General features: G+C 42.4%; 1 long non-coding RNA gene across 1 annotated transcript; it reads left to right on the top strand.

The window, feature by feature from the left end:
* The first annotated feature begins 16,516 nt into the window (after window positions 1–16,516).
* Window positions 16,517–37,886, top strand: LOC132403443 (uncharacterized). The gene is made up of 3 exons (XR_009515261.1): window positions 16,517–16,567; window positions 34,880–34,950; window positions 37,812–37,886. It is a non-coding gene; the product is annotated as an uncharacterized LOC132403443 (long non-coding RNA).
* The last annotated feature ends 34,203 nt before the right edge of the window (window positions 37,887–72,089 follow it).

Below are 72,089 nucleotides of genomic sequence, written 5' to 3'. Positions count from 1 at the left end.
TAGAATGTTGCTCTGTAAATGAACACTGAAAAATGGAGACAACACACACAAAATGCTGGTGGAACACAGCAGGCCAGGCAGCATCTATAGAAAGAAGCACTATTAACATTTCGGGCCAAGACCCTTCCTTTTCTCCGTTTGCAATGGACCTGTCCATTACTTCATCCTCCGTCGGATCCATGCATGCAATCGCCGTTTCTTTGACTTTATCACTTTCTGCAAGGATCGCAAGATCTTCCATCTGCAGACCCCAGAGCATGGACTTCGTATCATGGCCCCGGGCCCAGCCATCGGCTGCCCCAGCAACCCAGGGCATATTCAAACCCCGGACTCCAGCACCATCACCGCATGTTCCAATGGCCATGGATTCGCCCCAGCTGTCGATCTCGGCTGCCCCAGCGACACAGGAGTTTTTGAAAATCCAGAATCCAGCACCATCAATGCGGGTTCCAACGACCACGGACAGATTCAAAGTGATTACGCAACCACCAACTGCGACTCCAACCTTGAACTCCAGGCCGGGTCTTCACATGCTGCGATTGTGACTCCCGTCTCCCCTTCCCCCACCACCACTCTGCAGTCCCCTCTCCCTCAGATCCCATCGTCAACTCCTGGGCCCTCAGAGGCTCCATCTTCCTCTCAGCCCAATCCTTCCCTCTCCACTGACACTACCAGCCTCCCTCCCCCCCTCTGATGCCATCTCTCATCCGTGCCAGGTCTTTACCATTCCCTCCGACCTTCAACTCTCTGAAGCAGAGCGCTCTCTCCTCAGTAAGGGCCTCAGCTTTGTCCCCTTTCACCCATACCTCAGCGAGTTCCGCATACGCCATGACACTAAACTCTTTTTCTGCCGGCTCCATCTCCAAGTTTAAAAGGAAGGGTCTCGGCCTGAAACGTCGACAGTGCTTCTTCCTATAGATGCTGCCTGGCCTGCTGTGTTCCACCAGCATTTTGTGTGTGTTGTTTGAATTTCCAGCATCTGCAGATTTTTTCATGTTTGCACTGAAAAATGGAGGCTGCAGTAAGGATTTATAATCCTGTGTGTGATTCTGATAGTAGAACTCAATGAATTTTAACAACATGAGACATATATTTGCTTAGAAAGGATAATGGTGCCTAACGCTGACTCCTTTGCTTTCATCTTCAGAAACAGCTCTATTTCTAACTTTAATATCTTTATTAACCCATTTCAGGGTTCTTTTGAAGACCCTGACCTAGAGTTACACGCAGGCTTTGATTCTTTGCGGGAATGGGTCCCGTTCTCAGGGTTCCACGGCTGACCGTTATTTGACATGCCAAGGGTTTGGCTTGAGAGGCTCAATCATGTTCAGAGGCCTCTGGAGGCATGTGGATCGAGGGGCTGTGTCACAGCAGGTCGAGGATCATTGGGAAGGGCGTACCAGGGGTCAGCAGGGAGGCTGGAAAATATGTCACTGTGGACCCGAAGACCCAAGGTCTTTGCGATCTTCGGACACAGAGCTGACAAAAAACGATGAGAAAGACTTTTAACATTGTAAACCAGTGGGTTGTTGTTATATCTCCCTCTCACTGTGAAAACAGGGGACACATCCCTCTCCCTTGCCAAGGAGAAAGAGAACCTGTGGTTTGTTGAATGTTGGATGAAATGCAAAGCCTTTTGGGTGACTTTGGTCTCTGTCTTTGCTTAGCACACGCTTCTCAGTGATGAAACCGATGTACATTTTGTTTTGCTGGTGAGGGGAGTGGGGATCATTGCTCGCTGCCACTTACGCGCAGGGGGGAGCTGGGGGAGGACTTTGAGGTTCTCATGTTCAACTGTCGTTCATTCTTTGGAACACTTCTTTGTTATCATGGGTGTGGTGAAGAAAAAGCACTTCAGAATGTATATTGCATACATTTCTCTGACAGTAAATTCGACCTTTGAACTTTTGAACCTTTGAATTAGGTCATTTGCCCCATCAAGTGTGCTTTATTTCATCATGGATGATCCATTTTCCTTCTCAGCCCCAATCTCCTGTCTTCTTCCTGTATCGCTCTATACCCCGACTAATCAAGAATCTATCAACCTCTGCCTTAAGCATACCCAATGACTTGGCCTCATGAACAATTAGGAACATGAACAGTTAAGATGTAATATTCAATTGAATACTTCAAAAATAGCAGAGTATTTACACAGATCATCTCACTCATTCATATACTTGCTCTGGTCTGTTTCCCTCCATTTCCCATTTTGGAGGGAAGCCTGGCCTCTGACTCTGGAAAGTTTGTAATCCATTTGTTAATATCAAGTTCATTTTTGGATCATGGTGTCTGGAGGGAATTTCTGCTCAGAAGGAACACAGAGGTAGGCGGAGCTAATTAACTGTTTGATGCTGGATGCTTTTCCAGGGACATCTTAGGGAGATTCCTGCACTAACCTGATGTGGGAATGAGACTGTCAGTCTCCAGTGAAGTTGAACTGATGGGCCAAATGGCCCTTTCTCTCTCTGGGTCTTCTTCTGTCACTACTTTCTTACAAGTAGGGCAAGTGGTCTCTTGAACCCATTGTATTTTCAGCTACATTCAGAATGCCTGGTAGAATCATAGAATGATGTAGTGATACTGCACAGATGGAAGCCATTTGCCTCATGATATCTGTAATGACCCTTTCTTTTGCCAAATCCATTTAGTTCAGTTCTCCTGCTCTTCCCCTGTACCACTGGAAATTATTCTTTCCCTCATTTTACCAAATCCTTTGATTGTTGTTATTCCCTCTGCTCCACCAGCCTTTCAATCAGTGGATTTCAGATCATGACAACTTCCTGAGCAGCATTGATTCCTCCTCTCACCTCTCATCTCACCTGCCAATTCTCTAAGATCTGTCCCATTGTGTTAGTGGTCCAGCTGCCTGGCCAAGAGCCCCAGAAACTAGAAAATATGGATCGATGTGCAGTAGCGTTTGTTACCTCATTATACCGGAGAGCTGGGAGACCCTCATGGAGCAGTACAGCTCAGGAACAATGTTCGACTCCCATCTGCCTCCATGTTGTCCATATCCCTTCATTCTCTGCACATTCAGTCTCCATTTAACAGCCTCAACACTTCCATTGTATTTGGTTCCAATGTCCACCCTGGCAGTGAAATCTGGGCATCCAGTATTCACTACATAACAAAAATTACCCTGCACATCGCCTTGGAACTTAACCCCTCTCACCTTGAATGTTTATTTACCCTATGGTGTTAGGCATTTTGTCCCTGGGAAAAAGCTACTGGGTGACTACTGTACAGCACAGCAACGTAGCTGTTAGTGTGACATATTACAGTAACCGTGGCCAGGTTCAACTCTGCTGCTGTATGACCAGAAGGGCCTGTTATCATGCTGTATCTCTAAGTAAAATAAAAGATATATATACATACTCTGTTTCTACCATTTATAATCTTACTAGCACCCCCTCCTCCTCGTTGCCTCTGCTGCTCCAGAGAAAACAAGACTATTGTGTCCAGCCTCTCCTAATAACAGACGCTCTTTACCTATAACATACAAAGCTCTAAACTCAGCAAACTTCACCACTTCTTCAAAAACAGAAAATCAGTTTACCCCTTTTGAAGGGGTGCCCCACTGAATCCCCAAATGTTTCATTCGAAATATGATTTGAATGGCTCAATAGGAGCATGTGGAAAGGCTTAAAGGAAAGTGAATGGTTGGTTGAAAAGGTTTAATTCAACTGCAGCATATATCAAATTGTTGAGGGAAGGAGACTTGCAGAACATTTTCAAGATTCATTACTCATCACACGTATATCAAAACATACAATGAAATCTTTCATTTATCATAATAAGCAACACACCCGAGGACATGCTTCATGCGACCCACCAAGTGTCATCACACATTCTGGTGCCAACATATCATGTGCACAATGATCAGTGAAACAACACAATATAACACAACAACAGAAGAAATCTCATTTCTCCCTGCTGGCCATCCACCCTCCCACGCACATACACTATCCTCCAACACTAGGACAGGCTATCTCCAGTCTCCAGCCTCTAGCAGACTCAGATTCACAAACGTTGGGCCATCAACTTCCCCAGTGCACTCACAGAGATTCACAGACATAGAGCTCCAGCCGTTGGGCTTTGATTTTCAGACCTCCAATTGACCTTTGGCCCTTGATCTGCTGCATCAACCCCAGGAACTGCTGATCACCAAACATAGGGTCTTGAACACTGAATACCCCAATGATGGGACCCAGGCCTCAAACACTTTTTTCATCGATTTGTTTACCCGGAGGGGTGGGGGTGCTCATCAACCTCATTGTTCCTCCCTGCATGGAACCCCAGACTCGGCAACCTGCCGACAACTTGCAGATTCTGGGTGGGTGAGAAGTGACCACCAGTCCTCGTTCACACTGGTCTGCCAGACCAACATCCAACATCTGACTATGGGTGTTCTTCATCAACGTTGCTGGCCTTTGATCGTAGAACAGAGCGTAGATTCCAGTCTGACCTCGAATTTCCCTTCATCCTTGTCCCTAAATGCTATGGTGATCCCTAACTCCCCCCTCTGCCCCCAAACCATTTCTACAATCTAAAATAGAAACAACTACAACAACTTTTAAAAAGTATATCTCATTTCATTCTGAAGGCATGTTCACTGTGTTTTTCCCTTTTGAATTTCTGGTGTGATAATATTGATATTGTGACATGAGATTTTTGATATAGCAGAAATTTACCATAAAAACTATTCTTGAAAGTTGGTGTTGTTGCAAAGTTTTGAGATGTCACTGTATCTTTATAGGTACTTTCTGAGAGCACTCAGTAAAGGGAGAAGATCCTTGGTCAAGGTTTAATGTGGGGGTAACCAGACGGTTAACTAAGATGTTCAGTGCTCACTGCAGATTGACAGTATCATTGATTGAGGTTATCCCATCAGGTAATAATCCAAGTCCATACATTTTGACTATCCAGGACCCTCTGAGACAGAACATTGCAAAGATTCCCAACAAGTCCCCTTTTCTAAATCCCAAAATGTAAACACCATGCTAGTTCTGGACTCTTCAGACTGAGAAAATAGGGTCCTATTGTCCTTCCTTGCTCCCTCTCTAAATCCTGGAACACACAGAGAGATCGCTTGCAGTTTATTCTTTCTAAATTGCAGTAAGGTTAGTGTAATTTTTCTCAACCTCTTTTTGATAAACACTTCTGTCATTCCAAAAATCTATGTAGTGAATCAATTCTGCACTGACTCCAAGGCAAGTATTTCCTGTCTTTTTTTATAGAGATCAAAAACAATTCAACGAGACATCCTTGTTTTTGTTCTCTAACACTCAGTGTGTTAATTGACTTTATAATTGTGCAATACACCTGTAGACAAAGTTTCTGCATCATGTGAACTAGCATACCAGGACACATCCCCACATCAATGAGTCTCACCCTGTAAAATGTTTTGCTTGCTAATTCTTCCTTCAAAAAGCACAACTTCCCATTTTCCTGCTATACCTTCAGGTGAAAAAATTATCAGGAGAGAGAGAGAGCCCATGGTATGTCGAATCACCGGGTGATTGAAAAGTCTTTGATGTACTGTCAGGCTGTGATTTTATTGAGGCTTTGCTGCACACTGGAGAGCCCGATCGGGGGGGGGGGGGGCACCAATATTTCTTTTGCTGGTAGTGGAGGGAGAATTGGTTCTTTGTGTGGGTGGGGAGCTCGGGGTGACTTTGGGGTTCTAACATTTAACTGTCATTCATTCTTTGTGACACTCCTCGATTATGTGGATGTTTGTGAAGAAAAAGAATTTTAGGATGTATATTGCATGCATTTCTCTGACATTAAATGTAACTTTGAAATATTTAAAAGCAACAATACTAAACACCACTAGGCTCGTTCGAAAGTTTCTGGCACATGATGTTATGAGTGAGCCCATAACATCCCTCAGATCTTCTACATTGAGCTGAGAAAAAAATTAAAATATCATAAGATATCATAAGATAAGAGTCCTGTTAGGGAATGCGATAGGTCAGCTGACAGATGTACGTGTTGGGGAGCACTTTGGGTCCAGTGATCACAATAGCATTAGCTTCAATATAATTATGGAGAAGGACAGGACAGGACCTAGAGTTGAGATTTTTGATTGGAGAAAGGCTAACTTTGAGGAGATGTGACGGATTTTAGAGAGAGTGGATTAGGTCAAGTTGTTTTATGGGAAGGATGGAATAGAGAAATGGAGGTCATTTAAGGGTGAAATTATGAGGGTACAGAACCTTTATGTTCCTGTTAGGTTGAAAGGAAAGGTTAAAGGTTTGAAAGCACCATGGTTTTCAAGGGATATTAGAAATTTGGTTCGGAAAAGGAGGGATGTCTACAATAGATATAGGCAGCATGGTGTAAAGGAATTGCTCGAGGAATATAAAGAATGTAAAAGGAATCGTAAGAAAGAGATTAGAAAAGCTAAAAGAAGATATGAGGTTGGTTTGGCAAATAAGGTGAAAGTAAATCCGAAAGGTTTCTACAGTTATATTAAAAGCAAGAGGATAGTGAGGGATAAAATTGGCCCCTTAGAGAATCAGAGTGGTCAGCTATGTGTGGAGCCGAAGGAGATGGGAGAGATTTTGAATGATTTCTTCTCTTCGGTATTCACTCAGGAGAAGGATATTGAATTGTGTAAGGTGTGGGAAACAAGTAAGGAAGTTATGGAACCTATGACAATTAAAGAGGTGGAGGTACTGGCGCTTTTAAGAAATTTAAAAGTGGATAAATCTCTGGGTCCTGACAGGATATTCCCCAGGACCTTGAGGGAAGTTTGTGTAGAAATAGCAGGAGCTCTGACGGAGATCTTTAAGATGTCATTAGAAACGGGGATTGTGCCAGAGGATTGGCGTATTGCTCATGTGGTTCCATTGTTTAAAAAGGGTTCTAGAAGGCAGCCTAGCAATTATAGACCTGCCAGTTTGACATCAGTGGTGGGTAAATTAATGGAAAGTATTCTTAGAGATAGTGTTAATAATTATCTGGATAGACAGGATCTGATTAGGAGTAGCCAGCATGGATTTGTGCGTGGAAGGTCATGTTTGACAAACCTTTTTGAATTTTTTGAAGAAGTTATGAGGAATGTTGACGAGGGTAAGGCAGTGGATGTAATCTATATGGACTTGAACAAAGCCTTTGACAAAGTTCCACATGGAAGGTTAGTTAAGAAGGTTCAGTCGTTAGGTATTAATGCTGGAGTAATAAAATGGATTCAACAGTGGCTAGATGGGAGATGCCAGAGAGTAGTGGTGGATAATTGTTTATCGGGATGGAGGCCGGTAACTAGCGGGGTGCCTCAGGGATCTGTTTTGGGCCCAATGTTGTTTGTAATATACATAAATGATCTGGATGATGGGGTGGTAAATTGGATTAGTAAGTATGCCGATGATAATAAGGTAGGAGGTGTTGTGGATAATGAGGTGGGTTTTCAAAGCTTGCAGGGAGATTTATGCCAGTTAGTAGAATGGGTTGAACGTTGGCAGATGGAGTTTAATGCTGAGAAGTGTGAGGTTCTACATTTTGGCAGGAATAATCCAAATAGAACATACAGAGTAAATGGTAGGGCATTGAGGAATGCAGAGGAACAAAGAGACCTAGGAATAACAGTGCATAGTTCCCTGAAGGTGGAGTCTCATGTAGATAGGGTGGTGAAGAAGGCTTTTGGAATGCTGGCCTTTATAAATCAAAGCATTGAGTTCAGAAGTTGGGATGTAATGTTAAAATTGTACAAGACATTGGTAAGACCAAATTTGGAATATTGTGTGCAGTTCTGGTCACCGAATTATAGGAAAGATATCAATAAATTAGAGAGAGTGCAGAGACGATTTACTAGGATGTTACCTGGGTTTCAGCACTTAAGTTACAGAGAAAGGCTGAACAAGGTAGGTCTCTATTCATTGGAGCGTAGAAGGTTGAGGGGGGATTTGATCGAGGTATTTAAAATTTTGAGAGGGATAGATAGAGTTGGCATGAATAGGCTGTTTCCATTGACAGTACTGGAGAGTCAAACGAGAGGACATGATTTGAGAGTTAGGGAGCAGAAGTTTAAGGGAAACACGAGTGGATATTTCTTTACTCAGAGGCTGATAGCTGTGTGGAATGAGCTTCCTGTAGAAGTAGTAGAGGACAGTTCAGTTGTGTCATTTAAGGTAAAATTGGATAGATATATGTGCAGGAAAGGAATGGAGGGTTATGGGCTGAGTGCGGGTAGGTGGGACTAGGTGAGATTAAGGGTTCGGCACGGACTAGGAGGGCCAAGATGGCCTGTTTCCGTGCTGTGATTGTCATATGGTTATCTGGTTATATGAAGATATATAATAATAAGTAAGCTATAAATATCAAAAACGTGAGATGAAGAGTCCTTAATGTGTCCATATGTTATGGGACCATTGCAATGATGGGGTGAATGGTGATGAGTGAAGTTATCCCCTCTGATTCAACATCCTGATGGTTGAGAGCTGTTCCTGAATCTGATGGTTTAGATCCCGAGGCTCTTGCTTCTTCTTCCTGATGGCAGCATGGCCTGAATGGTGGGGGTGTGTTGCAATGAATGGTGTTTTCTTGCGACAGCGATCTATGTAGATGTGGTCAAAGGTGGGGAGGGCTTTACTGTGAAGGAGCGGACCATGAACAACTTGGATTTGTGAAGAGAAATCGATGTCTGAGCATCAGTCATGTTTTTGAGGATGCCACCAGCAATGAAGCACAATGGAAATGTTGCTTTCAGTGTGTCCGCACTTAGATCACTAAACTGAAAATTCATAACTACACAAAACACTCAACATATCAGATGGCATTAGGATTTGGACAAGAAAGTTCAGGCAACAGATCAACGCCTTTCATCAGCATTTGGAAAACAAATGTATCTAAGGTGCAGGGAGGGAGCAGGGTGGGGGAACAAAGAGAATGTCAGTGGGACAGAGATGAGCAGGTCAGTCTGGATGGCACAGATGATGCTACTGTTGATGGGAGAGAACATGGTGATGCATCATTATGGCAGATCCTCTCGAGAGAAAGTGTACAAAGAAATTAAGGCAACACGGCAATGAGATAAAGAGAACAAACTAAAGGATGAAACATTCAAGCATCCATAATCAGACAAGGCAAGTCACAAGTGAAACACAAGAGGATAGAGATAGAAATGCAGAGATAGGTATAGAGAAGGTGATGGCAATAGAGGAGGAGCTAGAGATGGTGATAGAAGCAAAGGCAGCGATGGAGATGCAGAGACAGAGTAGAGGTAGAGATAGATGGAGAGGTAGACATAGAGATGGAGATGGAGAGAGAGAGATTGATTGGGAGGTTCACATAAAAGAAGTAGAGAAGCTCAAAATGTCAGGCAGCATCTATGGAGGAGAAGAAACAATTCACAGCTGGACCGAAACCCTCCATGAGAACCAGAAAGGGAGGCAGGAGAAGCCAGGATAAGAATTTTGGGTGACAAAGTGCAAACTGGCAAGTTATAAGTGAAATGAAATGAGGGTGAAAGGGAATGAATAGAGAATCTGGGAGGTGACAGGTAGAAGAGATGAAAGGCTGAAGAAGAAGGAATCTGACAGGAGAGGAGAGTGGACTGTGGGGGAAAGTGAGGGAGGAACAGCACCAGCGGGAGCTGATGAGCAGGTGAGGAGAAGAGAAGGGGTAAGAGGGGAAACTGAATGGGGAAAGGAAATGGGAGAAGGAGCAAGGGAGTGAAATTACCAGAAGTTACAGAAATCAATGTTCAAGCTATCAGGTTCAAGGCCATCAGATGGAATCGGAGGTGCTGCTACTCCTACTTGAGAGTAGCCTCATCATCACAGCAGAGGAGGCAAAGGAACAACAAGATGGAAAGGGAATGGCAGATTGTGTAAACAGGAGCTTCTATGGCCAAAACGAGATGGTGTGTCACCTCCTGGATGAAAGAGTTAGGGATGTCTCACAGTGGTAGTAGGGCATTCGAGAAAGCAAAGCAAAGTCACCGAATAACACTGATGATAAAATATTTACTAAAACTGCATTTTGTTTCACACCGACCAGATGCGAAAACCGGAACACTGATTTAGTCAGTGATTTTCGGTTGGACCTTCAACCACCTTGATCAGAACAACTACATTAATTTGACCTTGAGTGTATTAATGAACTAAAGCAAATGGAAATAAGTAAATTAGGGTCAACAGACTGATTGAGAGAAATTGCTCAGCCTGTGGTGCAGTAAGTCAGGATGATAAGGAACATTGTGCAGGGGAGGAGGCAGGGCAGGACATAAATCAAACATTAACATTCATCTTTGACAGTAGCAGGGTAAGGTAGCTCTAGGACCTAGTAGGCAGAAGTTAAGAATAAACTGGGAAGGTGAACAAAACATGGAAAGGGAGAGAGACAGAAAGAGAAACGTAGAGAAATTATATTCAACATATGTGGTGGGAGAAAAAAGAATCAACAAGTCTTGGAAAAGGTTACAGCTACCAACTTTTTCACATACTGTTTTCCTGTTCTAGATGCAATTAACTTAATAAATCTTGTCCTTTTCACATCTAATCTGTCTCGGCCTTTCAGCATTTAAAAGGTTTCAATGAGATCATCCTGTTGAATTCCAGTGAGTACAGACCCAGAGCCTTCAAACATCCTTCGTATGATAACGTTTTCATTCCTGGAATCATCCTTGTGAACCTCCTCTGGACCCTCTCCAATACAAGCACATCTTTTCGAAGATGACTGGCCAAAAGCTGTTCAGAATATTCAAGGTGAGATCTCTCATGTGCCATATACAGCCTCAGCATCACATCCTTGCTTTTGTATCCAAAACCACCTGAAATGAATGCTAACATGGCATTTGCCTTCTTCACCACTGATTCTACCAGCAAGTTAACCTTTAGGGTGTTCTGCACAAAGTCTCCCAAGTCACTTTACATCTCGAATTTTGGGATTTTCTATCCATTTAGAAAATAGACTGCACATTTATTTCTACTATCAAAGTGCATGACCGTGCATTTTCTAACATTGTATCTCATTTGCCACTTTCTTGCCCATTCTCCTAATCTGTCTAAGTCCTTCTGCATCCTACCTGTTTCCTCAACATTACCTGGACCTCCACCAATCTTTGTGTCATCTGCAAACTTGGTAACAAAGCTATCTAGTCCATCATCTAAATCATTTGTATACAGCACAAAAGCAAGTGGTCCCAACACCAACCGTGCAGAACACAATTAGTCACTGGCAGCCAACCAGAAAAGAGTCCTTTTATTCCCAATCACTGCCTCCTACCAATCAGCTAATGCTCTAACCATGTTAGTAATGTTCCTATGATACCACGAGCTCTTAACTTGGTAAGCAACCTCATGCGTGGCACTTTGTCAAAGGCCTACTGAAAGTCCAAATATACAAAATCCACAACATTGCCTTTATCTATCTTACTTGTAATCTCCTCAAAGACTTCCAACGGGTTTGTCAGGCGATATTTTCCCTGAAGGAAACCATGCTGACTTTGTACGATCTTGTCCCTTGTCACCAAGTACTCCATCACCTCATCCTTAACAATTGACTCTAACATCTTCCCAACCACTGACGTCTATAATTTCCTTTCTGCTGCCTTACTCCTTTCTTAAAGAGTGGAGTAACATTTTTAGTTTTCCTGACCTCTGGCACAATGCCTGAATCCAGTCATATTTGAAAGATTATTTCTAATGCCTCATAAAATGATCTCACATTACCTCTTTCAGCACCCTAGGGGGAAGTTCCTCTGATCTGGGTGACTTACATACCTTTAGGTCTTTCAGCTTTTTGAGCACCTTCCCTCTGGTAACAGTAACACTTCTCTCCCTTCAAGCACTACAACAACATGCATACCGCTAGTGTCTTCTACAGAGAAGCCTGATGGAAAATACTCATATGTTCACTTAGTTCATCAGCCATCTCCTTGTCTCCTGGTATTATTTCTCCTGCCTCACTCTCTAGCAGTCCCATATCCTCCATCAATTCTCTTTTATTTTTAATATACATGAAAAAACTTTTACTATGCACTTTGATATAAGTTGCTAGCTTGCTTTCGTATTTCATCTTTTCCTTTCTAATTATTTTTTAGTTGCTCTCTTTAAGTTTTTAAAAGCTTCCCAATCCTCTATCTTCTCTTTAATTTTTTGCTTTGTTGTATGCCCTTTCATTCGCTTTTAAAATAGTTTTGACTTCCCTTGTCATTCATGGTGGTACTATTTTACTATTTGAGTATTTCTTCATTTTTGGAATACACATGTCCTGCACTCCCTCATTTTTCCCAGAAGCACATACCATTGCTGTTCTGCTGACATCCCTGCCAATTTACAACTTACTTTGACCATCTCCTCTCTCATACCACTGTAATTTCCTTTACTCCACTAAAACACTGCTACATCAGACTGTACTTTCTCCTTATCAAATTTCAGGTTGAATACAATGATATTGTGATTGCTGGTTCCTAAGAGTTCTTTTACCTTCAGCTCCCTAATCGCCTCCTGTTAATGACACAACACCCAATCCAGTATATCTGGTCCCCTATTAGGCTCAATGACAAACTGCTCTGAAAAACTATCTCTCAGGCATTCAACAAACACTCTCTCTTGAGATCCACTACCAGCCTGCATGTCAAAATCTCCCATGACTACCAGAACAATGCCCCCCCCTGCCAAGTTCGTTCAAACCCTCCCCAACAACTCTAACAAACGTACCTGGGAGAATATTGGTCCCGTTCAGGTTCAGGTGAAATCCATCACTTTTGAACAGGTCATACTTCCCCAGAAGAGATCCCAATTATTCAAGAACCTGAAGCCCTTACCACTGCATCAGCTTCTCAGTCAAATCATCCTGTTTCTGCCCTTCATCTACATATGCCTGAAAGCAAATACTCTCGATATGCACTTAATACTTTCAATATGTAAGTGTGATAGGGGAAGGGAGAGGAGGGAATTACCGGAAGTTAGACAATTCGATGTTCATACCAAGGGGCTGGAGACTACCCAGATGGTATATGGGGTATATGTTGGTTCCCCCTCATCATGCCTAGATTTTCCTTTCACCTGGCCCCCATTTCCTCATTGGTAGATTTTAACATTGATTGTACAGCTCCTGTTAACCCAAATGATATATAGTTGCTGATTTTCCTCTCTCTTTTTTTGCATGGAATCATGCTGACAGAGAAGATGAAATATTTAATAAAGAAAACATGGAACTTGCTGTGAAAAAATAAACAAACGTTATCACTCTGTGTTGACAGAAGGGGTAAATTACACAGAAGAATCTTTTGCTATTTTGTGCATATTCAGATATCTCAATGGATCTGTAAAACTATATTCGAATACGGTTGATACATTGGGAATGGCACCACTTTGATGTGTGTCTCACCACATACAAATTCATTTCTGAGCAAGGTCTAAAATCATTGAGGAATCAAGAGCCTGAAGTTCAGTTTCTCTACAATCAGATATTGGTTTTTGGTTCCATGATTTTGGGATCTCAAACTTACAGAACAGTTGCAGCAGCTTAGGAGATGTTTGACCTGATCCAGGTACTTCAACTCCACCATGCGCTGCCCACAGCCCTGCATATCCCTTTCTCCCTCGTCACTCTGCAAAGGAATGACATCTCTTTCCATTGCACACGTCTCCACGGCATTGATTAGCCATTGCTCCACATGCCCCTCACACACCTTCCCTGGCACAGAAAGATAGTTTGTCATTTCTGTTAAAAGATCTTTCACATGAATGATCTACATTAGAATATTCATCACTACAGTAGTGCGAGCAATGTCCTCATGGTATTCTCCCACAAGGGCATTCTTGACCAGTGTTGTGGGTTAAATATCAAGATAAACAATGTCGACAGCGGGAACCTTACAATCAAATGACTGGATCTTGAGAGTTCTCAAAAAAGTACATGTTGAGAGTATTTCCACTCAGACGATTGTAGACCATGGGAACATGGGTTCAGTGTAAGTGCTTGCCCTATCATTCTCACTGCACCACAGACAGAGCAATTGCTTAAACAGGTCCTTCGCATTCATTTTCCAGAATCTGAGGACAAATGTTCAGATTCAGATTCATTTATCTTTCCCATGTAGTTCTAAGCATGCACTGAAATATGTTGTTAGTGTTAAAAAAAGATGCTGTATTAATCATCACACATTCTAACACCAACAAAGTGTGCCCACAATGCTCAGCAGTACCACACAAGCAACAACAACAACAGAAGACAACAAGCAACAAGACAGCAACAGCAAAATAAACCCCTTTTCACCCACTCACACACCCAGACAGTCTGGTCCATACACATCAGTCCTGCATGCTTAGCCTTTCAGTTTCTTCCCTCCATCTCTCAATCAGTCTGTTCACCAGAATTTACTTCTTTCCATTTGTCCACTTCATCAGTATATTCCTAGTTGAATTAATGTCGTTGTTCGGATCCAGGCAGCTCAAGTTCCATCAGAGAACTACTGACTATATCACTGCTCTAGGGGTTACACCTGGTCAGTGTGATACAAATTCAGTTTCAGCAAATATTTTATTATCAGCTTTGTTTTGTGATCGTGCGTTGCTTACCAGCATGCCTTGATGCTGCTGAAAGATTTCCCATATCCTTGCACCTGGGAGGTGACATACCAACTGGGAGACCGGCTTGTGGCTACAAAAACGTCTTTATATATAGAATCTCCCACTCCCATTCCAGCATCTTAGTCCATGACCTCCTCTACTGCAATGATAAGGCAACTCTCAGGTTGGAGGAGCAACGCATCCTATTAAGTCCTGGAGCCAACAACTTTGATATCTCTAATATCTGATTATTACTAACCCCTCTTCCTTCTCTAGTTTTCCATTTCCCACTCTAGCACACTTTTAAACCCTTCTCTTCTCTGCACTTGCTCACTAGTTCACTTCAGTGCCACACTTCCTTCCCTCTTTCTCATGGTGCACTATCCTCTCCTATCAGATTAAATCTACTTTAGCCCTTTACCTCTTCCACCTCTCACCTCCTAGCTTCTAACTTCATACCTCTCCCTCTCTGTGTTTTCATATTCTGATGGTGTCTGATCTTCAAGTATTTTCTGTACTGTGAATCTTCACTTCAGTGATCTAAATACTAACCCAGGGAAACAGTGTGTGACATCCTTAACTGTATGATCAGCCATGGATAATCATTCACAAATCTTTATTCATTCTCCTTCATCATGCCCAGATTTTTCATCCTGCTGGCACCCATTTCCTCACTGGTAGATTTGAACATTTATTGTACAGCTCCTGTTAGCCCAACTGGTATATACTGTTCCTGATTTTCCTCTCTCTTTTCTGCATGGAATCATGCTGATGAAGAAGATGAAACATTCAATAAAGCCAACATGGAACTTGCTGTGAAAAAATAAACAAACCTTATCACTCTGTGTTCATAGAGGGAGGTGAATTGCACAGATAAATGCCCTGCAATTTTGTGAAAGATGAGATATCTCAATGAATCTGAAAGACTGTATTTAAATACGGTTGGTACATTGGGATTAGCACCACTTTGCTGTGTGTCTCACCACATACAAATTCATTTCTGAGCAAGGTCTAAAATCACTGAGGAATCAAGAGCCTAAAGTTCAGTTTTCCTACAATCAGATATTGGTTTTTGGTTCCACGGTTTTGGGATCTTAAACTTACAGAATGGTTGCTGAGCTAAGGAGATGTTCAGTCTGTCAAATCTGTACAAGAACACAGACAGTCTGGATCATCCACATCACTCCTGAATGTTTCATCTTTCCAGTTTGTTCTCTCCATCTCTCAACTGGTTGACCTGTTGACCTGAATTAACTTCTTTCCATTTGCCTGACTACATTAGTATATCCCTTATCGAATTAATGTAGCTGTTCTGACCCAAGTTCCAACAGAAAATTACTAAGTCAGTTGTCTAGTTTTCACACCTGGTGAATTTGAATCGAACTTCAGTGTTTTGCAAATACTTTATCATCAATATCATTTTGTCACATTCCATTGTTTTCCAGAATGCCTGTTGCCACTTTGAGTCATCGCTGACTCTTGTGTCTGGGAGGCAACACACCAACCATGCATACAGTTTGGGGCTGCAGAAATTGCCTGGTACAGAAAGGTCTTCCATTCGCATTCCAACATGTTGGTTCACATCCTGCTCTACTGCTATGATGACGCCACTCTCAGGTATGAAGAACAACACCTCAGAGACTGGGAGCCAATAATTTGATGGCATAATCATTAATTTCTCTCCTTTCTGGTCATTTTTAACTGACTCCCATCTCTCTTTTTCCATTTCCCATTCCGACACAGAGTTTTCAACCCTTGTCCTCTCTGCACCTGCCCATTACTTCCCTTCAGTGCCTTTTCTCCCATGGTCCACTATCCTCTCCTATCAGATTCCTTCTTATTCAGCCCTATACCTCTTCCAACTATCATCTCCCAGCTCCTAACTTCATCCCCTCTCCTTTTCTGTACTTTTGATCCTGATGATCTCCGACCTTCTCATATTTTCTGCACTGTGAACTTTCTCTTCAGTGATCTAAATACTGACAAGGTGGAGACAGCATGTGATGTAATTGACTGGATGATCAGACATGGATATCCCTTTACAGGTGAGTCAACACTTCACTTGTGAGTCTGTTGGGGTCATCTATTGCATCCGGTGCTCCCGTTGTGGCCTCCTCTACATCGGTGAGATCCGACACATATTGGGGGATCGCTTCATTGAGCACCTATGCTCCGTCGCCACAACAGACAGGATCTCCCGGTTGCCACCTACTTCAACTCTGCTTCATATTCCTATTCGGATAAGTCCGTACATGGCCTCCTCTACTGCCATGATGAGGCCAAGCTCAGGTTAGAGGGGCAACACCTCATATATCATCTGGGTAGTCTCCAGCCCCTTGGCATGAACATTGAATTCTCCAGCTTTTGGTAATTCCCTCGCTCTCCTTCCCCTATCACACTTTCACTCTGCCTCCTCTTCTAGCTGCCTATCACTTCTCTCATGATTCCGCCTCCTTCTACAACCCATAGTATACCCTTACATTCCCTTCCCTCACCCCTTGAACTTTCCTCTGATTGGTTTTCCACCTGCACCTTTCCCCTGCCCCCTCCTTCTTCAGTCCTGACGAAGGGTCTCGGCCCGAAACGTTGACTGCTACTTTCAACAAATGCTGCCCGACCTGCTGAGTTCATCCAGCTTGTTTTGTACATGTTGATTTGACCACAGCATCTGCAGTGTACTGTGAGTTTAGATTTGTGAATGGTTATCAATGGCTGATCATACAGTTAACTTTGTCACACACTGTTTCATTGGGTTAGTCTTTAGATCACTGAAGTGAAAATTCACAGTATAGAAAATACTTGAAGATCTGACACCATTGGAACATGAAAACAGAGAGGGAGAGGTATGAGTTTCGAAGTTAGGAGGTGAGAGATGGAAGAGGTAAAGGGCAAAAGTAGATTTAATCTGATGGAAATAGTAAAGGACAATGAGAGAAAGGGAAGGAAGAGTGGCACTGAGTGGAAGTAATGGGCAAGTGCTGAGAAGAGAAGGTTTAAAAGAGTGCCAGAATGGGAAATGGAAACTAAGAGAAGGAAGAGGGTTTAGATATGTTCAGATAATAGAGAAATCAGTGTTGTTGGCTCCAGGATTGGATCAGAACAACTACATTAATTGAATAAGGAATATACTAATGAACTAAGGCAAATGAAAAACAAATAAATTTGGGTCAACGGACTGATTGAGAGCTGGAGAGAACAAACTGAAAGATAAGCATTCAGCAGTGATGTAGATGAACCGGACTGTCTGTGTATGTGAGTGGGTGTGTGGGTGGATGCGAAGGAGGGAGAATAAAGACCTTTGATATCTCCCAGATACAGCATCCAAATGTCACAACAAATATGTTTGTGTACAACTCATATTCAATGAAAGGTGTACCTGTTGTCTTTCTCTATAATACCTGACATGTTTTACCTGGATTTTGTGAAGTGAGATTCTAGATAATAGTGGAATTCTCTGGCAAAGCTTGCCTGCTTCGAGATGCTTTTGGTGCAGAGTTTAATCTATCTGTGGGGCTTTTGGAAAACCTCTTGGGGCAGTTAATGAAGGAGAGGCAGTTTGATGATGGACAGGTGTCACAACAGAGAGCAGGGTGGTGATAACCAGCAAGTCCCCACCCTAAGGGGATGGTTTAGGTTTAGGTTTTTTCTACCAACCGGCTGCACCATTTACTGAAATGCCTTTGTAGAGTAATATTGACATTCTGTACATTCTGTGGGATCACAGCCCTCTCATGAAAAACATTCATATAAATCCCAATTCTCTCCAAAGGAACTTGTCTTCCAAAATTGTTGACATCACCCTTGTGCTAGAATGAGGAAAAATACTCTCATTATGCCCCCACAGTTCCTTTCAGAATCCTGGAACTCTCAATATGATCACTGGCATATTTTTCAAGTGCATTTCAACCAATTCAGATTAATCTGTCTTCAGTGGACCTTGCCCTCTCTCCAAAAATCCATCTGATAATCAATATTCCAAGCAAATATTTCCTGTCTTCGGTACACAGACCAAAGCAACGTATGAACTCCAAAGGGACAATAACTGGGTGCTTTTTTATAGACCTCCCCCCCCCCCCCCAATAACAGCGATGTTAAGGAGCAGATAGGGAGGCAGATTCTGGAATGATGCAATAATAATAGGATTGTTCTGATGGGAGAATTTAATTTTCCTTTTATTGATTAGCATCTCCTTAGCGCAAGTGGTTCAGATGAGGTGAAGTTTGTTAGCTGTGTTCAGGAAGGTTTCCTAAAACAATATGTAGATAAGCCTACAAGAGGAGAGGCTGTACTTGATCAAGTATTGGGAAACAAACCTCGTCAAGTGTCAGACTTCTCAGTAGGAGAGCATTTTGGAGGCAATTACCACAACTCTATCTTCTTCACCAGAGCGCTGGAGAGGGTTAGGAGCAATCTAGGAAAATGTTTAATTAGGGTAGGGGGAAATATGATGCTATTGGGCAGCATAAATTGGGAGCAGATGTTCTCAGGGAAATGCACAGCTGGAATGTGGCAAATGTTCAGGGAACATTTGCATGGAGTTCTGCATAGGCATGTTCCATTGAGGCAGGGAAAGGATGGTAGAGTTAAAGAATCATGGTGTACAAGTTATGTAGAAAATCTTGTTAAGAAGAAAAGAAAAGCTTACGAAAGTTTCAAGAAACTAGGCACTGTCAGAGCTCTAGAAAATTACAAGTTTGCTGAGAAGGAGCTTAAGAACGGAATTAGGAGAGCCAGAAGCAGCCATGAGAAGTGCCTCGTTGAGCAGGATTAAGGAAAACCCCTTCTACAAGTATGTGTAGAGCAAGAGAATGAGCCGAGTGAGAATAGGACAACTCAGGTCTAATAGTGGAAACATGTGCATGGAGCCAGAGGATGTAGCGGAAGTACTTAATGAATACTTTCCTTCAGTATTCACCAGGGAAAAAGACCTTGGCAATTGTGGGGATGCCTTACAGGGGACTGAAACACTTGAGCATAAAGACACTAAGAAAAAGGATGCGCAATGAACTTTTTAAAAGCATTAAGTTAGATGGGTCACCGGGACCGGATGAGATATACCCCAGGCTACTGTGGGAAGCAACGGAGGAGATTGCTGAGACTGTTGCAATGATCATTGCTTCTCAAATAGGAACATGAGAAGTACCAGAGGATTAGAGCGTTGCAACTGTTGTTCCTTTGTTCAAGAAAGGGAGTAGAGATAACCCAGGAAATTATAGACAAGAGAGTCTGACTTCAGTGGTGGTTAAGTTTTTGGAGAAGAAGATCATGACAGGCAGGACTTATGAGCATTTGGAGAGACATAATCTGATTAGGGATAGTCAGCATGGCTTTGTCAAGGGCAGATCATGCCTTACATGCCAGATTGAATTCTTTCAGAATGTAACAAAAGCATTGATGAAGGTAGAGCAGTGGATGTAGTGTATGTGGATTTCAGTAAGGCATTTGATAAGGTTCCCCATGCAAGCCTCCTTCAGAAAGTAATTAGGCATGGGATCCATGGAGACCTTGCTTTGTGGATCCAGAATTGGCTTGCCCACAGAAGCCAAAGGGTGCTTGTAGATATTCTGCATGGAGATCAGTGACCAAATGTGTTCCACAGGGATCTGTTCTGGGACTTCTCCTCTTTGTGATTTTTATAAACGACCTGGATGAAGAAGTAGAAGGGTGAGTAAGTAAGTCTGCTGATGACACAATGGTTGGAGGTGCTGTGGATAGACTGGAGGGTTGTCAGAGATTACAGCAGAACATTGATAGGATGTAGAACTGGGCTGAGAAGATAAGTATGAAGTGGTTCATTTTGGCAGATCAAATTTGAAGACAGACTATAATAAAAATGATAAGTTTCTTGTCAGTATGGAGGTTTTTAGAGATCTTGGGGTTCATGTCCATGCCTATAGGACACTCAAAGCTGCTGCACAGGTTGACAGAGTTGTTACAAAAGTATATAGTGTGATGACGTCCATCAACCATGGGATTGAGCTCAAGCTATATAAGACTTTGGTCAGACCCCACTTGGAGTACTGTGTACAATTCTGGTCACCTCACTACAGGAAGGGTGTGGATACTATAGGGAGAGTGCAGAGGAGATGTACAAGAATGTTGCCTGGATTAGATGGTGTACCTTATGAGAATAACTTGAGTGTAGTTGGCCTTTTGTCCTTGGAGTGATGGAGGATGAGAAGTGTGAGAGGTGACCTGATAGGGGAGTATAATATCACGAGGGGCACCGATTGTGTGGATAACCAGAGGTTTTTTCCCAGGGCTGAAATGGCTAACATGAGGGGTCATAATTTTAAGGTGCTTGGAAATGGGTACCAAGGGGATGTCAGGGGTTAGATTTTCACACAGAGAGTGTCCGGTGTATGAAATACACTGCTGTCAGCAGTGGTGGGGGCAGATACAATAGGGTCTTCTAAGAGCCTCTGAGATAGGAACATGGAGCTTTGAAAAATAGAGGGCTAAGTGCTAGGGGTATTTTAGGCAGTCTCTAGAGTAAGTTACATGGTCGGCATAAAATTGTGGGCCAAAGGGCCTGTAATGTGCTGTAAATTTCAGTGTTCTACATTCTATCTTCTATATGATGCTTCACAGTCACACTGCAGAGTATCAGGGAGACTTCCTTGAGCACCACACACAAAATGCTGGAGAAACTCAGCAAGTCTGGCAGCACCTATGGAGGGGAATAAACAGTTAACATTTTAGGCAGAGACCCTTCATCAGGACTGGAGAGGAAGTGGGTAGAAGCCAGATTAAAAAGGAGAGATGAGGGGAAAAAGCACAAGTAGGCAGGTTACCAGGGGAAGGTATTTGGGTGGTGGAAGAGTGATGGGAACTAAGAAGCTGGGAGATGTTGGGTGCTGAGGTAAAGGGCTGAAGAGGAAGGAGTCTAATAGGAGAGAATAGTGGACCATCGAGAAAAGGGAAGGAGGAAGGATATCACAGGGACGTAATAGGCAGTTGTGGGGAAAAGAAAGGGTGGGAGGGTACCAGAAAGAGGAATGCAAAAAGGAAGAATGAGAGGGGGAAGAAACAGCTGGAAATTACAGAAATCCATTTTCATGCTATCAGGTTGGAAGCTACCCAGACAGGATATGAGTTATTGCTCCTCCAACATAATTGCCTTTTTTCTCCAACGCTCCTACAGTAACAGACAAAATGCCATTTGACATCATAAATTGTTGGTTCCAACCACAGATTAAGCTTCTACATCTGGAGAACCAATACGTCAGGACCTCTCCGCAGACTATGTCATCAAGTTTGCAGATGGCACCACAGTGGTTGGCCTTACCAACAACTTCAAGTTGCAGTACAGAGAGGAAGTGGAAATGGATGGTAATGTAATTGGTGGAAACATACTTATTTCACAGCCACCAACATTAAGTTGGGGTTCACTTTGAGAGGCTGGTCTGACATGATGGTGTAATTATATAAAGAAGTTTTACCGTGATTTGTGTTCAGTGTTTGGAGTATAGTCCAATAAATGAATTGTTCTGTTTTTTTCTTGAACATAAAACATCTCCACTCTTTTTATTTGTGAAAACCTGCATTTGTGACCCCAATGCCCTTGGACAATTGCAGAGCTCTTGAATCTATTGGTCACTGCAGTTGCTTTGAAACTGTTGGTGTTCTGGGAGCAATATGCCATTGCTTGGATTGTACAAGCTGAGACCCAATTCACCTTGCCAGTAATCGATGCTGACAACACCAATTATTTCTATGTGGTAGCATCACTCAGCATCTCTGTGACTGAGAGATGGTGAGTCTACTTGACTATCTCCCTGAACACAATAAATACTGATCACTGAAAACTCACCTTTCACAGAATTTTGGACAACTGGATTCTGAGCTCACGAAACAGCTGCTCTGCTTGCTTGGCCTCAGCAATGCTAAGCTGTTGGATCTAATATACCAAATGCTGTCTCACTTGGGGAATCACTATCCTTGTTTTCTTCTTAAAGAAATCCATCTAGCAAATGTCTGATCAAATTGGCGTAGCCCTCACTAATGCACCCGTGAAGGACGACAGGGAGCTTGCTACAATGGCTGACAGTCCACAGTCAGCCAGGCAGTGGTGCATCATTCTTCATTTAGATACCTCAATAAGCCCGTCTGCAAGGCCCCCAAAATAAGGATGCCCACAGCTGTGAAACAGATGACACTGGACCTGTGTTTTTGCCAAGCTCACTTAGGTACGAACGCTAGTGTCAGAGCACTGGAACATCAGAGATCTGTGAACACTGCGGGCTCCAGCTGCCAGGGACATCTATTGCTCATTACAAACACCCTTTCATGGCAACGCTTCCTGTGTGATGTGAGTGCTCAAGTGACTGTGCTGCCTGTATCGCCTATCGATGAGAAACAAAGAGCGACAAAACCTCGCTGGAGGCTGCCAATGACAGCAGGATACAGACTTACAGGACACGATGGGAGACACTCTTCTTCAGTGAGCAACATTACATATGGGACTTCATCCTGGGTAAAGTGGCCAGACCTCTAGATTTCCTGTGTGTCCAAGGACTGTTTGTTGATCTTAAGAACTGCTGGCTTGTGGCTATCAAGGTCTTTGGGTTATTATCCTGCACCGCAGTATGTTCCCCACAAAGACTCTGTCAAGCACATGCAACACTGCATGCGAGTTTACTCCACTGCTAGATGAATTCCCTGACCTCACCAAGCCCACATTCAACACTACAGTCACAAAACATGGAGTTAAGCACAGTCCATTAATCCATGGCCACATGCGTAGACTGGTCTGTATGCAGCAATGTCAACGAGCCTACATATCAGTTCACAACTGGGACACAACATATCAAGTCAAGTCAAGTCAATCAAGTCAACTTTTATTGTAATTTCTACCATAACTGCTGGTACAGTGCATGGAAAAAAATGAGACAAAGTTTTTCAGGACCATGGTGTTACATGACACAGTACAAAGAACTAGGCTGAACTACGTAATAAAATAAAGAGAAAGCTATACTAGACCACAGACCTACAATGGACTGCATAAAGTGCACAAAAAGAGTGCAGGGATTACAATAAATAATAAACAGGACAGAAGGACAAGGAGGTAGTCCAGGCTTCGGGTATTGAGGAGTATAATAGCCTGGGGGAAGAAACTGTTACATAGTCTGGTCGTAAGAGACCGAATGTTTCGGAGCCTTTTCCCAGATGGCAGGAGGGAGAAGGGATTGTATGAGGGGTGCATGGAGTCCTTCATAATGCTGTTTCCTTTGCAGATGCAGTGTGTAGTGTAAATGTCCGTGATGGCAGGAAGAGAGACCCCGATGATCTTCTCAGCTGACCTCACTATCCACTGCAGGGTCTTGCGATCCAAGATGGTGCACTTTCCGAACCAGGCAGTGATGCAGTTGAGCTCTCAATACAACCCCTGTAGAATGTGATGAGGATGGGAGGTGGGAGATGTATTTTCCTCAGCCTTCGCAAAAAGTAGAGATGCTGCTGGGCTTTCTCTGCTATGGAGCTGGTGTTGAGGGACCAGGTGAGATTCTCTGTCAGGTGAACACCAAGAAATTTGGTGCTCTTTACGATCTCTACCAAGAAGCAGTCTATGTTCAACAGGGAGTGGTCGCTCCATGCCCTCCTGAAGTCAACAACCATCTCTTTTGTTTTGTTCACATTCAGAGACAGGTTGTTGGCTCTGCATCAGTCCATTAGCTGCTGCACCTCCTCTCTGTAAGCTGACTCGTTGTTCTTGCTGATGAGACCCACCACGGTCGTGTCATCGGCGAACTTGATAATATGGTTCCAGCTGTGTGTTGCAGCACAGTCGTGGGTCAGCAGAGTGAACAGCAGTGGACTGAGCACGCAGCCCTGGGGAGCCCCTATGCTCAGTGTGATGGTTTTGGAGATGCTGCTCCTGATCCGGACTGACTGAGATCTCCCAGTCAGGAAGTCTAGGATCCAGTTGCGGAGGAAGGTGTTCAGGCCCAGTAGGCTCAGCTTTCCAATCAGTTTCTGAGGGATGATTGTGTTGAATGCTGAACTGAAGTCTATGAACAGCATTTGAACGTATGTGTCTTTTTTGTCCAGGTGGTTTAGGGCCAGGTGGAGGGTGATGGCAATGGCATCATCTGTTGAGCGGTTGGGATGCTACGCAAACTGCAGGGGGTCCAGTGGGGGGGGGGGGGGGCAGCAGGGTCTTGATATGCCTCATGACGAGCCTCTCAAAACACTTCATGATGATGGATGTCAGTGCAACGGGACGGTAGTCATTTAGGCAGGACACTGAAGACTTCTTCGGTACGGGGACGATGGTGGCGGCCTTGAAGCACGTTGGAATGGTGGCGCTGCTCAGGGAGATGTTGAAGATGTCAGTGAGAACATCTGCTAGCTGGTCTGCACATCCTCTGAGCACTCAACCAGGAATGTTGTCTAGTCCAGCAGCCCTCCGTGGGTTGATCCTGCACTGGGGTCTTCTCACGTCGGCCACGGTGAGACACAGCACCTGGTCATTCGCAGGAGGGGTGAACTTCCTTGCTGCCACATCATTTTCCGCCTCAAACCGGGCATAGAAGTTATTCAATGCATTTGGGAGGGAGAGATCACCCGTACAGTCAGGTGATGTTGTCCTGTAATTGGTGATGTCCTGGCTGCCCTTTATTACGTACCTGTGACACGTGACAGTGGTGTACTTGTCACGTGACAGGTGTTGAAGCTATACTGGACTGGAGGTAATGGTCTTGTGATGGTGGAGTGACATCATTTTCCCACCAGTAGAGGTCATGTGACAGTTTTTTTTACAGGGTATAAAAGGAGGACCCCTCCCTGTGACAAGGGGCAGTTCGTGGCTGGATTTGCCATGTTGACTTCATGCCACTGCGTGATTTAATATCATGACACAGTGTGGTTGAAAGATGGAGTTTTATTTGATGCCTAAAGTTTGAAAAGTCATTGCCAGCAGTTTCTTTATAAGACTGCTAGTTGAGAATCAGTGGAGAGTGAAGATCGGAGTTCGGGAGTTAAAAGATCGAGGAAAGTTGATTTCGACGGTGAAACAGGTTCGACCTTGTTTGATCCTCATTTGGAAGGAATTCCTTGACTGTCCCCATGTTAATCCCTGTGAATAGCAGAAGGGATTCGGAACAGTTTTGTAAAGGAAAGGTCAGTGCCTTTAAGCCGTTTCATTTTCCATCTTCGCAAATTCTTTGTAGGAAAAGTAGTTCAACTGGGAATCACAGCAAGACGACGTGAAAGAGAATTTAAATCATCTTAAAATGTCTCTCCCTTAAATGGACTGTAAGCATTTTGAACTTTTGCAACATTGCTTTAAGAACTGTTTAAGCTGCCGCACAGCAGCTGATTCCCGGTTACATTAGTAATTTGTTTACTTTTGGGGGATTTGTTTTTCAGTGTTTAATAAATGTTTTTGTTTATTATTAAAACCCTGCATCACTCATATATTTATTGTTGCTGAATTCGTAACAACTTCCACATGTGCCGTGTGTCGCCGCTGTCCTGGAAGTGGCTGTGGATTAGCTGGGCATGTACACGATTTGCCCCTCTGATGGCTCAGGACAGTTTGGCCCCTGCTGTTGTCAGAGCTGCCTTGTCACCTGCTCTGAAGGCAGAGTCACAGGACCTCAGCAGCGCACGCACCTCTGCGGTCATCCATGTCTTCTGGTTGGCACGTATAGTGATGGTCTTGGACAGAGTAACATCATCAGTGCACTTGCTGATGTAGCTGGTCAATGATACTGTGTACTCCTCTAAGTTGGTAGAGTCGCCATCGGTTGCAGCCTCCCTGAACATGTACCAGTCAGTGTGTTCAAAGCAGCCTTGAAGAGCAGAGATGACTCCTGCTGGCCAGGTTTTCACCTGCTTCTGAACTGGTCTGGAGCACCTAACAAGCGGTCTGTCTGCTGGAATTAGCATAACAGAGATGTGGTCTGAGTATCCGAGGTGGGGGCGAGGCTCTGCCCGGTACGCGCCAGGAATGTTTGTGTAAACCAGGTCCAATGCGTTCTCCCCACTCGTTGCAAAGTCCACATACTGATGGAATTTGGGGAGCACTGACTTAAGGTTCGCGTGGTTCAAATCACCGGCGACAATAAACAGACCATCAGGGTGTGCGTTCTGCAGTTTGCTAATAGCCCCGTACAGTTCACAGAATGCCTCCTTAGCATTAACACTGGGGGGAATGTAGACACCTAATATAAGGACAGAGGCGGATTCCCGTGGCAAATAAAATGGTCTGCATCGAACTGTCACAAACTCCACTAACGATGAGCAGTGTCTGGAAACCAGCAGAGTTCTTAGACCATTCTGTGTTGATGTAAACACACGCACCGCCACCGCGAGCCTTACTGGAGACAGCTGCATCTCGTCTGAACGAAACAAAGCTAGCCCGTCTAGTTAGATGGCAGCGTCCGAAATCCCATCAGTGAGCCATGTCTCCGTGAAGACATACGCGTAGGAAACTCTGTACTCCCACCGAGTATTACGTTGGAATCGGATGTAGTCCATTTTATTGTCCAGGGAGTGGACATTGGAGAGCAAAATGGACGGGACAGCCGGCCGGCTAGGGTTTGCTTTTAGCCTGGCACGGACCCCTGCCCATTTGCCTCACTTCTGCTTCCTCGCACATCGCTTTCGACATCTCCATCTCCGGCTCCCAGCATCAGTTAAGTCCAAGGATTGTAGGCCCGTTCCCCTCAGCAAGCCGACGTCGCGTAATTCAGCCAGCAGATCTTTGTGGAGGTTTGTTTTTGGATGATCTCTGTATTGTAGTAGTATCTGGTGATGGTAGATACCCGCTCTGTTATCCATGTGCCCTAATCAAAAATTGAGTATCAAACTTAAAATAGAAAATTAAATTAAAGTAATACCAGGTCTGAAAGGCCGTTGCTGCCATGCCGTGCCACCTTATATGAAGGGAAAGACAATGCTGTGGCTGATTGCCTCTCAGGGCAAGCCATTGAGGCCATACCCATGGGGGTTGACTATGCTGGCATGGCAGCTGAACGAGCTACTGACCCAGAGGTCCAGGCGTACTGATCAGCATCATGGGCCTGATACTAAGTTCAAGAAAGCTGCGTTTCTCTCCTGTGCAATGTCTCAACTGGTTGACCCTGCCCCATATTGTCCATAAACTGGAGACGGACTGTTTTTGACTCCAAATTGGCCTCTAGCATCAGGGCCAGAAGGCCTCTCAGAAACTGGTTGCTCTACTGTCTGTGTGGCACGGCCTTAGAGAGTACATTCACAATCAGACTGCAGCCTGTGTGGAGTATCAGAGCGCAAAAAATAACTGTCATCTTCAGGCACCACTGACACCTTTTAAGCTCCCTGAGCGACAGTTTGACCATGTCAATGTGGACCTTGTTGGTCCTCTTTGCACTTTCCACAGTTTCATGCACATTCTTACCTTGGTGGACTGGAAAACCAAGTAACCGGGGCAGTCCCACTGGCATCGAGGAAGGCTGCAGAAGTGACTCAGGCTTTTATCAGCACCTGGGTTGGTCACTTCGTCACCCCATCTGATATTTCCTCTGACCACAGTCCCCAACTCATCTCAGACCTCTGGGCTATGATGTCTCCAAACCTTGGTTTTAGGCTAAATCACATTACAGTATATCATCCCTAGTCCAATGGTCTGTGTGGGCAGCTTCACTGCTCCTCAAAGGCTGCTTTGAGGAATTCCCCGGTGGATGGGTGTTGGCATAATTTTCACCCAGTGGTCCCACTGAAGCTCATAACTGCTCCAAAAGTGGTCATTGGTGGCTGAGTTATTATAGGGACAACCATTACGAGTGCCAGGTGATGTTATTCTGGATGGCACAATGACCTGGTTGGCCTCTCAACAGCATTCCTCCCTCCTCAGTAAATTTGAGTCCTTTGCATCTATTCCTACCTCCCATCATGGCATACAGCAGTCTTGGGTTCCTGTTGACCTACGTTCCATCTCCTTTGCTTTGTCTGCCATGATGCAAACCAATATCCCCTTACACCCCCTTACGATAGCCTAGTTCTGTGTTTTGGAATGGAGAGAAAAGAATGTTATCATAATTAAGAGGGGTAACTCCAAGTGTATTTATGTAGTTCACTTTAAACCAGCCCACCATAGCGCCACTTTTGATGCTATTCTCATGACCCTTTACCCTTTTCAACAGTTGCTAATAATTTCGTTATTCTTCCTGATGATCAAAAGATCATCAGACTTGTATAACTCCATTACAAAGGCATGTGCATTGCTTAGAGATAGACACGCTCCCTTCAACTACAGACAAATTTCAGGCAGCACTGCATTTTATCATGCCTTTGTGTGCCTTTATTCCCTCTAGCAATAACTTCTTCAATTATGTCCTTAAATGTCTGCAAGAACTGGAAAGTTCCCAATTCCACTTCTACCCCTTGTTTCCCTATTCTCCTAGCTTGTCCCAGATCATCATCATTTTGTCTTGTGGCCCTCTTCAATTTCTGCCAAAGGGAACTGATTTGTGTATCTGTAATACCTAAGGTATTGACTGTGGACATACCTACTCCTAACAACTCTATCAAGCTCATTTTTCTTCCCTGCTTTTTCGTTCTGAACTCACCATGAGTAACTTGTTTAACCAGTAAAAGATGATTAGTAAAATCCCCACAAAACTGGGAGGTCACAAAACAAGTCAAATTAAAAACTACCTCCATGTGTCTGTAACCTGGTACTAGAGTAACCTTTTTGCCAGAATCTTCTAATAATCATTCTATCTGCCCTTCCTTTCTCCCACACATGTCCCTCTGGCCCTCACTGCACTGTGGTGCTCTTGTGGTAGCTGGGGTCCTACAATGATCAATCCTGACTGGAGCAGCCTGATTGCTTTGCCATACAAGATTCATTGCCACATTTAAGTGTGAATGGTTGGTTGTTCTCATGTTTCTGCACAATATATATTATTATGGACACATACAGCTTCGTTACCACACAAAGCAGGGATGGCAGATGGATGGGGTGAGGGCAGATGTGCGGGAAATGGGAGAGATGCGTTTGAGAGCAGAGTTGATGGTGGACGAAGGGAAGCCCCTTTGTTTAAAAAAGGAAGACATCTCCTTCGTCCTGGAATGAAAAGCCTCATCCTGAGAGCTGATGCGGCAGAGACGGAGGAATTGTGAGAAGGGGATAGCATTTTTGCAAGAGACAAGGTGGGAAGGAGTGAGATTGGAATTGGAACAGGGTGTGGTGGTCGAGACCGTTGATGTCCCGTTGGCAATTAGTAATAAAGAGATCCAGAGCAAGCCAGAGCGGGTTGTCCATGAACAGTCCCCATCCCTGACATATTTAGTTGTTTGCCTGTTCTCCATCTCCCTCTGGTATCCCCCCCCTCCTCCTTTCTTTCTCCCGAGGCCTCCCATCCCATGATCCTTTCCCTTCTCCAGCTCTGTATCACTTTCGCCAATCACCTTTCCAGCTCTTAGCTTCATCCCACCCCCTCCGGTCTTCTCCTATCATTTTGCATTTCCCCCTCCCCCCACTACTTTCAAATCTCTTACTACCTTTCCTTTCGGTTAGTCCTGACGAAGGGTCTTGGCCTGAAACATCAACAGCGCTTCTCCCTATAGATGCGGCCTGGCCTGCTGTGCTCCACCAGCATTTTGTGTGTATTGTTGTTTGAATTTCCAGCATCTGCAGATTTCCTCGTGTTTGCTCTTTAAATTCTGCTGCGAAGCCTCTGCCAGTGATGCCTACACTGAAGAAGTTTAAATCTTCTCTTTGACGGGAGTTCAGTGAAACCCTCTCTCACTGCTCCCCATCTATAATTCCTTCAGCCCTTCAACTTTTCAATCATATTTTGACCCAGACCCACTATTACAGCCATATATCCTTCCTTGGAACATGTCTGCACTGCCAACTGACTCCAGTTGGCTTCAGGATCTGTTTTCGAGCTTCTCAATTTGGACCTTCTGAGGATCCCAGGTACTCACATTTTATTGTCTCTGCCTCCCGTTGTTTCTCCCATCGAGCTCTGAGGGCGACACTTTCTGCCATGAGAAGGTACCTGGCGTCCCTATCACAATCCCTTCCACGCCTCCGGGACACCTTTTTCTCCGTTTGCAATGGACCTGTCTGTTACTGCATCCTCTGTCGGATCCATGTGTGCAATCGCCGTTTCTTTGACTTTATCACGTCCTGCAAGGATCGCAAGATCTTCCATCTGCAGACCCCAGAGCATGGACCTCGTATCATGGCCCCGACCCCGGCCATCGATCTTGGCTGCCCCAGCAACCCAGGGCATATTCAAAACCCAGACTCCAGCACCATCAACGCGGGTTCTTCCGCCAGCTCCGTCTCCGAGCTTACTTCTTTGACAAGGGCTCTCCTACCACCACCGATGACCCCTTCTCCCATCTTCAACCCTCCTTGTGCAGATTTCCTTATGTTTGCTCTAACCATTTTAGTAACTTTCCTACAAGAACATGGGCTCTTAACTTGGTAAGCAGCCTCATGTGTGGCACCTTGTCAAAGGCCTTCTGAAAGTCCAAATATACAACATCCACTGCATCCCCTTTGTCTATCCTACTTGTAATCTCCTTACAGATTTCCAACAGGTTCGTCAGGCAGGATTTTCCCTGAAGGAAACCATACTGACTTTGTACTATCTTGTCCTATGTAACCAAGTACTCTATCACCGGATTCTTAACAATTGACTCAAACATCTTCCCAACTACTAAGGTCAGGCTAACTATTCTACAGTTTAGTTTCTGCTGCCTTCCTCCTTTCTTAAAGAGTGGAGTGATATTTGCAGTTTTCCCATCCTCTGGCACCACACCAGAGTCCAAAAATTTTTGAAAGATTATTTCTAATGCCACCACAACCTCTAACACAACCTCTTTCAGAACCCTCGGATGTAATTCATTTGGTCCGCGTGACTTATGTACCTTTAGGTCTTACAGTTTTTTCAGTACCTTCTCTCTTGTAAAAGAAACTGCACCCACTTCTCTTCCTTCACACACTACAACATCAGGCATGCTGCTCGTGTCTTCCACGGTGAAGACTGATGCAAAGTACTCAATTAGTTCATCAGCCATCTCCTTCTCCCCATTATTATTTCTCCTGCCTCATTTTCTAGCAGTCCTATATCCACTCTTTTATTCTTAACATACTTGAAAAGTACTTTTACTATCCACTATGATATTACTTGCTAGCTTGCTTTCACATTTTATGCTTTCTCTTCTGATGATATTTTAGTTGCTCTCTGTAGGTTTTTAAAAATTTCCCAATCTAATTTTTGCTTTGTTGTATGCCTTTTCTTTTGCTTTTACAATAGCTTTGACTTCACTTGTCAGCCACAGTTGTACTATTTTACCATTCGAGTATTTCTTTATTTTTAGAATATACATGTCCAGCACCTTCCTCACTTTTCCCAGAAGTGCATGCCATTGCTGCTCTGCTGACATCCCTGCCAGCAGTTCCTTCCAATTTACTTTGGCCAACTCCTCTCTCATTCTGCTGTAATTTCCCTTACTCCACTGAAATACTGCTACATCAGGCATTACTTTCTCCTTATCATATTTCAAGTTGAATATAATCATATTGTGATCTCTGGTTCCTAAAGGTTCTTTTACCTCAATCTCCCTAATCGCCTCCAGTTCATTACATCACACCCAATCCAGTACAGCTGGTCCCCTAGTAGGCTCAATGACAAACTACTCTAAATAGCTATCACTTAGGCATTCAACAAACTCACTCTCTTGAGATCTATTACCAACCTGATTTTCACATTTAACATGCATGTTAAAATCTCCCATGACGGCCACAGCATCATGTCTGCCAATCTGTAATAGTGCAACAAGATCATTCACCTTATTTCTTATACTCCATACACTTAGATACAGCACCTTGAGTACTGTATTTGCTGTCCTTTCTGATTCTGTATCACTAATGATTTGATGCTCAGCCTGGTGGCTGCAACTAAGTCCCATCACCTGCCCGTCCTCCCTGACAGTCTGACTGCATGCTAGCTTTACTTTTTTACCATCTGGACTATCCTGAGTCCCTTCACTCCAGTTCCCATCCCTCTGCCAAATTGCTTTAAACCCCCTCCCCAACAGCCCCAACAAATGTGCCTGCAAGAATATTGGTCTCCCTCGGGTTCAGGCGCAACCCATCACTTTGGAACAGGTCTTCGCTCCCCCAAAAGAGATGCCAATGATTCAAGAACCTGAAACCCTGCCCCCTGCACCAGCTTCTCACCCATGCATTTATCTGCCCAATCATCCTCTTTCTGCTCTCACTGGGGCATGGCACAGGCAGCAATCCAGAAATTATTATCCAGGAGGTCTTACTTCTCAGCTTTCTACCTAACTCACTAAATTCTCTTTTCAGGACCTAATTGCTTTTCCTTCCTATGCCATTGGTACCAATATGTACCAAGACATCTGGCTGCTGACCCTCCCTCTCCAAAATGTTGTGGATGCGATCTGAGACATCCCTGACCCTGGCACCTGAGAGGCAACACACCATCCGTACAAACAAGTTGGATGAACTCAGAGGTCGGACAGCATCCATTGAAATGAGCAATCAACGTTTCGGTCAACACACCATCTGGTTGTCCCCTTCACATCCACAGAATCTCCTGTCTGTTCCCCTCACTATTGAGTCCCTGATCACTACCACTCTGCTCTTCTCCCTCTTTCCCTTGTGCACCATGGTCCCATGCTCAGTGCCTGTAACGCAGTTGGCATGGGATTCTCCCGGGAGGTCATCCCTCACACAAGTATCCAAATTGGTATACTTGTTTTTCAGGGGAATGGCCAGAGGGGTGCTCTGCTCTCACTGCCTATTTTCATTTCTCCTGACAGTCAGCCAGCTGCTTGCCTCCTGCAACTTCGGGGTGACTACTTCCCTGTAACTTTGATCCGCTTAGTTTAGATCTTTGATTAGTTTATCAACAAGATCTTATTAATACATCTCAACTATCACAGAGAGAGAAAAAACAAGAGACCTGTGTAGAACAAAGAAGAATATGAGTTAAAAAATAACATGCTCTGCAAATCTTCTCTCACAATCTGACATCCACTTCAGTTTTGTTAAACTTGTTCAGTTACTCTCCAATCAACAATCCACAAACTTTCCTTTAACCCTTGTTCTACAGTTACAGTGCATATTTATCTTTACTTTCCCATGTCTTCCTGTGCAAATGCTCTATAATGAGCAATATTTGCAGACTTCTTATATCAGACTTACAACATCTATACATTTTTTCTTCCAAATAAGGATTAGCTTTGTGTTCCTTTGAACAAAATCTCAGGAAATTGTTAATGCCTTCTTCTTGTCAGTTTCATGAAGATGAAGCCTTTCACAGCCATGGTCCAAATGCAGAACAAACAGCCAGAACAAACATCACTGCATGAATTGCTTAGGTCAGTGTCTCAGACACAACCATCATCAGCTGATTTATCAATAACTTCCTACAGCCTACTGCTTGGCAGTGGGGACATTAACTAGAGGGTAGAGATCTTAGATAATTGGTAAGTGGTGATCACAGGTGACAGGAGGAATCACTTTTGATCAGGGAGTTGTCAGGATCGGAAATCTACTGATAGAACATGATTGGGGAACAAGAGAAGATCCAGGGAAAGGAAGATCTGTTTGGCCCATCAGTCTCACTCCACTGAAGATCAATAGATTCATTCCTACATTAGGTTAGTCCATACACCTTCCAGAACTGTCCTTGGAAAAACATCAAGTATCAAGCAATCTATTATCTCCACATCCTTCCATGCTCCGTCTGAGTAGAGTTCACTGCAACCTTTTTTTGGACAGTGACCATGATTCTAAATTGAACCCAATCCTTACAAATGGATTGCAAACTTTCCAGAGTCAGTGACAGAGAAAGATCATCCCCCACGATGGGAAATGGATGAGAAAAAGACCAGGACAATTGTATGTATGAGTGCGTTCATCATAAGCTGTAGCTGATGAAGTATTCACCTGAAAATTACATTGTAATTGTTGTTATTTATAATATTTATTGAGATCTGATTTCATGAAAAACATCATGGGAACATAAATGTTTTAGGCAGCCTCTGTTTCTCAGTGTTCAGTTACAGAGGAACATTCCACAGTCACACTTGAAGCTCACAAGACATTCCTGTGGTTTCCCAATCTTCATGTTCAGATCTTTCAGTGATTGGTTTGCAAAATTTTTTATGCAGGTGGGTCCAGCCAATTGGGTTTGATTTCAATGGTTCGTGAAACCTCCAATATCTAAGACCTGCACATAAGTAGGACTGCCTCAGGATTGAAAATCTATTCGACACAGAGAGCTGGGAGAGAGAGAGGTGGGAGTGGCAGCAGGATATCCATACCTTCACTGAGAAACCTGACACTAATGATGAATTATTTTCTTGTGTTTCAGGTCTGAGGGAAGAAACATGATGCTGATGTGGATTTTGGTGGTGACCACACTGCTTGTCAGTGATGTGGCAGGTAAGGCCCATTGATTCAAGGAACTTTACAGATATATATCTGTGTTGGGACTGTGGGACATGGGAATTTGTGGGCATTGGGTCCGGTTGGGGTATGGTAGGAAATGTCTTGTTTGGGACATTCAACTTTGAGCTATTGAGATGGAAGATGAGTCAGAGACTCTCCTAGAGATCAGGAGACAAAGACATCAGATTATATCAAGACTGATGCATAGCAGACAGTGAGGAATGTTATCAAATCTTGCAGCATAATCTGAACCAGCTGGGAAACTAGACTGAAAAATAGCAGGTAGATTTACGGCAGACAAGTGTGAGGTGTTGTACTTTGGGAGTACCTGAGTTACAGGAATAGGTTCAATTGGCTAGGACATCAGGCCCTGGAGCACAGGAGAGTGAGGGGAAATGTCAGAGAAGAATAGCAAACGATAACGACCATAGATGGGGTGAGTGCATGCAGGCTTTTTACCCTGGGGGTGGGTGAGAGTAGTAGCAGAGGTCAGAAGTTTAGGGTGAAAGTTGAAATATTTATGGCAAATCTGAAGGTTAACTATTTCTGAGGGGGTACACGTGTGGACTGAGCTGCCAGCAGTGGCAAAAATGGATTCAATTGCAACATTTTAGAGAAGTTTGGATTGGTATATGGATAAGATTGATATGGAGGGCTGTAGTTTAGATGCCAGTAAGTAGGACAAGGCAGAGAATCAGAAAGATACAGAGCCTATGTGCTGAAAATATTTCTCTCCCTCACACATGAATCCTGTGAGCAATGACTTGTATCCATCCCTTTGGCTTTTGACCCTCTGCAGAGCTTGTCTTGAAAGTTTGTGCTCCGACTGCTTACTATCCCACTATTCCCCATAAGTACCCTTGTATTGTTAGATCCCAACAAATGCATGGCCACATTCTCTGAGGATTGATTTCCACTTCCACTTTTGTTCCTACCTGACCAGTCGACAAATGTCTTCCTGTAACCTAATCATTATTCTATCCTGTCTACAAGAATGTCAGCTTTAGAATCATCAGCAAACATCTTCATTGTCAAAGTCAAAGAAACTTTATTCTCAAATTATGTATAGGTCAGCCATTGCTACCCTGATTATCATTTTCTTTCAGTCAATAAAAACACAACTGAATTATTACAAATTTGATGTATTTTAAGTCAGATGAACAACAAAGTTGCAAAAGAAGAGAAACTGTGTAGAATACTGAGAACATGAATTGTAGAGTCACACTTGTGCAGACACCCTTTCGAGGTCGGTAGGTTGTGGAATGAGTTCAGAGTTGAGCTGTTTTACATTATCCATGCTAGTTCAGGAGCCTGCGGGTTGCAGGGTAATAACTATTCATAAACCTGGTGGTGTGGTGCTGAAGGTTCCTATGCTGTTTGCGCAAAAGTTGAAGCAAGAACAGAGCATGACCTGGATAGTGGCTGGTGGGGTCTTGAAAATGGATGCAGGTTCCTTATGGCAGCAATCTGGTTAATGCGTTAAATTTTCAGGTGGGCTTTTCCTGTGATGAACTGAGCTGTATCCACAACTTTCTGTAGTTTTTTAGAAAACCAGTCAGGATCCTCTCCTGTATGCATCTATAACAGTTTGTCAAAGTCTAGCTGACAGGCCAAATCTATGCAAAATACTAAGAAAGTAGAGGTCCTGTCGTGTATCACACATGAGACAGACAGACAGATATATTTTATTTATCCTGAGGGAAATTGGGTTTCGTTACAGCCGTACCAATCAAGAATAGTGTAGAAATATACCAATGTAAAACCATAAATAATTAAATAATAATAAGTTAATCATGCCAAGTAGAAAAGTAAGAAAACTAGTCAGAGCGGCAGTAACAGGCTACATGAATGGCCAGCGCATGCGCATCCTTCCAATACTAACCCTCAGCTAATCTATAATTTTACAGATTATACAACAAGAAAGCTATTGGCCACCATATCCATGTCAACAATCAAGTACAATTCTCCTCACCCCCTTCACCACACACGACTTGTCACCATCCATCGTGCCATTTTGATTCAAGTATTTCTCCAATGTTTCCAAGTGCTGTGAGTGTACCCACCTCTCCCACCATCTCAGAAAGTGAATCCTAAATGGCATTCACACTTTTAGTGAAAAAATCCTTAGATCCCCTTTGAATTTCTTATCCCTTACCTTAAACAATTTCCACTCATTTCAGAAGTCTCTGTACTGATGAATATTTTCTCACCACCACCCAATTGATGCCTCTCATTATATTGTGTATCTCTATCAGGTCTTCATTCAGCCTCCTCTACTCCAGGGAAACAAACCAATTCCATCCAGTCCCTTCTCGAATCTGAAACACTCCACCTTGGGCAACATCTCAGTGACTCTCCTCTGCACTCTCTGTTGTGCAATAATAAACTCCAGGTGTGAACTGAACAAAATGTTTCATAAATTTGTTTCTCTTAGATCTACTTGAATCAACTGAATGAGACTTTCTCAAACATTTTGTTAAAATCCATGTTTACCACATGAAACCTTCTATCCTTACTGATACTTAACTATAGCCTCCAAAAATTCAATTTCTCGTCAGATAAAACCATCTCTTTACAAAATGTTTTATCCTAGATTAACCTGCGAAACATGAAATATGAACTTTTCCATCTCTCAGAACTGTTTGTAATCATTTCCCACCACCAGTGTCAGACAGTCATTTGTTGTTGTCAGGTTTAACCAGTGTCCCTGTTACAAAGAATGGTGTCCGTCCAGAAAGCCCTCAGTCCTCTGGCACCATGATGTGGGTAATGAGCACTGGCCATCTTCTGCAAATCCACAGTGTGTCTGGTGTTGTGACTAATGGAAATTGTTTCATTATTCTATCTGTTTTAAGTCTCAATTCCTATCCAACAAAATGGGAATGATCCCGTGGACATGAAGCAGCGATGGTCCCCGCATTACAGTCTAACCCAAGGACGTTGTGATGAAAATTGGTTTTATTTTCCTGATCGAAACTCCTGTTTCCGGTATTACAGTAAACCAATGACATGGAATGACGCTGAGGTAAGTCCCTGAAACCCAGCAATAGTACATCAAGGCCTGGAGAATGTTGGGCTCTGCTGGTTTATTCCTATTAACTCACAGCACAGACTCCAGTTGAATTGTCAATGATGGGTTCTTGTGTTACAGGGTGTGCTTCACTGTGGTTATGGGCTCCGCTTCCTATCAGTCAGATCAATGTCTAGAAAACTGGGAAATAAAGAATGTAAAACAATAAGATCCAAAGTCACAGGATCAGAGTCAGGCCATTCAGCCCATCAAATCTGCTCCACCATTCCATCATTGGCTGATTTGTTATCCCTCTCAATCCCATTCTCCTGCCTTCTCCTGCAACCCTCAAAACCCTGACTAATCAATACTATCAAACTTCACCTTAAATATACCCAGTTACTTTATCTGGAAAACTGTCTGAATTCCAGATTCACCACCCTCTGGCTAAAGAAATTTGTCCTCATCCCTGTTCCAAATCCCTCTCCCACAATCGTGAAGCTGTGCCCTCTAGTCCTCAACTCCTTCACTACTGGATACATCCTCTCTACATCAACTGCATCTTGGCATTTCAAGACTTGATAGGATTCAATGAGACCTCCTTTCTTTCTTCGAAACTCCAGTGAATTAAGGCCCAAAACATCAAATGTTACTCCTTCATTTCTGGCATCATTCTCATGAACCTCCTTTGGATGCTCTCAAATCACAGTGCATCTTTTCTAAGAAAGGAGGTCCTAAGCTGTTCACAATACTCAAAGTTCAGTCTGACCAGTGGCTTATAAATCCTCAGAATTTCGTCCTTGCTTTTGTATTCCAGTCCTCTTTAAATGAATGTTATCATTGCATTTGCCTTGCTTACCACTGACTCAATCTGCGAGTTAACCTTTAGGGAATCCTGCATGACTACTCCCTCCTCCCTTGCAGCTCTGATGTTTGAATGTTCTCCTCAGTTAGAATATAGTCCACATCTTTATTCCTTCTGCCAAAGTGCATGATCATGCCTGTCCTTCTCTGTATTCTATCTGCCACTTCTATGCCCTTTTCCCAAACTGTCTAAGTCCTTCTGTACACACCCTGCTTCCTGAGCACTATCTGCCCCTCCACCTATTTTCATATCGTCCACAAACTTGGCAACAAATCCATGAATTCCTTCAAGCAAATCATTGACATATAATGAGAAAAGAAGTAGTCCCAACACGACCCCTGTGCACACCACTAGTCACCAGCAGCCAACCAGAAAAGGCCCCTGTTATGCCTCCTGTCAGTCAATCTTCTATCCATGCTAGAACATTTCCCGTATTACCACAGACTCTTATCAGGTTAGGCAGCCTCATGTGCAGAAATGTCCTTCTGAAAATCCAAAGAAACAACATGCACTGAGTCTCCTTTGAGTATCCAGCCTGTTATTTCCTAAAAGAATTCCAACAGATTTGTCAGACAATACTTCCCCTTTAGAAAACCAGGCTGGCTTTGGCCTATATTATCATTTGCTTTTAAGTACCCCAAAAGCTTGTTTTTAATGACAGACTCCAATATCTTTCCAACCACTGTTCAGGATAATATCAGCTGTACCAATTCTCAAGCCACACATTCATCTCCCAATTCATCCTATTCTTACCCCCCCCCCCCCACCCCCACCATCATGTGGCACTGGCAGCAATCCAGAGATCACTACCCTGGAGGTTCTGCTTTTTAGGTTTCTGCCTAACCCCCTATATTCTCTTTTCAGGAACTCCTCATTTTTCTTATCTCTGTCTTTGGTACCAATATGTTGCCCAACTTTTGATTGTTCACCCTCCCCCTTTAGAATGTTGTGACCCAGTCTGAGACACCTCTAACCCTGGCAACTGGGAGGCAACGTACTGTCTGGGTGTTCTTTTCAGGTCCACAGAATCTGCTTTCAGCTCTTCTAAAATGGAATCCCCCATCCCCTAGCATGGATTGAGAATAAGAGGTCAGTTATTCAAAACAGAGTTGAGGAAGAGCTTCTTCTCCCAGAGAGTTGTGGAGGTCTGGAATGCACTGCCTCGGAAGACGGTGGAGACCAATTCTCTGGATGCTTTCAAGAAGGAGCTAGATAGATATCTGATGGATAGGGGAATCAAGGAATATGGAGACAAGGCAGGGGCTGGGTATTGATAGTGAATGATCAGCCATGATCTCAGAATGGCGGTGCAGACTCGAGGGGCCGAATGGTCTACTTCTGCACCTATTGTCTATTGTCTATTGTCTATTATCACTACTGCACTCTTCTTGACCCCCATCCCTTCTGAACCACAGAGACAGACTCAGTGCCAGAGACCTGGTTGCTGCAGCTTCCACTTGATAGTTTATCCTACCCCACGCCCCAGCCCCGAGAGTAAACAAATCAATCTACTTATTATAGGGGATCAGACACAGGATAATTTAGGAGAAACTCCACAACCAGTGGAGTTAACACAGTGTTTCTTTTGACAGCAAACACTTTGAAGAAAAACAAGTCAGCTTAAGGAAATTCCTAACAACAGGTCAGATGATTTACTGAGGACCCAGTGTGAGGATTAAAGATAATGATACTCTTTTATTTATAGGATTTCTGCAATCAATACACACATCATGGAAATCTGGCAACTGTGACCTCAGACAAACACAACAAATTCATTTCCACAGTGATCACTTATGTGGATAAAAAGAACCCAACGGCGTGGATTGGCCTGAATGACATATGGAAGGTAAAGTTCATGATGACGTGTTACACTGTTACCACAGATAGAATTACACTGGACAACCTGCTGAGTAACTCGGATATGGCAGTGTGAGCGTGAAGTCACTGGGTGTATCCGAATGATCCAGGGACATGAGTTTGAATCCCATTCCAGCATCCAGGAACTTGGATCCAAGTAAATAAAATGCAGTAAATCCAATAATTCCCCTGTCTGGCCTCACTGTGACTCCAGTGTGTAGAATCTTAGCTGCCGTATGAAATAGTCAGACGATGATCAGGGAAGAACAATAAATGCTGGTTGTTCACAGCGTCACTGTGTCCAGTGAACAAATAAATCCCACACTTTTATGACGTTTAAGATAATTAAAGGATTTGATAGGATTGAGGCAGGAAATATGTTCAAGATGTTGGGAGAGTCCAGTACCAGAGGGCATGGATTGAGAATAAGAGGTCAGTTATTTAAAACAGAGTTGAGGAAGAGCTTCTTCTCCCAGAGTGTTGTGGAGGTGTGGAATGCACTGCCTCGGAAGACGGTGGAGGCCAATTCTCTGGATGCTTTCAAGAAGGAGCTAGATAGATATCTGATGGATAGGGGAATCAAGGGATATGGGGACAAGGCAGGGACTGGGTATTGATAGTGAATGATCAGCCATGATCTCAGAATGGCGGTGCAGACTCGAGGGGCCGAATGGTCTACTTCTGCACCTATTGTCTATTGTCTCTTGTCTATTGACCCTGTTTATCTCCACATGAGCCTTCTCTCTCCCTTCTTCATCTGACACGATCTGTGTGACTTTCCTTTCTCCATCTTTTCATCACCGAACGTTGACCCCAATAAGTTACATCCTAACAGTCTGGAGAAAAGGGTTTCTCTCAAGGAGCCTGTTAGTGGGAACTGAACTGAATTGACGGAGGAAAGAGAGGTTGGCTCTCAAATAGAGGAAGCTTGGACATAGTGTGAAAGGGAGGATAGGCAGATGATAAAGAAGGGACCTGCTCAGACCGATAGTTTGAGATGTGTCTATTTTAATGCGAGGAGTATTATGAATAAAGCTTTTGAGCTTAGAGTATGGATCACCACTTAGAGCTATGATATTGTGGCCATTACAGAGTCTTGGATGGTGCAGGGGCAGGGGTCAGGCTTTAGGTATTTCAGAAACGATAGGGAGGGGGGGGTAAAAGAGGTGGGAGCATGGCACTGTTGATGAGAGATAGTGTCACGGCTGCTGTAAAGGAGGAAGTCATGGAGGGATTGTTTACAGAGTATCTGTGGGTGGAAATTAAGAGCAAGAAGGGGTCAATAACTCTACTGGGTGGTTTTTTATATACCACCCAATAGTAACAGGGACATTGAGGAGCAGATAAAGAGACAGATTCTGAAAAGGAGTAATAATAACAGGGTTGTTGTGGTGGGAGATTTTTAATTACCCAAATATTGATTGCATCTCCCTAGAGTGGGGGGCTTAGATGGGATAGAGTTTGTTAGGTGTGTTCAGGAAAGTTTTTTGACACATTATGTAGATAAGCCTACAAGAGGAAAGGCTGCACTTGATCTGGTATTGGGAAATGAACCTGGTCAGGTGTCAGGTCTCTCACTGGGAGAGGGTTTTGGAGATAATGATCGCAATTCTATCTCCTTTTCCATAACATTGGAGAGGGATAGGAACAGGTAAGTTAGGGAAAAGTTTAATTGGAGTAAGGGGAAATATAAGGCTATCAGGCAGGAATCTAGAAGCATAAACTGGAAACAGATGTTCTCAGGGAAATGTATGGAAGAAATATGGCAACTGTTCAGGGGATATTTGTGTGGGGTTCTGAGTAGGTACTTTCCAGTGAGACCTGGAAAGGAGAGTAGGGTGCAAGATCCGTGGTGCACAAAGGCTGTTGTAAATCTAATCAAGAAAAAAATGAAGAGCTTACAAAAGGTTAAAAAAAACTAGGTAATTATAGGAAACTATAAGAATATAAGGCTCGCAGGAAGAAGCTTAAGAATGAAATTAGTAGAGCCAGAAGGGGCCATGGAAAGGCCTTGGCAGAAAAGATTAAGAAAAACCCCGAGACATTCTACGAGTATGTGAAGAGCAAGAGGATAAGATGTGAGAGAATAGGACCAATCAAGTGTGATAGTGGAAAAGTGTGTATGTAACCAGAGGAAATAGAGGAGGTACTGAATAAATACTGTGCTTCAGTATTCACTGCGGAAAAGGATTCTAGTGATTGTAGGATGGCTTGCAATAGACTGCAAAGCTTAAGCATGTAGATATTAAGGAAGAAGATGTGCTGGAGCTTATGGAAAGCATCAAGATGGATAAGTCACCAGGGCCGGACAGGATGTACCCAAGCCTACTGTGGGAAGTGAGGGAGGAGATTGCTGAGCCTCTGGCAATGATCTTTGCATCATCAATGAGGACGGGAGAGGTTCCAGTAGATTGGAGGGTTGTGGATGTTGTTCCCTTATTCAAGAAAGGGAGTATGGATAGCCCAGGAAATTATAGACCAGTAAGTCTTACTTCAGTGGTTGGTAAGTTGATGGAAATGGTCCTGAGAGGCAGGATTTATGAACATTTGGAGAGACATAACATGATTAGGAATAGTCAGCATGGCTTTGTCAAAGGCAGGTGATGCCATATGAGCCTGATTGAATTTTTTGAGGATGTGATTTATCACATTGATGAAGGTAGAACCATAGATGTAGTGTATATGGATTTTAGCAAGGCATTTGATAAGGTACCCCATGCAAGGCTTATTAAGAAAGTAAGGAGGCATGGGATCCATGAGGACATTGCTTTGTGGATCCAAAACTCGCTTGCCCACAGAAGGGAAAGTGTGGTTGTAGACCAGTCATACTCTGCATGGAGGAAGGTTGACCAGTGGCGTGCCTCAGGAATCTGCTCTGGGACCCATACTCTTTGTGATTTTTATAAATGACCTGGATGAGGAAGTGGAGGGTTGGGTTTGTAAATTTGCTGATGACACAAAGGTTGGGGGTGTGGTGGACAGTGTGAAGGGCTGTCAGATGTTACAGTTGGACATTGATAGGATGTAAAACTGGGTTGCGAAGTGGCATATGGTGTTCAACTCAGGTAAGTGTGAGGTGGTTCATTTTGGTAGGTCAAATATGATGGCAGAATATGATATTTATGGTAAGACTCTTTGCAATGTGGAGGATTAGAGGGATCTTGAGGTCCGAGTCCACAGAACTTTTAAAGCTGTTATGCAGGTTGACTCTGTGGTTAAGAAGGCATACAATACATTGGCCTTCATCAATCATGGAATTGAGTTTAAGAGCTGAGAGGTAATGTTGCAGCTGCAGGGGACTCTAGTCAGACACCATTTGGAGAACTGTGCTCAATTCTGGTCGCCTCACTACAGGAAGAACGTGGAAACCATAAAAATGGGGGAAAAGGGGAGATTTACAAGGATGTTGCCTGGATTGGGGAGCATGCCTTATGAGAATGGGTTGAACTCAGCCTTTTCTCCTTATAACCATATAACAATTACAGCACGGAAACAGGCCAACTCGGCCCTTCTAGTCCGTGCCAAACGCTTACTCTCACCTAGTCCCACCGACCTGCACTCAGCACATTACCCTCCATTCCTTTCCTGTCCATATACCTGTCCAATTTTACTTTAAATGACAATATTGAACCTGCCTCTACCACTTCTACTGGAAGCTCATTCCACACAGCTACCACTCTCTAAGTAAAGAAAATCCCCCTCGTGTTACCCCTAAAGTTTTGCCCCCTAACTTTCAACTCATGTCCTCTTGATTGAATCCGCCCTACTCTCAATTTAAAAAGCCTATCCACGTCAACTCTATCTATCCCCCTCATAATTTTATATACCTCTGTCAAGTCCCCCCCTCAGCCTTCTACGCTCTAAAGAATAGAGACCTAATTTGTTCAACCTTTCTCTGTAACTTAGATGCTGAAACCCAGGTAACATTATAGAAAATCTCCTCTGTACTCGCTCTATTTTGTTGACATCTTTCCTATAATTCGGTGATCAGGACTGTACACAATACTCCAAATTCAGCCTTACCAATGCCTTGTACAATTTTAACATTACATCCCAACTCCTATACTCAATGCTCTGATTTATAAAGGCCAGCATACCAAAAGCTTTCTTCACCACCCTGTCCACATGAGATTCCACCATCAAGGAAATAAGCACCATTATTTTAAATCACTCTGTTCCACTGCATTCCTCAATGCTCTACCAGTTACCATGTATGTCCTATTTTGATTAGTCCTACCAAAATGTAGCACCTCACACTTATCAGCAATAAACTCCATCTGCCATCTTTCAGCCCACTCTTCTAACTGGCCTATATATCTCTGCAAGCTTTGAAAACTTACTTCATTATCCACAACAACACCTATTTGCATACTTACTAATCCAATTTACCACCCCATCATGCAAATCATATGACAAACAGCATTGAACCCAGTACAGATCCCTGAGGCACACCACTAGTCACCGGCCTCCAACCTGACAGACAGTTAATCAGCACTACTCTCTGGCATCTCCCATCCAGCCACTGTTGAATCCATTTTACTACTTCAATATTAATACCTAATGATTCAACCTTCGTAACTAATCTTCCGTGCAGAACCTTGTCAAAGGCCTTACTGGAGCTTACATAGACAACATCCACTGCTTTACCCTCGTCAACTTTCCTCATAACCTCTTCAAAAAATTCTATTAAATTTCTCAAACATGACCTTCCATGCACAAATCCATGCTGACTGTTCCTAATCAGACCCTGTTTATCCAGATAATTATATATACCATCTCTAAAAATACTTTCCATTAATTTACCCACCACTGACATCAAACTTACAGGCCTATAATTGCTAGGTTTATTTCTAGAAACCTTTTTAAACAATGGAACAACATGAGCAATATGCCAACCCTCTGGCACCATCCCCGTTTCTAATGACATTTGAAATATTTCTGTCAGAGCCCCTGCTATTTCTACACTAACTTCCCTCAAGGTCCCAGGGAATATCCTGTCAGGATTCGGAGATTTATCCACATTTATATTCCTTAAAAGTGCCAGTATTTCCTCTTCTTTAATTGCCTACTTCCCATAACTTCCCTACTTGTTTCCTTTACCTTATAAAATTCAATATCCTTCTCCTTAGTGAATACCAAAGAAAAGAAATTGTTCAAAATCTCCCCCATCTCTTTTGGCTCCACACATAGCTGTCCACTCTGATTCTCTAAGGGACCAATGAGTGACAGAGGATGAAAGGAGGCCTGATTCAGGTGTACAAGATGATGAGAGGCATTGATCATGTGGATAATCTGAGACTTTACCCCAGAGCTGAAATAGTTAGCACGAAAGGGCATAGTTTTAAGGTACAGGAGAAATGTAAGGGGTAAGTGTTTTACACAGAGAGTGGTGAGTGCATAGAATGGGCTGCCAGCGGCAGTGGTGGAGGCGGAAATGATAGGGTTGTTTAAGATTCTCCTCCATGGCTACATTGAGCTTAGAAAAATAGAGGGCTATGGGTAAAGCCTAGGTAGTGCTAAGGTAGGGACATCTTCGGCACAGCTTTGTGGGCCGAAGGACCTGTATTGTGCTGTAGGTTTTTTATGTTTATATGGATTGATTAATGACTCTCCTTTATTTATTGTTCTGCACCTCAAGTAGAAACTTTTCTCCATGCTGAGCTTGTTGAATCTTCACATTTGAGGGAGAATCCCAGTGAGCTGCTTGGCCATTCCACACACAATCATCTGGCTTTAACATCCAAGTGTTAATTTTATCTCTGGCTCTACAGCTAGAGCAGGTAGCTATTCAGAAAGAGAGTGAGAGAGAGAGAGAGAGACAGACAGACAGACAGACAGACAGAGACAGAGGGAAATAGAGAGACAGAGAGAGATATCAAACTCAGTCATTGAGGGATGACAATGTTCAAATTTGCTCAAACTTTATTGATAAGTATGAATTCTCATTTTTGGTCCTTTCCCTGCAAATATTTTCTCACCTTCAGTGGTGTCTCCGTACCCTATCTATACGTTGGAGACCAGAACTGTACACAGGATCTAAGTGTATCACAAATTTTCATGTCTCCAAATCTCATTTGGTTTTGTAGTTTGTGTTCATTCATGTGAAGTTCTTCTGTCCTTTCTCCCTCTAGTGTTCATGAGATCAGACTGTGTATTTGTGCTCAATGACTCATTGTCCGAGTTTTCATTATTCATTTTCCCTGACTTTTACTCTCAGGTCCGGTTTCTTTTGTTCCCAGGATTCTGTTACTTCCATGAGGTTTCCCCCACCCTGACAGTCCGTCATTTAAAATCTCATTCACTGCCCTGTTTGCTCATATTCTGGTCTCACTCTGACTCGGGTACAGCTCCTCCTTGTACCATTAAGTGACAGGTTTCTGAACCATCCCACAGGAATAATCACTGATTTATGTCCCACAGGAAGGGAATTTCACATGGAGTGATAGAACAAGCTACACCTATAGAAATTGGGCTAAATCTGAACCCAGTGATCGACAGTCCAGTGAAAACTGTGTGCAGATTCATTTTTTTTCAGGTAAGTGCAGCAGTGAGAGAAATGTTATTTTTTCAAGTCCATTTCAGACACAGTATTGCAGAAGGAATGAACCAACCCCATGCTCAGCAGAACTGGACTCATTGCCCAGTTAGAGGACGATAACCATATAACCATATATAACCATATAACAATCACAGCACAGAAACAGGCCATCTTGGCCCTCCTAGTCCGTGCCAAACCCTCAATCTCACCTAGTCCCACCTACCCGCACTCAGCCCATAACCCTCCACTCCTTTCCTGTCCATATACCTATCCAATTTTACCTTAAACTGAACTGGCCTCTACTACTTCTACAGGAAGCTCATTCCACACAGCTATCACTCTTTGAGTAAAGAAATACCCCCTCATGTTTCCCTTAAACTTCTGCCCCCTAAATCCCAAATCATGTCCTCTAGTTTGAATCTCCCCTACTCTCAATGGAAACAGCCTGTTCACGTCAACTCTATCTATCACTCTCAAAATTTTAAATACCTCGATCAAATCCCCCCTCAACCTTCTACGCTCCAATGAATAGAGACCTAACTTGTTCAACCTTTCTCTGTAACTTAATTGCTGAAACCCAGGTAACATCCTAGTAAATCGTCTCTGCACTCTCTCTAATTTATTGATATCTTTCCTATAATTCGGTGACCAGAACTGCACACAATATTCCAAATTTGGCCTTACCAATGCCTTGTACAACTTTAGCATTACATCCCAACTTCTGTACTCAATGCTTTGATTTATAAAGGCCAGCGTTCCAAAAGCCCTCTTCACCACCCTATCTACATGAGACTCCACTTTCAGGGAACTATGCACAGTTATTCCTAGATCTCTCTGTTCCTCTGCATTCCTCAATGCCCTACCATTTACTCTGTATGTTCTATTTGGATTATTCCTGCCAAAATGTAGAACCTCACACTTCTCAACATTAAACTCCATCTGCCAACGTTCAGCCCATTCTTCTAACCGGCATAAATCTCCCTGCAAGCTTTGAAAATCCACCTCATTATCCACAACACCTCCTACCTTAGTATCATCGGCATACTTACTAATCCAATTTACCACCCCATCATCCAGATCATTTATGTATATTACAAACAACATTGGGCCCAAAACAGATCCCTGAGGCACCCCGCTAGTCACCGGCCTCCATCCCGATAAACAATTATCCACCACTACTCTCTGGCATCTCCCATCTAGCCACTGTTGAATCCATTTTATTACTCCAGCGTTAATACCTAACGACTGAACCTTCTTAACTAACCTTCCATGTGGAACTTTGTCAAAGGCTTTGCTGAAGTCCATATAGACTACATCCACTGCCTTACCCTCGTCAACATTCCTCGTAACTTCTTCAAAAAATTCAATAAGGTTTGTCAAACATGACCTTCCACGCACAAATCCATGCTGGCTACTTCTAATCAGATCCCGTCTATCCAGATAATTATAAATACTATCTCTAAGAATACTTTCCATTAATTTACCCACCACTGATGTCAAACTGACAGGTCTATAATTGCTAGGCTTCCTTCTAGAACCCTTTTTAAACAATGGAACCACATGAGCAATACGCCAATCCTCCGGCACAATCCCCGTTTCTAATGACATATTAAAGATCTCCGTCAGAGCTCCTGCTATTTCTACACAAACTTCCCTCAAGGTCCTGGGGAATATCCTGTCAGGATCTGGAGATTTATCCACTTTTAAATTTCTTAAAAGCGCCAGTACCTCCACCTCTTTAATTGTCATAGGTTCCATAACTTCCTTATTTGTTTCCCACACCTTAGACAATTCAATATCCTTCTCCTTAGTGAATACCGAAGAGAAGAAATCATTCAAAATCTCTCCCATCTCCTTCGGTTCCACGCATAGCTGACCACTCTGATTCTCAAAGGGGCAATTTTATCCCTCACTATCCTCTTGCTTTTAATATAACTGTAGAAACCTTTCACCTTATTTGCCAAACCAACCTCGTATCTTCTTTTAGCTTTTCTAATCTCTTTCTTAAGATTCCTTTTATATTCTTTATATTCCTTGAGCAATTCCTTTACTCCATGCTGCCTATATCTATTGTAGACATCCCTCTTTTTCTGAACCAAATTTCTAATATCCCTTGAAAACCATGGTGCTCTCAAACCTTTAACCTTTCCTTTCACCCTAACAGGAACATAAAGATTCTGTTCCCTCATAATTTCACCCTTAAATGACCTCCATTTCTCTATTACATCCTTCCCATAAAACAACTTGACCCAATCCACTCTCTCTAAATCCCTTCGCATCCCCTCAAAGTTAGCCTTTCTCCAATCAAAAATCTCAACTCTAGGTCCAGTCCTGTCCTTCTCCATAATTATATTGAAGCTAATGCTATTGTGATCACTGGACCCGAAGTGCTCCCCAACACATACATCTGTCAGCTGACCTATCGCATTCCCTAACAGGAGATCCAACACTGCCCCATCTCTAGTCGGTACTTCTATGTATTGTTGCAAAAAACTATCCTGCACACATTTCACAAACTCTAAACCATCCAGCCTTTTACAGAATGAGCTTCCCAGTCCACGTGTGGAAAATTAAAATCTCCCACAATCACCACCTTGTGTTTACTACAAATATCTGCTATCTCCTTACACATTTGCTCTTCCAACTCACGCGCCCCATTAGGTGGCCTATAGTACACTCCTATCAGTGTTACTGCACCTTTCCCATTCTTCAATTCCACCCAAATGGCCTCCCTAGAGGAGCTCTCTAATCTATCCTTCCAAAGCACCGCCATAAGATTTTCTCGGACAAGCAATGCAACACCTCCTCCTCTGGCCCCTCCTACTCTATCACACCTGAAGCAACTAAATCCAGGAATATTTAGTTGCCAATCACACCCTTCCTGCAACCATGTTTCACTAATAGCTACAACATCATAATTCCAGGTATCAATCCATGCTTTAAGCTCATCCACCTTTCTTACAATGCTCCTAGCATTAAAATAGATACATTTAAGATACTCTCCATTTCCTCCTCTGTTTCCACCCCTAACAATGCATTCAAATTTATTATCCTTTTCTTTCTTCTCCACTACATCTTCGGGCTGAGCGCATCCCTTCTCCATCACCTGCCTTTCCTCCCTCACACACTGTCTATTTACTTGCTCCACTGGTGAACTAACCTCCTCTCCCATAGTCTCCTCAAATAGTCTCCCACCCCCCCCATCTTACTAGTTTAAAGTCCGCCCTGTAGCCCTAGCAAACCTCCCCGCTAGGATATTGGTCCCCCCATGATTCAAGTGTAACCCGTCCTTCTTGAACAGGTCACTCCTGCCCCAGAAGAGGTCCCAATGATCCAGAAACTTGAATCCCTGCCCCCTGCTCCAATCCCACAGCCACGCATTCATCCTCCACCTAATTCTATTCCTACTCTCACTGTCGCGTGGCACAGGCAGTAATCCCGAGATTACTACCTTTGCGGTCCTTCTTCTTAACTGCCTTCCTAACTCCCTATACTCTCATTTCAGGACCTCTTCCCCTTTCCTTCCTATGTTATTGGTACCTACATGTACCACAACCTCTGGCTCTTCACACTCCCACTTCAGGATATCTTGGACGCGATCAGAAACGTCCTGAACCCTGGCACCAGGGAGGCAAATTACCATCCGGGACTCCCGGTCACCTCCACAGAAACGCCTTTCTGAGCCCCTGACTATTGAGTCCCCTATTACTATGGACCTCTTTCTTCTAACCCTACCCTTCTGAGCTGCAGGGCCATCCTCTGTGCTGGAGGCTCGGCCACTGTCACTTCCACCAGGTAGGCTGTCCCCCCCAACAGTACTCAAACATGAGTACTTATTGTCAAGGGGTACAGCCACTGGGGTACTCTCTAGTACCTGCCTCTTCCCCTTCCTGACTGTAACCCACCTATCTGCCTCCCGTGGTCCCGGAGTGACCACCTGCCTGTAACTCCTCTCTATCACCTCCTCACTCTCCCTGACCAGGCGAAGGTCATCGAGCTGCAGCTTCAGTTCCCTAACTCGGTCCCTCAGGAGCTGCAGTTCGGCGCACCGGGCACAGATGTGGACGTCCGGGAGGCTCGGAGACTCCAGGATCTCCCACATCCGACACCGAGAACAACAAGCTGCCCTCACACTCATACCTCCCAAATAACTGAAAATACAAGAACTAAAAGATAAGCCTACTGTGCCCTCTTCCGCCTAAGCCCTCTGAGCCCAAGCCCTACACTCTGCGCCCGGCTCACTCCACTGCCCGCAAACGAATCTGCCTGCTTCTTAAGGCGGTGTTCTTTATATATCTTCCCTCCTTCCCGGGCCTCCTTCACGCGCCTGCGCAGTCCCGCCTCTCAGAACTCCGATCTGAGAAACAATTGGACAATTTGAAAATGGCCGCCGCCGCACTTCCTCTCAAGCCTCGCTGTCCTCTTCCAAAAGAGAGTAAAATGGGATGTATTGCAAGGACAGGGGAACAGTCCATGTATGAAGAAACGCAAAGACACTTCCCATGCTGGGAATCTGAGATGAAACCTGCATTTTCACAAACACTCAGCAGGTCAGGCAGCAACTACGGAGAGAACAACAGAGTTAATATTTCATATTGAGAACTTGGTCAGGTTCAACTCAGTATTAACTTGTATGTGGAGCGATGTATAAGGGATGTAATACCCGGTTTGCAAGATCAACAATGTGCCACTGCAGATAAAGAAAGTCAAAAACATGAAGAAGCGTAAAGTTATCAGTGTGAAATTGAAACCTGAAATATAATGTTCAACTTCTGCATCACTCCATATGGTATATTAAACTATTCAATGGATTACAAACTCTGTCCCCATTATGTGAGGTCAATGGAATGGGGAGGGCTCAGATTATCTCTGATGGGACAGTCATATTTTCCAGCTCACACATGGAGTTCCAACCCAGGGTGAACCGAGCACCCAGTTTGGAACAGTTCAATCCCCAGTGAATATTGCATGATGTCCGATTTGAGCAACACACACTCTGACTGCACATGGTCCACAGGAAGTGATTCCCTTTATTCACAAGGCAACGTCATGGAACATGGTCAGGGAAACTTCATGGCTCACAGACAATAAACAATTAAACAAATCTGAAAATTGAAAATGCTGGGTAGCTTAACCAGGCCTTTGATAACTTTCCGCGTTGTAGGCTGCTCTATAACATTAAGTCGCATTGAATTCGGTCTGAGCTGGAAAGGTAGATTCAAATGGCTTTGTAGTGGAAGGTAGAGGCTGATGATTGAAGTCTGTTTCTTGTTTTGGAGATTGATTTTGGCATTATACTATCAATATCGGAACCTTTGTTATTCATTAGTTATCTAAATGATCTGGATGCAAATGCACAAGGAATGAAGACAGTTTTGCCCCTATTGACATCAATGAATCCGGGGTTGAGAAGCTTAACAGCTTTAAGTTCCTCGACATAAACTTCACCGAAGATCTCACATGGCCTGTACATACCGGCTGTGTGGTGAAAATGTTCAACAGCTCCTCTTTCACCTGAAATGGTTGAAGAAGTTTGGTATGGGCCCCCAAATCCTAAGAACTTTCTATAGGGGCACAATTGAGAGCATCCTGATTGGCTGCATCACTGTCTGGTATGGGAACTGTACTTCCCTCAATCACAGGATTCTGCAGAGAGTGGTGCAGACAACCCAGTGCATCTGTAGATGTGAACTTCCCACTATTCAGGACATTTACAAAGACAGGTGTATTAAAAAGGGCCCCAAGGATCATTGGGGACCCGAGTCACCCCAACCACAAACTGTTCCAGCTGCTTCCATCCAGGAAACAGAACCGTGGGATAAAAGCCAGGACCAACAGGCTCCGGACAGTTTCTTCCACCAGGCCATCAGACTGATTAATTCATGCTGATGCAACTGTATTTCTATGTTATACTGACTATCCTGTTGGACGTAATATTTATTATAGATTACTTTAAGTTGCACATTGCACATTTAGACATGGATGTAATGTAAAGATTTTTACTCTTCATGTATATGACGGATGTAAGTAATAAAATCACCTCAATTCAATTCAATAGGTTTTCAGAAGTCACAAGATTAGGGAGGTGTTGATCATAGTGAAAGAGGTTATTATAGATTAGAGGGGGATCTACTTCAGTTCAGAAATTGGGCCAGGGAGGGAGAACTGATTCATTTTGGAAATTCAATCTGGTCTATGTATGGTCAGGCATTCTGGATTACAGTGGGACAGAGGAACAGAGGAGCACATGTGCATGGTTCATTGACAGCAGCTTCACAGGTAGAAAGAGTGCTGAAAAAGGCTCTCAGCACACTAGTCTTCATTGGAAAGGACAGAGAAAGTATTTAGAAGGATGTTGCCAGGAGTAGAGGGACGGGTTTGAAGGGAGCGATTTGCCAGACTGGACCTCTATTCCTCGGAATATTTGAGTAGTCCAGTCTGACATTCTAAGGTGACCTGAACAAAATGTTTAAAAGTATGAGAGGCATAGAAAAGATGGATGGTAAGTTTATTCCCCAGTTTAGGGGAGGAGAAAATTAGGAGGCATAGAATTAGGTTTGAGGGGAATGATTTTAAAGAGAACAGAGGACAGCTTCTTCAATCAGACAGAGGTGGGGATATAGAATGAGCTACCAGCATCAGTGATTGAGGCTGGGTCAGTATTCTCATATTAAAAGGACTTGGATCAGTACAGAGAGGGATGGGGCTTAGAATGGTACAGGCCAAATGCAGGAAATTGAGATCAAATGGTTGGAAATCATGGTTAACGTGGACTTACTGGTCTGAAACACTTCTATCCATGATGTATTGTTCTGTGACCTTGTGATTGCAACACTGAGCTGGTGAGGCAGCACCTACAGAGAGAGAACAGAGTTTAAATCTTCATCAATGACTTTCCTGTTTCTCTCACTATGCATGCTGCCTGACCTACTGAGTATTTCAAGTACTATTTTCAGATTTTCAGCCTCTGCAATGTTATGCTTGTGGACTAACAGGTCAATCTGGATTCCTTTCTCCTGTTTCAAGGTTCTGAAAAGTGGAATGATTCTAACTGTGACTGGAAACATGGTTTTGTTTGTTCGTACAAACTGCACTGAAATTGGAAGACTCCAGAACCATCCACTCATGATTTCAAACAGTGGATTCAGTGCCTGATTTCTTTGTAGCTGCTCTCACTGTCTGTGGTGTCTGTACTCGCTTAGTTTCTCAGCCAATAATAAAGAGAATTGCATCCTGAGCTGTGTGTGTTGTTGTTGTTTGAGTCCAGTTTCCAGCAACCTTCCTCCCCACCTCGACACTCAGTGCTGAAATGAGGGGAATTCAACACAGACTTTGCAAAATTAACCCATTCATTTTGGCCACAATTGGTGTGCTGGGTTATGGCAACAGCACATGAGAGTGAAATAAAGGATCTCTGTTCAATAGATAATTGACAGAAATGGGAAAGAGATGATTTCCCATAGAATTCTAGGAACTGTGACACCCCTCACAGGATTCTACTCCTGACCTTCCAACGAGATTTTCCTGTTTCCGATCACCCTGTTTCCAGATTAAAACTTCCCCAAGCGACGTGACCACATTGCAGGAGGGAAACCTCATCTGCCTAGAGATGTTGAAGGACAACAGTCATTCTTTACTCACAGAATAAACAGCATGTACTCAAGTTTGCATGAAAAATGACAGCTCATATTCTGCCTGGGCATCACATGCTGAAACCTGGTACTATGAACATTGAATTTTCTACCTTCTGTCAAATCCTCTCCCTCTGTCCATTAGTTCTCCCCTCCAGATCTACCTGAGTCCCATCACCATGTCCCATTCCCCTCCTTAACCTTCTCCATCTGCCCATCACCCTCAATTTCTTCCAACTGGATCCCTTCTCCCTCTGTTCCCATTTGCTCTCTCCAGCTCCTCACTTCATTCCCTGTTCTGCATTCATCACCTATTGGATTACAGCCCTGTCATCCCTTTATCACTTTCTCCAATCTCCTCCCATCAACATTCACACCCTCCCATGTTCTATCTGCATACCACCTCCCACTACCTAGATCAACCTTGACAGGGGTCCTCATGAAGGGTCTCAGCCTGAAACAGCATCTATTCTCTTTTCCATAGATGCTGCCTGGCCTGTTGAGTTCCTCCAGCATCTTGTGTGTGCTGCTTGGATTTTCAGCATCTGCAGATTTTTTTGTTTGTGAGTAAAAAGAGCTAATTTTAAGTTGGAGTGGTGATTGAGACTTTAAAGGCAGAGTGTCACAGCAGTATGTCTGAGTTCAGGAGAGACCAATCAGCAAGAGGGATTCATTAGAAAGGGCCAAGAAGAATAATTCATATGCAAGCAGAGTGGCCATTCTTTGGGAGTGTGCCAGTCACTAGAGTGGCTTTGGCTCATCAGGTTTAGGTGAGAGTAGGCGGTGGGTGAGGTAAATTGTCTTGTAAGTTATCTTTGTTCATTCCTCATCTATTAGAGCATAGTATAGTGAGAACAGCTCCAGGGGCAATATTTTGTACGATATGTGGTTTTGTGGGAAGTCTGGGATCGTGTCCATGGCATTCTCAGGGGGGATGGTGAGCAGCCAGATGTCTTGGTACACATTGGCACCAATGATATAGGTAGACAAGGTCCTGAAGAGAGATTTTAAGGATCTAGGTAGAAAGCTCAGAAGCAGAACTTCCAGGGTAGTCATCTCTGGATTGTTGCCCATATCATGAACCAGTGAGGGTAAGAAGCGAGTGATTAGTCAGGTGAATGTGTGACTGTGGAATGAGATCGGGGGCAGGGGTTCAGATTTGTGGATCATTGGGATCTCGTCTGAGGAAGGTATGATGAGTACGAAAGGGACCAGTTACACCTCAACCCGAGGAGGTCCAATACCCTTGTGGAATGGTTTGCTTGAGTTGTTTAGGTGGGTTGAAACTAATTTGGCAGGGGGATGGGAAGTGGAGTGATAGTATGGAAGATGAGTAGTTGGATTACAAATGGAGGCAATGTGCAGTGAGACTCCTAGCAAGGAGAGGCTGATGAAAGGGCCAAATTGCAGTTGACAGGATGAGTTGCAACGTAAAAGGCGGACAAAATTGAAAAGGGCGAATACAGGACTAAAGGTGTTATATTTTAATGTGTGCAGTATAAGAATAAGTCTGATGAACTATAGCACAGTTACAGGTTGGCGGGTATGATGCAGGCATCACTGAATCATGGCTGAAAGAAGATAGCTGGGAGCTTAATGTCCAATGATACACATTGTATTGAAAGGACGAGCAGGAAGGCAGAGGGTCTCTGTTGATAAAAAATGAGATCAAATCATTAGTCAGGGGGGACATAGGATCAAATGGAGTTGAATAATTGTGGATAAAGCTAAAGAACTGCAAGGTTAAAAACTTCCTGATGTGAGTTGAATACAAACCCTGAAACAGTAATAAGGATGTGGCCTACAAATTACAATGGGAGACAGAAAATGCATGCCAAAAGGACAATGTTATGATAGTCATGGGGGATTTCAATATGCAGGTAGGTTGGTGGGGATTCCAAGAGGGAGAATTTCTCAAATGCCTATAAGATGTTCTTTTAGAGCAGCTCGTGGTTGAGTACACTAGGAGATCAGCTATTCTGAATTGGGTGTTGCGCAATGAAGCGGAATTGATTAGACAGCTTAAGGTAAAACAACCCTCAGGGGATACTGATCACAATATAATTAGATTCACCCGGAAATTTGAGAAGGAGAAACTAAAGTCAGATATATCAGTATTACAGTGGAGTAAAAAGAGTTATAGAGGACTGAGAAAGGAATTGGCCAGAACTGATTACTATGTACAAGTAGGGAGTGATTTTTTTACAACATATTCATTGATTTGTGAGAATAAAATCAGCCCTATGAGGCATTATGCAGTGAAACCATTTTTCCCAGTATGAATCAAATTGTTCCAGCTTATGATTAACAGATGCTGTTTTCTTCTCCATTTTGTAAATGTCCATTGTAATTTCCATTCATGCATTAAAGTTGGGCTCTCCTGTGATAACCATTTCCTAGGAAGAGTCTTTTTACCAGCCACCAACAGTATATTCATTAAATATTTATCTCTTTTCAACCATTCTTGAGGTATATATCCAAAATATATGGTCTTACTCACTAAGGGTATTTCACATTTAAAGATGCCTGGTAGGGCATTGTGTATCCCCCTCCAATAGTCTTTGATAACAGGGCAGTCCCAAAAAATATGATAATGATTTGCATTTTGATTTCTACATTTTCTCCAGCAAACAGGGACGTTACTATTATAAAGGGATTTCTGAGAGGCTGTAATAAAATATCTTATCAGGTTTTTCCATCCCAATTCCTTCCATTTCTGTGAACTGGTACACTTCCATTGATACCTCCATATTATTGTCCTTTCTTCCTCAAATGTAATTATCCCTCTTTCCTTCTCCCATTTTGTTTTAATGTATGAAGTTGAATGTGTTTTAAGATCTGACAACCCCTTGTACATGCTTGAAATGATTCTACTACCGTTATTTGAATTATAGGCTTTTCCAAGTAGCTCTATCAAGCATGTGCTTGCCTTGGTTACATTTTTAAGCATCTTGTTAACGTATTGCTGCATCTGTAAATGCCGATAAAAATCTTGTTTTTCTAATAAGTGTTTCTCTTTAAGCATTTCAATACTGAATAGTGTTCCTTCTTTCATTATGTTGCAAAGAACTTTTATTCCTTTAGCTGTCCAGTCCTTAAATCTAGCATCCAATTTATTTGGAGTAAAATCTAAGTCATATGCACACCATTTAAGAATTGCAATCTCTCCCTCTAGATTATATTCTTGGTACCACTCTGCTGTATACACATCTGATCCTGGTGACTTTCTTAATTTAAGCCTACTAATTGCAGCTTTTAATTCAACTTCAGTTATGTCAGCAGTCATCTTTTGTTCTTCACTTAAAGAGGGTCACTCTAGAGAATTCAAGAAAGTGTCAATTTGGGTTATGCTTCCCCCTGGAGCTTTGGAATATAGAGTTTCGTACAACACTTCAAAAGCTTCTTGAATTTCACTTACCTTATTTTTTATCATTTTTGTTCTTGGGTCCCTAATTCTATGAATTCTATTTTCTGCTATCTTTTTTTTAATCAGTTTCCATGCCAATATTTTCATAGACTTTGATCCACTTTCATAATGTCTCTGTTTCAGAAACATTAAATTTTTCCTGATTTCTTGTGTAGCCAAAATATTAATTCATTCCTAATTTTTTAAATTTCCCCTGTGCCATGTATCCTGTGCCAAATTCAATTTGTGTTTTTTTCTAGTTCCTTCAGCCTATTTTGTAATTCCTCTAATGTTTTATTCCTTATTTTTGTCTTAAATGAGATATCGCTATAATTTTCCCTCTTAAGACAGCCTTCAGAGTATACCATAAAATGGGAGGTGAGACCTCTCCATACAGAAGGCAACTAAAAAATAATTAAAAGATAAAGATGGAATACGAAAGTAAGCTTTCCAATAAGATTAAAGATGATACCAAAAGTTCCTTCAGACACATGAAGTGTAAAAAAGAGGCAAGAGTAGATGTCAGACCATTGGAAAGCGATGCTGAAGAGGTAGTAAAGGGGAAGGGGGCAACAAAATGGCAGATGAACATGAGAAGTATTTTGCATCAGTCTTCACTGTGGGATTCCCCATGTCAGGGGGCATGAATTGTGTGAAGTTACCATTACTAGAGAGAAGGTTCTTGGAAACTGAAAGGTCTGAAGGTAAATATGCTACCTGGAGCTAATGCTGTACACCCAAGGATTCAGAAAGAGTGACTAAAGGGATTTTGGAGGCATAAGTAATGATCATTCTAAAATCGCTAGATGCTGGAATGGTTTCAAAAGACTGAAGATTGTAAATGTCACTCGATAGGGAGAGAGGCAGAAGAAGGGAAATTATAGGACAGTTATTCTGACCTCAGCGGTTGGGAAGATGATAGAGTCAATTGTGGTTTCAGGGTACTTGGAGGCCATAGTCAGCATGGTTTCCTCAAAGGAAATTCTGATGGAATTCTTTGAAGAAATAGCAAGCAGGATAGACAAAGCAGAATTGGTTGATGCCGTGCATTTGGATTTTCAGAAGATCTTTGACAAACTGCCACATATGAGGCTGCTTAACAAGCTACAAGCCCATGGTATTACAGGAAAGATTCTAGCAGGTATAAAGCAGTGGCTGTTTGGCAGGAGGCAAAGAGTGGGAATAAAGGGAGCCTTTTCTGGGTTGCTACCAGTGACTAGTGATGTTCCACTGGGGCCTGTGTTAAAGCTATGTGTCAATGATTTAGATGATGGAAATAATAGCTTTGTTGCAAAGTCTGCAGATATTATGAAAATAGGTGGAGGGGCAGGTAGTGTTGAAGAAATAGAGAGGCTACAGATGGACTGAAGTTGATTAGGAGAATAGGCAAAGAAGTTCCAGATAGAATGCAGTGTTGGGATATATATGGTCATGCACCTTGGTAGAAGATATGAACGGGTTGACTATTTTCTAAATGGAGAGAAAGTACAAAAATCTGAGGCACAAAGCAATATGGGAGTCCTTGTGCAGGATTCTCAAAGGTTAACTTGCAGGTTGTGTCTGTGGCAAGGAAGGTAAATGCAATGTTAGCATTCATTTCAAGAGGATTAGAAGACAAGGTTTGACATATTCTTGACTGATCTTGGCATGAAGGGATACAGGGGAAGATAAGAGATTGGAGCTGAGAGGAAAAATGGATCAGCTATGACAAAATGGCTGAGCAGACTTGCTGGGCCTAATGGCCTAATGGCTCCATTATCTTATGGTCTTATGGTGTAAAACAAAGGAACAACTTTGGCTGTTCTCTGGTCTTCTTGACCACTCCAGTGGCACTGACTTGGTGAAACGGGCAAAATTACCAGGAGAAATAAAAACTCCACAGCAAAAATTACTTATTATTAGATATGACTAGATGACAAATACAAGAGGGTAAAAAAAAATATTTGGCAGTGCTGAGACCTAAACACAAGAACATATGAAGCAAGGTGGGGAGACAGAGATGCGGTTTTTGTGGCAGGGCTACATCCAAATAAAGGAAAGGTCCCAAATATTCTGAACAGTTGGCAGTGGGCAGCAGCAGTTCTGACAGCAATATTCCTGCACTGGAGATGATCAAGAAAAATAATTATAAATAAAATAAAAGCTGGGGTCGTATGATTCAGACAAAAGATCATTGACCAGAGGGAAGGATGATAAAGAGCAAATTTTGCAGAGAAATTGCAGAGATTCAAAAGCCACAGAAAATGCATAATGAGTCAGAAGACATGCATTAAGATGTTTAAAGATGACATGTAGGGCAAGTTGTTCATATAATTACTGTTAGGTGTCTGGAATGGAGTACCAGAGTAGTAACAGATCCAGGCAGTTTGGTGGAGTTTAAGAGGCTTTTAGCTGGCCTCCTGAATATGGAGTGAATAGAGGAAGATGGATGATGGATGATACACTGTAGGAGAGGATTGGTAAAAATTGGCATCGATTGGTGCAAAAATTATTGACTGAATGATCTGTTATGAGCTGCAGTGTTCTATATATTCCTTCTTCCATCAATGTGATTGGTACCAATATGGACCACAACCTCTAACTGTTCACTTTTTGAACATCCAGAACTATCTGCGGTCACTGTGATGTCCTAGCCCTGACACCAGGAGACAGTGAACCACCTTGAACCACAATGCACCCAAACACACTCACATGTCTGTCCACAGCTGGTAAATTCCCAGTACTGCTGCTCCCTTGACCTCTCTACTCCCTGTATAGTTCTGCCATCCAGGGCTCTAGGGTTTTGACTCCAGTTGCAATCTCAGGAACCTCTTCCCCCCTCAGTGTCTGCAAAATGCGTTTGGTTGGAAAGCAAGAAGACCTCAAGAGTTTCTTGGACTCCTAGCGATGTGAGAGCAGGTTTGGCTTCAGTTAGAGTGTACTGAGAGAAGTGCCGCCCTGTTATTTTACCCACCACAAATCAATGAAGGGTCAGACATTACTCAGGCAGATTAGCAGTACAGATAATGAATAAATATCAACCATTATTCTGAGATTACTCACAATTTTACCTGCTCTGAAGAAATCTTAATTCCCTGTACACTTGTGAAAGAATGTCCACAAATCCACTGGCTGAAGAGTTCTCCTCATGTCCTGGTCAGAATCCATCACTCCACCAGCATTGATAGAACAAATGGTCTGGGTGTTAACATGGTCAAGAAATCTGACATTTTCATAAACTGCTTGGACACTGTGAAAGGCACCAAGTTTTTGTGCTTACCTGCAGCAGGCATGACAGGGAACTAAACAGGATCAATTAAGACTCCTCTTTATTCTTTCCACAAAGCATTTCTGCAACTGAGAAACTACTTTTTAAGAAATTAATTCATGAAGATCCCTGAACAAAAGATACCCAAAGGCTAAAAAAATTCCCAGGTGTTTCTCCATAGAACAGAGAGTCTTTCTCTTCCCCAAACATTACTCATGTGACTATTGCCAGATATTCTGTAACACTCAGAGAGAAAGGAACTCTTCTGTTCATTCCTCACCATCCTTATACAGCACACTGCACCGTGTACCCTTCACCAATATTCTTCACCACACTGTGTATGGCAATGGAAGCCCCCCCGAGGATCTTGATCTTTGTATCAGACAAAGCTGACTCTGCTTCTCCTTTTGCCAACAAGCTCAGTACTAGACAGAACAATTTCCTGAAATAAAAGCACAACATGGTAGAAATTCTCAGCATGTCAGGCAGTGAATGTGGAAAGAAGATTCAGAGTCTACATTTCAGATCAAAGACCCTTCATTGAAACACTCTGAATAATTCCCTGACATGGTTGAAACAACTATTTCAGCACAGGATTTAGTAATTGTTATTTTCATTTGATGAATGGTTAAGAACTCTTTACTTTAGTTAAGTGAAGTTTAAGCCAAAGGGAAGATGTGCAGTTTATTGAGTTATGCTTGCTGAGCAGGGGGTGTCTGGAGGAGGAAAATAACTGAGAACAGTACAGTTGCTCAGCATAATGCCAAATTAAAATAATTGTTACCACCAGTTCATATCCCTCCATTCCCTGTTTAGTCATTTTCCTCAAATAATTTACTCAATCTTGTTCACTGTCCTACATCAACCCACATTCATCCTCATTCTTCCTATCCCCAAGAATTCTCTCCAACACTACTCGAAAAGAAAGTTCCCATTAGAGTCCCACCATAGATCCTTTCAGACCCTAGTGATTCATGCACTTTAATGATTTCCAGAAGATCCATCTTTGGCTTGATCTCAAAACATCCTACAATATCAGAACACCCCACACAGATCTCTCCAAACTCCATGTATTACTCCTTGAAGAAAACAGATGAAAATCATTCATTTAGTACTTTTCTAATATCTCATGACTCCAAACATAAATTTCTTGTATGGTCCTACTCTCATCCTCATCATTCCCTTGTTTTTGATCTCAGTAAAACAAGAAGGCTTCGCTCACAGGGCTGTCTCCAGTTTTGTATTGTTCCAATAGAAATTATTATTGAGAGAAAGAGAACAAGTTAGAGATATGGAGACAAGTGAGGACATGACTGGGAAAGTTAACTGAAAGAGAGATAGAAAGAAATATGGCCTGATGGACAATGAGAGAGAGAGAGAGTGCGAGAGAGCAAGACAGAGAGAGACAGACAGGGAAATAGGCATAAAGGGATGAAGGGTTAGTGAGAAAGAGAGAGATATATGGAGAGAATGAAAAAGAAGAAGAGTGCAGTATATTGAGACCTGTACTTCACTGTGTTATTCTGCCATTTGATGTCATGTTGCTGTCTTGCCAGCAGGGGAGCCTGGCTACCTGAAGGAGAACAGCATTTTGTCCCTCTTCATGCTTGGTTTTATTAAAGGAATAATTACTGAGGTGAAGAAAGGAAAATTAAAGAGGTGGTAAGGTAGAGATTCATGCAATGGAAAAAAGGATAAACACAGACAATAGTAAATGCTTCAGCTCCACCATTGAATTCAAGGTAAATGTGTAAACAGTGTGATTGAGCAGCAGGTGGGACCCACTGAGAGGAGAGTGGAAACAGACGAGGGTTGGAAAACTGCTGCACTGTCTTCACAGGAAGAGAGAGAAAATAACACTCAAACAAAACAGGCTTCCTCTGCAGCCTGGGGAGTAAAACAAGGAAAGTGAATTCCTGAAGGAATTGTTCCTTCACACATTTAGCCATATCCTTTGATATTTATTATTGTCTCTGCTTCCACCAGCCTTTCAATCAGTGGATTTCAGATCATGGCAACTTTCTGAGCAGCATTGATTGCTCCTCTCACCTCTCATCCACCTGCCAATTCTCTAAGATCTCCCCATCGGGTTAGTAATCCAGCTGCCTGGCCGAGAGACCCAGTTACAGGAAAATACGGATCGATGTGCAGTAGCATTTACTATCTCATCATCTCGGAGAGCTGGGAGACCCTCATGAAACAGTACAGGTCAGGAACAGGCCCTTCAGCCCACAATGTTAGTTATTACAACCCCACTACATGAGTCCCATCAGCCTCCACATTGTACGTATCCCTTTGTTCTCTGCACATTTAATCTCTATCTAAGAGCCTGAACACTTCCATTGTATTTGTCTCCGTTACCAACCTTGGCACCGCATTCAAAGCATCCACTATTCACTACATAACAAAAATTACCCTGCACATCCCCTTAAAACGTATCCCCTCTCACCTTAAATGTTTATCCTGTGCTATTAGACATTTCATCCCAAAGAAAAAGCTACTGCTTTTCTATTGAGTAGCAATAGTGTAAAGTATTACAGTACCAGTGGCCAGGGTTCAATTCTGTTGCTATATGTAAATAATTTGTATGTTTCCCAGGCCCATGACAACATGGGTTTCCTCCAGATGCCCCAGGTTTCAACTTTCATTCCAAAGACATAAGGGTTAGTAAATTAATTGTTCATTTGGGCAGCAGAAGCTCATTGGGCCAGTAGGGCCTCTTAATGTCCTGTATCTCGAAATGTAGTTTATAATTATATAAATACTCAATACAGTGATGCTAGAAAGTTTGTGAATCTTGGAGAATTTTTACTATTACTGCATAAATATAATCTAAAATGTGATCAGATCTTCAAGTAAATCCTAAAACTAGATAAAGAGAACACAATTAAATAAATAGCAGCAAAAACATTGTTCTTGTTCATTTATTTATTAAGAAAAATGTTCCAAAATCACATGTATTATTTGTGAAAAGTATGTGATCCTCTGGGTAATGCCTTCTATAAAAGCTATTTGAGGTCAGGTGCTGAAATCAATGAGATGAGATTGGAGGTGTAGGTTGAAGAGGTGCTCTGCCCTATAAAAAAAATAGACACACACTAAGTCAGGTTGCTGATGGAGCCTGCTCTTCTCAAGAAAGATCTGTTTATGCGCGTCATGCCTCAATCAAAACAGCTTTCAGAGGACTTTAGAAGAAGAACTGTAGAAATGAAAGAAGCTGGAAAAGGCTACAAAAGCATTTCGAAAGACCTGCGTGTTCATCAGTTCACAGTAAGAGAAATTGTCTACAAATGGAGGAAACCCAATACTGTTGCTACTCTCCATAGGAGTAGGCATCCTACAAAGATTACACCAAAAGTAAAACATGCAATGCTGAAGCGGGTGAAAAAGAACCCAAGGGTAATAACAAAAGGCCTGCAGAATTCTCTGGAACTTGCTAAGTTCTCTGTTCATCTGTCCTCTATATAAAAAAAACTGAACATGAATGGTTTTCATGGAAGGACACAACAGAGGAAACAACTGCTGTCCAAAAAATTCATTGCTGCACATCCCCAGTTTACAAGAGACCATCTGGATGTTCTATTTATTTTTATTTCTAAATCCTTTTTTGACATTGTTGACTCTAAAATTTCTTCACATATATGGCAGAATAAAAATCCTAGATTAAGTAAAAAAATATTTACAGAAGTCTGAAAAGGAAGGTGGTTTGGCATTGCCAAATTGAAGATTTTACTATAGGGCAATTAATGTTCGGTATTTAATATTTTAGACACAAGACTAAGTGGCAATACGAAGACCACAATGGATAAACCTTGAATGTAAATCTGTAAAAGGCTTCTCATTGCTTTCTATTTTAGGGACTTCACTTTCCTTTGTTCTTTCTAAATTAAATAAACAAATGGTTAATCCAATAATTAAATATACATTACGAATATGGTTTCAATTTCCTAAAGTTTTTATTTGAATAAGTTTATTTTATCAAGCCCTATTATATCTAAAGAGCAAACACGAGGAAATCTGCAGATGCTGGAAATTCAAACAACAACACACACAAACTGCTGGTGGAACACAGCAGGCCAGGCAGTATCTATGGGGAGAAGCACTGTCGACGTTTCGGGCCAAGACCCTTCGTCAGGACTAACCAAAAGGAAAGATAGTAAGAGCTCTATTATATCTAACTTCTTTTTCCACCCTCTGTTATGGACCAAGACTTTTTGATATGGAAAACCAAGGGTATAACATGTTTTCACAACTTATTCTTGGATAACTGTTTCATGTCTTTCGAACAGTTGTCTAATAAATATAATTTACCCAGATCTCATTTTTAGATACTCACAAATGAGAATTTTTTTGAATAATATGTTACAGACTTCTCCAAATTCATACCCAACCGATATCATGGAATTTTTTTTTAGGTTTAAACCCTTATCAGAAGGGTTTAGTAGCAACTATTTATGATATGATCATGAAAATATAGCAGGTAAATCAGATAAAATTAAGAATGAATAAGAAAATGAACTTCAACTTTACTTACCTACAGAGAAATGGGAGAAAATTTTACACTTAGTTAACTTCTTCTCTACATGTGCTAAATACGCGTTGATATAATTTAAGGTGGTGCATAGGGCCCATATACCTAAGGACAAACTTGCTCGTTTTTACTCCCACATTTAATCCTATCTGTGATAGGTGCCATTTCGAAGTAGCCTCTTTGACACACATGTTCTGGTCTTGCCCTTTTTCGGAGAAATATTGGTACTATTTCAACAGTTTTGAGTATTAATTTACATCCTCACCCTATTACTGCAATTTCTGGCTTACCAATGGTGGAAAACAGTTATATATCCCCTTCAGCTCGTCAGACGATTGCATTTGTTACATTAATGGCTAGAAGATCCTTTCTATTGAACTGGAAAGAAATTAATTCTCCAACTACATTCCAATGGTTTTCCCAAACTATATATTTTTTAAATTTAGAAAAAATCAGAAGTGTTATTTTTGACCATTCGGTTAAATTTGAAGAAAACTGGAGACCATTTATTCAATACTTTCATATGAGATAAATCTACATTTCCCAAACCTTTTTATTACCCTTAAATATTTAGATAGAGGAACAGAGTTATTGACACTACTGGTTATATCCATCATAATATAGTTTTATCATATATGTATATATGACAAAGCTAGGTTGGTCTTCTTTGACCTGGCTTTTTTTTTATCACATAATCCATGTCATTAACTTTAGGCATAATTTCATAAGGACCATGAAATCTAACTTGTAAAGGATTCAGTTGCACTGGCAAAAGAACCAGGACCTTATCTCCAGGCTTAAATGTCCACATCCTAGCTTCTTTATCATACCAGGTTTTCATTTTCTCCTGAACCGATTTAAAATTTTCCCTGGCTAAGCTACAATCTTTATGTAATCTATCCTTAAATTTTGAAACATAATCCAGCAGATTAGTATGTATCTCTTGATTAAGCCATTGTTCTTTTAATAAGGCCAAAGGTCCTCTAACTCTGTGCCCAAAATACAAGTTCAAGTGGACTAAAACATAATGAACCCTGTACTGACTTCCGTACTGTAAATAAAAGTATATGCCCTCATCCCAATCATTTTCATTTTCTACACAATACATCCTAATCATAGTCTTGAGGGTAGAATGAAACCTCTCCAAGGCTTCTTGTGATTCTGGATGGTATGCAGACGAGGTAATCTGCTTAGCTCCCAGTCTATAAACTACAGTGGTCAGATTGTATTCCCTTAGGCAACACAAAATAAGTAAAGAATTTTATAAGAGCCTTTATTACAGTTTTAGTCATTATATTCCTGAGTGGCATTGCCTCTGAAAACCTAGACACTGTGCATGTAATGGTCAGCAAATATGGATACCCAGTTTTAGCTTTTGGCAATGGGCCTACACCATCTGTTCACCAAAAAGACAGTTCACCAAATGTGGGAATAGATTGCAGTGGGGCCACTGGAGTAACATGATTAGGTTTACCCACAATTTGGCAAGAACAACATGCTCTATAAAATGTCGCCACATCTTTTCTCAAACCAGGCCAGTAAAAATGTTTAAAAACCTTGTTCTCAGTTTTCTTTACCCCTTGATGTCCACCCAAGGACACACTATGAGCTAAAGTTAAAATCTCATTTTGATAAAGTTTAGTAACTGCTAACTGGTGAACAATCTTCCATTCATCACTTGCAGGAATTGAATGTGATCTCCATTTCCTCATTAATATTCCTTTCTCAGAATAATATCGTACGGGCACCTTATTAAATTTATTATCCGGGAGAGCTTGTTCCTTTACTTTGATAATCTCAGGGTCTCTACTCTACTCTGCTATCATCTCCTTCCGAGACAGAGACAAATCTTCATGGTCAGAATTACTCCAAGAATCTTGATCAAACAATGAAGGTAAGAAAGTTTCTGAAGCATCATCAAAATTCGAATCCCGAGTTGAACAGTCCTGGGTAATCCTGCTTATCAAGCTTTTTGGACATAGCTCGAGTTACAACACAGGAAGAATCTGTGTTAGAATCCATCCGTCGTTCCTCTGACTTTATTTCCAAATGCACTTCAGGAAAGACATGTCCATCTGCTAAGTCATTCCCCAACAATAGAGAAACATCATTCACAGGTAAGCTGGGTTGCAGTCCGATCTTAGCAGATCCTGTAACTAACCCTGACCTTAAATTTAGTCTATGCAAATATATAGGCATAAGGGCACTCTCAACATCTCATAGATAGTTTACCTCACCGGTGTCAGACTCATTACTAAACTTTAACACACTGTCTAACATTAATGATTGAGAAGCTCCAGAATCCCTGAGGATTTTCATTGGCACCAGAGTGGATTCCTCTTTCAAGGATACAAATCCAACTTTTTTTAAATTATCATATCCCCTCTTAACTTGGTCAGACTCAGACAAAGCTTCATTTATATCGATTGAACCCTGTGGATTTACAGGTGTTTTAATATGTTGCCCTCAAGCATCTAGGACTGCCTCATTCTCCTTCTTCTTCAATCGGAAACAGTCAGCTATTACGTGACCAAGTTTCTTACAATAATTACAAATGGGACGAAACTGTCTTTCCTTCACATGCTTTCCTTCCTCCTTACCTTTCTCACTAACTTCTGATTTAATTTCTAGTTTACCTTAACTCTCTGTGCTATTCTTCCTTTTAGAAGTTCTACCCTGAGGAAATTTACTCTTAAGGATTAAAGCATACTCATCAGCTAAGTTAGCAGACTCTTGCAATGTAGCGGTGTCCCTCTCATTTAAGTATGTTCCTACTTGAACAGGGATGCACCTTTTAAATTCCTCCATTAAAATCAACTCTTTTAATTTATTATACTCCCCAATCACATTTTTAGAGGAAACCAATCTCTCAAAACATACAGCTTTATCGTAGGCAAATTCCACATCAGTTTTTTCCATGGATTTCTTCAAATTTCTGAATCTTTCTCTGTAAGCTTCTGGAACCAGTTCATACACTTTCAATATATGCTGCTTCACAATATCATAATCAAGTGCTTGCTCCACAGTTGAAGCTGTATAAACTTGTTGTGCCTTGCCTTTAATTACACTCTGTAACATTACTAGCCAATTCTCTTTTGGCCACTCTGAAATCTGAGCAACAGTTTCAAAATGTTAGAAATATGTATCCACTTCTGTTTTATTAAATGGAGGAGCTAATATAACTTTTTGACTAGCAACAAATTGTTTCCAAGAACCAGAGGACTGATTCTCGGACCTTAATTCCGCCATCGCAAGTTCAAATTCCCTCCTTTTATTTTTCAGCTTCTAACCTACTTCGTTCCAAGTCCACTTTACATTGTTCTAACTTCATTTGTTTGATTTGTAACTGCATCTCTAGATTACTTATTGGAAACATATCTAAAACCACTTCTTCAAAACCACCCGACTCTATATAATGTAACGTGATTTTTCTCTGAATTACAGGCCTTGTTGTAGCCTTCAAAATACCTTTAAGTTCCAACCTGCTAGCAATCTCAGATACATCACTCTTTGTGCCTTCGCGAATAACACCGGGTCTGGCGATGCCAGAAAGTCATCAATATTCATTGTTGCCAAATACCACCCACAAACCAATCAACAAAAGAATCGGATATTTCCCTTTTCCAAATAATTTTCATGTCTCAGGGAAAAATTATTATATCTACAGCTCACAGTACATTAGCATGATCAATAAGTTGTAGATAGAATAATCAAATATAATTTTCATTGCTCTTTTGTGTAGAAGATGATTTTTTAGCCAACTTTTCTTGAAAAAACAGGTTGGTGGCTTAGTTAACCTTTCTTGAAATTAATCTCTTTCTTTCCCTTTAAGTTAAACATAAAAACTTTCTGCTAAATAATTGGTTTAAGCCTAAATGGGATTTAATTTTTCTAAAGGTAGGCTCAGTAGATTTAATTTAAATAAAGGTTGTAAATTAATTTTAATTAGTGTTATTTATGTCATGAAAATTGATTGACAATGTTGAATCACAAAGTTTCTAAAAAAACATATGCCAAAATAATATTAATAAATAAATAGCCTAAGACACAGCTTTTTACAAGAGTTTGAAAACATTTTTTTCCTGAGTGACACGATCAGGATCAAATATAGGCCTAGCATGTGTAAACTGCGCTTGTTGTTTGCCACAGACCAGGCACAATGGAATAGGACAACTTGGATCACCAGTCCATGTAAAACCCATGGATAAGTAGCTTCATTGCAAAGACTGACTCTTTTGTGTCCGTTGTTGCACTAGTGCAGTGAAATAACTGAGAAGATTGTAATTCTTTATCAATAATCTTGTCAGAATTGTCAGTAGGCCTAGGCCTAGAATCCTCCTCTTCCATCTCACACCTCCTCTTCAAAAATCACCACATTGAAATTAAAATTTCACTCTAATTTTCTACTACACCAGTAGAGTTTGTTCGCTTCCACCAATCAGTCGGTGGTGTGTAAAGAGAAGTTGGGGGAGGTAATCTAGGAGGGTGAGGCTGATATCACAGCCCAAGTTGGGCGAGTCCCTTCAATGCTTGGAAAAAGCACTTCACGCTCCTCATCAGCCTATTATCTTCCTCTCCATACAATACAGAGCTCACCAATTATCAATGGCCTCCCCTATTTCATGTCAAAAACTGAGAATGGACTCAAGCAAATAAACATGGTCCTGCTGCGTACTGCCATACTGTGCTGACAGACTTCTAACGAAAATGCTAACAGGGCTGCTCAGTCACTGTCCACTATGGTGAGTGCTAGCACACTTTTTTTTTAATCACTATGTCTTGCAGAAGCCTAGGGTTCTGTGGATCCTCAGATGAGAAACCGTACAATAGAGTGTTGAGTCTCTGAGGTTCTTGAGCACCTGTATTTACTAATAAATATCTTAACTAGAGTTGTTCAGCACTTGTGCTTTCAGTTTAATCTTGTTAAGCTAATTGTGGCTGGCATGTGTATCCCACATTCTGTGATGATTTAAAGAGGACTCTCAGGCAGTGCCTCAGTGGGGTTGTTGTGTTGGAGATGATGGATTACCTTGTGGCATCAGTCGGTTGTCCCTCTGAGGCTCTGGGTCTGATGTTTAGCCTCTTGCTTTAGTCTCTTCCTTGGGATTGTGCTATCCTTCCACATCTGGGTCCAGTCCTCTGTGAGTGCACCATGATACCAGAAGTACATTTATGCATCTCCAGATGGACTTCACGCTGTTACCCAAATGTATGGGTTATGCTGATGTAGCTGTTATTTTGTTTGTTTGTTTGTTACATTGGAACATCCCATGTGTTTGCCCGTATATGCCAGCCGTCTCTCCCGTTTTGGTTAAACAGTTGGATATTCATACTCTGAATGTCAGTATGTTGCAGTACTGCATGGCACCAATGTAAAGTCTTAGCAGTTCCATCAACATGTTTTTGAAGCCCAGAAGATCATGATGGCTGCAGAGTGCCACACTTAGCAGCCAGGAGATTGTGTACTACTGAGATTGTACTGGTGAAGAAAATCCCTTGAGCCTGGGTGGGAAGATCCTTTTCAATATTACATATACATCTCTGAAGGTCCAAAGGAAGCTGGCATAGATCCATGCAGTGCATGTTAAGCCAGCGGTGCCACTAAACTGAACAGGAAGCCAGCAGAATCTTGATAAGGATGAATAAACTGATTTTTGATCAATGTTACCTGTGGCCTTAGGGATTTCTCTGCATGTTAAGTTTTGGGTAATTTGTGCAAATGTTTTCTGCCTAAGTACTGAACTTTCTCTGGATATTAATATTCCCTTCATCTAAGTTACGAATGTGCATTATGTACTAACTGGTGGAGTTTTGGGGGGTGTTCTAGAGCAGGGGTCAGCAACCTTTACCACTGAAAGAGCCACTTGGACCCGTTTCCCACAGAAAAGAAAACACTGGGAGCCGCAAAACCCGTTTGACATTTAAAATGAAATAACACTGCATACAACGTTTTGTTTTGCCTTTATGCTATGTATAAACAAACTATAAGGTGTTGCATTTATGAAATTGATGAACTCCTGCAGAGAAAACGAAATTACATTTCTGCAT

Source organism: Hypanus sabinus, chromosome 13 (assembly GCF_030144855.1).
Source record: "Hypanus sabinus isolate sHypSab1 chromosome 13, sHypSab1.hap1, whole genome shotgun sequence".
NCBI classification, from domain to species: domain Eukaryota; kingdom Metazoa; phylum Chordata; class Chondrichthyes; order Myliobatiformes; family Dasyatidae; genus Hypanus; species Hypanus sabinus.
This window is presented reverse-complemented; position numbering and strand designations above follow the sequence as displayed.